Raw genomic sequence first — 65,081 nt, forward strand, 5'->3', positions numbered from 1 at the left:
TTCATCACAGGCTGGGCTGTGTAGTACACAACTTGCCTCTTTTAATGATCTTTTGAGACCTGAGTGTCCTTTGAATAAATAAGCTCTCAGGCCACTGTCTGAGAGGGATCACTACTATGTGATCCCTTGTCAACTACATCCATCCCCTTTCAGAGCCTCCTGCCTTGGCACGTAGGGGGGAAGACTGTGGAAAGCAAGTTCTTGGTATCTCTTCTACGCCATCTCAAAAATAAAGACCTTATCCCAAAGCTTCTTATTGGAGGTGCTTATTTTGATCATCTCAGGTGAGCTGGCCCTGGGACAACATGTTTTCAAATGTCAGTTGGCATTTAATAGCTTAAAATTGTACATTTAAAACCTCACAGAAATTATAATTGCATCTTAGCTTATACTTGAAACAATATTAAGTACACCAAGATATGGGGTTATCTTTAGAAAGTATGTAATTATGCCATTATTAAAAATTAATATTCAGAATACATTCCTTTATTGTATTAATACATACGTAACTACACAATGCAAAACAATGATATATATTATTTAAAATCATGTATTTGGCTCATAATTAATGTAGACTTATTACAAAATCAACTGGATGGTGGCTATAGACACACAAAGAATGATTCTGGAGTCTTTTGTATATCTGTAAAAAAAATTCTAAAAACCAATATAACTTAAATAGAAATTAAACCAGAGCTAAGTGAAAATTATCCAGCAAAAAATGCTAACATCTATCTTGTTTTAAGTTTCAATTGGATAATAAGTTATGTTTTAAACTCTTTACATAAAAATTCTAATACTACCACACATAAATCATAAGTAGAACAGATAGTATATTTTTAACCTAATCACTTTTTAGGCTCACAGTAAAAACCTATTGCTTATAGAAAATAAATTCAACAATTTATCCAAACATTGTTACATACGAAGTTTTAAGAAACTGTAAATAATTCTTAATACTATCGTTTTGATTCTCCGTCTTTTCAAGACTATGTTGTATTTCTTTCAAACATACTTCCTGATGTTGTGCTTTCTAAATAAAAAAAGAAATAAAGATAATCAATAATGACATTCATACCAAAAGTCATAATATAACATTTATATATACAATAATTGACATGATTTTTAATTTTTTAAAAGAAAGAGTCCTAACATCTGATGTGTTTATTAATAACTTATCTTAGAGCTCCCTTTTCTTTAAAATCCAGAATAACTAAAGCACATACATACATGGTTGATATTTACTGTGATATACTTCATGGTAATACACATTCATTAGCCCCAAACTATTACATATTTAACATGATTAACTTAATAAATGGGTTTTATTTAAAACTGTCACTATTAATTTCTCTTGCATCTAACATGACATTTTAACACTAGTTTTTGCCATTTTCTCTCCCTAAAAATTCATATTTTGTATAATTAAAAGGAATTTTACTGTCTTAAAAATGGACAGAATTCTAGTTTTGATAATATAAACATTTTATTTTTAGAATCCTTCATAAATAAAAAGAACTCTTTATTTGAAGAAAAAAATTTTAAACCTAACATATTTTTTAAAATATTCAGTTGCATATAAACTTTGCTGTAGATCTGTTCACTAAAAATATTTTGGATAGACAGGCAGCAAATATAATTTCGTTTCCAACTAAAATGTAGGCACCTTCAGAAGAAAAATATTTTATCTCCCTCCCATCACGTGTTCAATAATACTTGATACCTTTTGAAACTGAACAATGCTCAATGTCCCTCAGGTGGAACAGGTGGTATAAAGAAATGTGCTAGGCTGGGCTACACAAAGCCCCAGAATGAATATAGTGAATCTTTGTGAAACATCAATTTTACTCAACACTTTGAAGGAAAAAAATACTAATACAAATACACACATTGTTGGGTAGAATGCAAAATGTGCATCCATTTTTGGATACCACATTAGACTCCAAAGTCATTTCAGGCTTCAGGAAGGTTGGCCTAGGTTAAGCTGCTGAAGTCAGACCCTGAGTCTGCATCCACTCTGCCCCCAAATGGAACACTTGGGCAAAAAATCTGTAGAGGCCTGCTACGTGGGCAGGACACTGAGGCAGACACCAGGATACAATCAATTATGAGACAGGCTCTCAGTGCTTATGATTTAATTGGAGTTAAGTCATGTATACAAAAATAAATATTGAACTGCCCATTGAAAATCATTTTTCAGCAATGTCTAAATCTATGCTTAGAATTCTAGATTTTTACTGCTGTAAAAATGATCAGGTTTAATAGAACATCAAATATTAAACCTATTTATTTTGGCAGCTTTAGCCAAGTACTGGAAGCATTATAGCAAAACCCATCTCATCTTAGTGTACTTATTTTATTTTTTTGTAAGCTTTCACTATACAAAGAACATCACACATATTTACAATATCAGCAACCCTGATTGTGAGTAAAAAAAAAAAAATAGAAATACAGGGAAAGCCTATGCTAAATTGAAAGTGAAAAATGTTTTGTTCTGATTAAAATTGCCATGGAACTTTTGATGGCAATAAAATTAAACTAATATTGCATGCCAAAAAAATTATTTAACTTTGAACCTTCCAGGTTTTCAACTTTTTAGACACTTGGAAATGAAAAATTGTTTTCATGGAGTCTCCAGCTCCTGGAAAAAATAAAGTTTCATTATTTTATATGTCATTGTTAGGTAGACAGTTTTCAAGTGATTTAGTCATGACTAGTGCTGATTTTCATAGTATCTTTTGCCAGTTGGCTATTTCATGAACATTTAGGAAAAAACATCAGGAGACTAATTAAACACAGCCAATTTGGTAATCTCATTTCATGGTTGAGTGGACCAAAGAGCATCCATCTCATGCAGCTATAACAATACTAAGTATTTACTTAATGACAACTTATAACTTTCTAAAATGGAATATTCATTATTGAAGACAGGTACCAAAGTCTAACTCATAATTGTTTAAATTGTATTTATCTTAAAAAATGAAAAATTTATAACAGAAAGAAAATCAACAGATTATATCTGTAACTTTCATTAAGCAGTTGTCATGTAAAAGTAATAAGTAGAGAAAGGGCCCGATGAGACTTTAGGGGAAATGTAATAGAAGCTACCAAGGATGGGGATAATAATTCTTTGGCATAATCCTGACACTTTTAATTTTTGTGATTTATATTATTTGTTATTTGTAACAGTATCAGTAAAGTAATGGCCCTGATTTCCCTCACTTTGTACTTTAACTGTTTAAGTAAACTAACATGGTAAGAATATTAAATGCTAATTTATGAAAATACATAAGCCATACTAATACTTACACTGTTTATTTTGCAAACAAGTTGATTTTGTTCTTCATTTTTCTTTCTAAGCTCAGTTTCCAGATCTAATATTTTATTTTGTAAAGCCCTCTCTCTAGATGACATTTTCTCTATTTCTTCAGAAACCTGTAATTTTCATTAAAAGAATAAAGTAACTAAATGTACTTTCTTTAAAGTATAATTTAAAACCTTGCCCGGCCGGGCGTGGCTCAGCGGTTGAGCGTCGACCTAGGATCCAGGAGATTGGGGTTCGATTCCCGGTCAGGGCACATGCCCGGGTTGCGGGCTTGAGCAATGGCTCTCTCATCATTGACATTTCTATCTCTCTCTCTCCCTCTCCTTTCCTCTCTCTGAAATCAATAAAGATATATTTTAAAATAAATAAATAAATAAAACCTTGACATAGTTATACTTCTTTTTTCCAAACAGATATTAATTGGATGCTACATAATTTAATTAGAAAGTGTTTAAAGTTGTTCTACATTAAGGAAGCACATACAGTATAAGAATCTGCAAAATGGCCTGAGATATGAGGTGCATGCATTTGCACGGCTCTGTAACTTGGTAGGTTTTCTCCCCAATACTGTATTTTTATACCCTCTGAGACCAATTTCCATTTTAGAGTATTTATATTCACCATGGTGTCTAGAGTGGTGCTGGAATATAGAAAGTTCTCATTCATTGCTGATTATAGACTTGGATGGGTAGAACTGGGGGCAGGGCAGGTGATATGTACACTTCATACACACACACACGAGATTGATTTTTCATTCATTCACTTTCAAAGTGGTCTGAATTTGAGTTCCTACCTTTTTCTGACTGCTTATTTAATAGAAAGTCTGACTTAGCTATGTTCATACAAGGATTCAGATATGTGGGAGCCTATTTGCAAGAATGTTGGGTTGGAGCCACAACAATGAGAATGGAGGCAAGGACTAGTTAAGGAGCAAGGAGCTGGAGGGAAGGGCTGTCCTCTAATCTAGCTCCTATGGACTCAGTTCTAAGTTATTATAAAGTGATATACAGAAATGTCTTGCACACAAATTCTAAGGGTGATTGTAACTGATGACTGAGCCATACTGGAAGGATCTAAAGCTGTGGGAGAACATGTCCTTGACCGTGTCCCTCAGCGTGGACAATGGTGACAGTGCAGTGACAGCATGCCTCATGGACAGCATCTGGAGACAGCCCTACAGTCCACTGCAGCAAGAGAGAAAGGAAAAGGCACACACATCTCTAGGGACTCTGAACACTTAAGCAGGAATCTGAAAGTATCCAGCATTTCCAAAGTCCACTTAGGCTGAACCCAAGATAAAGTCGCTTCTTATTTTCCTCCCAAAGATTGAAGGCACTGAAAAATCTGGATTACAATTCTACCACTGGCGGTACATTTTACTACTTACCTTTTATTCAATGATGTGTCCTTCAATATCAATTTAAATTGGTTTCCCAGAGTTAAAAAAAAAAATTATATGGCACTTGTGATATAGAGCCACATATCAGGGATATCAGACTTTACCTGACTCTTGCGGAGCTGCCATTAACAGGCTTTGGAAGACCATGGGTGGAATAGAGTTCAGAGGGAATGATTCAGAATTTGGTGTTGAACATGTTAAGTTTGAGATGCCTCTGTTAACTGGAGATATCAAAGAAGCAGCAGAATATATGAGTCTAGATTTCAGGGGACAGAGAAGTCTGGGGTGGAGATAGATATCAGGCTATAGGGTACTCTTTTTTTAGCATCATTCAATCCTATGAGGCAACTCATCATCCCTATTTTATCAATTAAGAAACTGAAGTTTAGAGAAGTACCTTGTCCTGGGTCAAGGTATAATGTACCAGGGACAGAATTCAAATACAGTTCCTGCTGGACAACAAAGCCCAGCTCATGTTCTTTCAGGATTACATTTTCAAATCATTTCATACATTTACCTCTTCTCTGAGATCTTCCTAAATCATTTCTCCTCTCCCCCAGGTTGAACAACCTTGTACTCTCCCCCTGTTGCAGCGCCTACATGCTGGATGGCATTTGCTTGTCCACATGTTACCTCCCTCCTGGTCTAGGAGTGTCCTGAGAGCTGAGGCCAGGTCTTACTCATCTTTGCATCTCAGGACTAGCAGGGGCATACAGCGAGATATTTATTAAATGCTAACCAAATGGATTTAATTCTCGCGTGTATTTATGCAATGATATTTGCCAAAAGAAAAGAGAGTTGAGCTTTACAGCTCACTGGATCCTGATCAAAACCAAAATGTTTAATAATTTGCACATTTGCTTTGGTTTTATTTTATTAAAAAGGGGGGGATGGGAGTACTACTTCAAAGTGTTTTCCATCTCTGCCCCTTACCCTGCCACATCATCATTATCTGGTAAAGTAACTCTGGACAAGTAAGATATCTGTTTACCTCCAAAAGGCAAAAGTAGGTAAAAAACAAAAATGTAATTGCTCCCTTCACCCTGTCATCAAGATAAAAACAATAACTGTAGGTTTGGCAAGATGAGATATTGTTTAAAAAGAGGACTCTTTGGTAAACTAATTAAAAAGTTTCTAAATAAAGGCCATCTGTACCTTCTGTCTTCCTTCTTCTAAAGCAGCTTCCAGCTGTCTAGCCAACGCTGTGTATTCTGCAGACTTCTCTTTAAACTTAAGATTGCTGTGCTTAAGACATTCTTCCTGGTTTTCCAGCTTCTTTTCAAGCTCTTTATTTTCTGCATCCATCTGTTCTAATTTTCTTTTTACAGAAAATATATATTTTAAAATTATAGTGTATAGAGAAAAATGTAACATGAATTTTAAATCAATTTAGAACTTACTGTTTTAGGTTTTCACACTTCAACTGAATAAGACAATTCTCCTCTTCCAGGGAAAGCTCTGTCAGAAGACTGTGATTTCCATCAAACTAAAGGAGAAAAAATTTTTTTCTCAGTTATTTTCTTTATAATCAATTTCTAAAGAAATCTATAAATCTTATTGCTAGAACAGCATAAAAAGGTATAAATATTATTATTACTCCTACACAGAGAGACACCAAGAAATATTACATTGTTAAAATGCAAGTTCTCAAATTTCTGGTTAAGTTTAAAAAAACAATGCTGCCTCATGGAAAATCATCTACTACAAATTTTTCTGAAAGATGGCAATTAAACCATTCTGAAAAAATGTTTCATTGCAAAAGGTCATTTATTTTATTATGTAAGTGTGAAGATTTTAAAAACTGTAGAATGCCTAGGGTTACTCTTATAGTTTTTTTGTTTCACCTAAATAGTGATTAATGATTGAATATCTGAAGTTGTAACTATGAGTAAAAAATATATTTGTGAAAAGCAAATTAATTTAACAAGGAAATCGACAAAAGATACATTTGCCTATGCCAAGACAGAATGTTCTTCCCATTGCTTCAAAACGCTGTATTGAAATTGTTTCAGAAGCTTTGAAATTAAAAGGAATTTTTCTCATAATTTCAATTAGTAACTTAGGTTATCTATGTAATTTGACATTTTCCTAGAAATCTCTTATCAGGAATTTAAATTCAGCAAAGTTTTGCTAAAATTGTTTTGCAAAAATGAAAAATACTTGCTACCATCCTTGGACATGCTTCTTTAAAAGAAGTACTTAATTAAAAAAATATATTTATTAAGTGCTCACTGTGTGCTAGGCATTGAATTAGAAGATGGCTATGTGGTGACTAACAGGGCATCCTTGACCCCTGCTCTAATGAAGTAAAAAATATATATGTCAAAAAAAATTGGAAATAATACAAATAAACTTGATGTACATTTTTAATTAAAATAAATTCTAATTTTAATGAGATAATTACAATAATTAATCTTATCTGGACATCAAAAAATAAATATGCAAACATAGCATTGCTCCTTTTCTTATGCTATTACCATGTCCTCAAATGTCTAAATATAGATTCCTACGAAAATAAACTAAACAAGTAATTCTAGTTACAAAATTTTTACCATAAAATACTAAAAGAATAGCTTGCAAAATAAAATTACTGTATCTACATAAAACTGGTATTATATCAACTGATTTAGACTGGAGTAAAATAAATCAACCCCTGACATGAGTGCCCTCAACTGGTGAAATCATTCCTAAGAGTTTCTTTAACACATCTAGCAAAAGTGAGAATGCCGGTTGGACCTGGCCCTGAAGCTCCCTAATGGTGTGTGCCTGGTCTGCACATTTCCCCTGGTAGTGCTGCAGACTCTCCTGACACTCCTGAAGCCTCCGTTCCGCCGCCGTCAAGGAATCGCGGACGCGCTCTAACTCCTTCAGATGAGACTCCATCTGGCCTCTCATCTGAGTTGTAGCATTAGGGAAATAAGTGTAAGATCACACATTCAGCATTGATGTTTTTACTCTCTTAAATACTAAATACACTTATAATATGATACACATTTTAGGTTAATGGTTTTAAACAAAAAGATTCCACCAAATAAATATGAATAAACATTAAGTTAGACTCTGCTAAGAACATATAACTCAAAAGTGGGCTAGACTTTAATTAGTTTTCAAAAAGTTTGTTGAATACATGAATATAGTAATATTAGCTTGGAGGGAGAATGTTTAACCTACTTTGGAAAAAAACTTTTGAATCCTGCCATTTATATTCCAGCATAGATATTACTGATAAAGTTGGTGTGGTAGTTTTCCACTATCCAGCCTTCAGTCTAAAGTAACTGTCACTTTCTGTCATTCAATCCTGTAACTCATATATTTCAATTAGAGCAGCCTTCTGCACTCATCTTAGTCCAAACTGGTGAGGTTTACTGTATATTATTTAAAGACAGCTAATATCATCAGTCCTCAGTAGACTATTTGATCATTAATGTTGTTACAAAGTAAATCTCTCTAATTTTCTCTACATTAATCTCTTTGGCTGCTGCAGTTCCTCACTGTAGCACTTCTGTAGAGATATGACAAGAAGCAACCCTAAGATATGCTTGTACTATTAAGAAAAAAATAACCATTTAGGATGTTCATAGGGAGGAAAAGTGAGAGCTACCTCCTTCCCAGACACAGGGACTACCTACTAAGCAACATCTGGCATTCTTAATCGCAAAAGATAAAACTAGAACAAATCACACCTCCCAAACATCTAAGAACCCATGAGAAAACCAGGAGACTTAAAACAGTGGAAAAGTAAAAGGAAAAAATTTCATTTAAAAATATGACTTTACTGATTTAATACCTCACAGTATCTGAAAAACGCAGGCTCCTGCTCTCTCTGCCTTTTGAACAGATTTTTAAAATAGGCTTTCATTTATAGTGCTTCCTAGCAAAAGAGAAGACATTTGCATTGGTATGTCTCATGGGAAAAATAGACCTCGAGGCACAAAATGATTTCTTCCCTAGTGTGCTAAAAATAGGAAAAGTAATTCTAAGAAAGTGATAAGTTGCCCATTTGATGGGTTATCTACTTCTGTCTAACCAGCAGAATGCCTGCTCTTGGCTGACCTCTTCACACTGGTACCTCATTTGAACTTCTTAGTCCCAAGACATGGAGAAAATCCAGAAACAGAGACTGTATTACACTCAGTTGGAACTGAACAGTAACACCCCATGACCTCCCCAGCCAGGAGCTAACATCCCACGGCTTTCACTGCTTCCTTACCAAAAACATGAAAAGACCCAAAAAGGGATGCGGTTTCATTTAAAAACTTAAAAATATTCACAAAAACATCATAACTTGCCAACATTGGCCTTCCTCTCATTCTGTTGCAATAGGGTGGAAAAAAAGGAAATGATGGATTTTTTTTTCTATGACATTATTTTTCTTCCAACAAAGCATTTGGCAGAGAATGTTTACTTTGCCTTTTTAGACACAAAAGATTTACTAACAGAAAAACAAGGTGAGATTAAAAATGGGAGGTATTCAAGTTGGCATACTTATGGTTGATGAAGCTCAGTGATAACCATTTTTTTTAGCTATGTAAGTCTGCTCTTTAGTAAAAAAAATGTTTATGCTATTTTCCAAATATTAAGGAAAAAGTGAAAAAACATTCATACAAACAAACACCATTTCAAGCCTGGAAGAAACATTATTTCCTCAGAAAACAAACTCCTACAGAGATTGAGAACAGATAATTCCTAGGTCTAAAGCAGAGAAAATGACCACAGTGAAAGATATTTGTATAATATTCATAGAGTCTAAAACAAAAATATTATTTTATTATTTAAAATGTCAACTTACCTTCTCTAATTTTTTATTTTTGTTTTTTGCTATTAGGTTATTTTCACTTAGCAAATTTTCACATCTGCTTTTCACCATTTCAGCTGCTGCTTGCAACTTCTGTATCTGAAAACAGAATATCAGAGTAACATGTATTACTTTATTATTAGGACCATAATATGAAACAAAAAGCTAAATATTTGAATTTTCAATGTAAAACAAATCATTATTTCCCTATTAACAGCTCAGTAGGTTTATCTAAAGTTACTCCTTCTTTAACTGTGGGAGGGAATCACTCAATGCTCTCCTCTAATCCACAAGCCATTTATGATTACCCGTCTTTTCCCATTGATACTTCTAGACTCTTTATCTGAGCTCTGAATATTAGAGAGATCTTCATTTGAGATCAATGCCACTTCAAAGAATTAGCCTCTGTTTCAAACTAGCTCCCATAACAATTATTTTACCCTCCAAATCAAAATCTGTTCAAAAAGTATCTGACTGAGCACTTTATGCAAGGCCCAGCACCTAGAATATGGCAATCTGCCTAAAATATAACTGAAAAGGGATTGAACCCAAATAAGCAGCTGGGGTGACGTCCTCATCATGTGACACCAACCACCATGGCCCCCATTCTTACCTCTGGCCTGGATGACTAACTGGATGTCTCAACTCTGTTTTCCCATCTAAACCACTGGGATATAGCCCCTTCCTATTTACCTACACTATGCCCCCCTTAAGCTTTTACCTTTAGTTCATTACTCTTTAATTCAAATGTTCTCATCCAATAAAATAAAACTTTTTATTGACCAGTTTGTTACCAGTCCATTAATGGACCTGCATAAACCCCACCTTTCTCATGAAGTTTTTCTTGAATTCTAGATTTCCAAAGCATAAGCTTTTCTATAAATTACCATTGGACATGTGCTCTATTCCATATATATTGTCATATGTTCTTTCCAGGTATTTCATGGGAGCAAGTCTGAATTATACTTTATTTATTGGGAAAAGGGAGTATTGGGCTTTAATGACCCTAGAGAGGAATCATTATTCTAAATCAATACCATTAAATATACAAGATGACAAACAAATATAAACAAGATTAACAAGATTATACATAAGGTTTACATTACATCTATGTAATTAATTTTAGGCCTACTTTTAGAATATCCAACACATACATAGGCAATGAATGTCTGAATCAGGAATCAGCAGAATCATCTATTTATAAAAATATTTGGGATCTTAAGAAACATTTGGGACAAGTCATGTTCTATCACAAATAACAGCTCCACCTTTCTTCAGTTCTATTTGTTTAGATCATAAACAAATGCAGGGTTTTCAACTATCTACGAAATTTAACAAACATTCAAATAAATGCAGTGGTCACCTGAGCTTTGTACACTTCAATGAGGGTTTTCTGTTGTTTTTCTACTTCTTGCAATTCTAAGAGCTCATTTTCAACGGAAACAACCTTGTCCTTCAAAGCAGCAAGTGTAGTCTAGCAAGGAATATATAAATAGATATTATAAATCATTAAAATTCAATTGTACTCCAATGCTATAGGATTTTAAAAACATAACTGGTTTATCAACAAAGTTAATAATTATTTTTGATTGCATATAATTACCATCTAAAAAATTGAGAAATTTCAAAAAGACTTATAAACAACTTTAAAAGACTTTTGCAAGACATATTTTTATAACTTTTATAATTTAGTGACCAAAAGAAAAAAAAAACGACTTGGAAAATAGACCAGGTTTCTAGATGGGAAGGCACATACCAGTTTTTTCCAAATAGGCAAAACTTTAATGCAATTTCAACCAAAAGTATAACAGTTGGGGGATTGGAAATATGACAATATTGTTTTAAATTCATATGAAAAAATAAATAGGAAAGACTAATGAAATTTTGAAAGAAATACTAAGTCTATAATCTCAGTACTTACCAGATATTAAAATGTATACAGAACTAAAATTAACATACTAATGTAAGAATATAGAGGTCAATTGAACAGAAAAAGAAAAGTGCACTAAAATTATATTTAGTATATGACAAAAGTTGGATTTTTAAATCAATGGAGAAAATATGTATCAGTAAATAATAGGAATACAATTGTTTAACTATTAGAAAAAAATAGATTTACCTCCACCCAACACTATTATTTATATTTATTAAAAATAAAAAACAGACCTGGCCAGTGTGACTCAGTTGGTAGGAGCATCAACCGGTACACTGAAAGGTAGTGGGTTCGATTACCAGTCAGAGAATATACCCAGGTTGCACGTTCATCCCCAGTTAGGGAGTGTGCAAGAAGCAACCAATTGATGTTTCTCTCTCTCTCTTCTTTCTTCTCTCAAATCAATAAAAACATATCCTCGGGTGAAGATAAAAAACAACAACACAGACACACACACACACACCAAAAGAAGCTAAAAAACTTTCACAGAAAATTTTATTGGATATGAGGATAGCAAAAACCCTACTAAGCATTAAACCAAAAGAAAGTATTAAGAACTGTAGGGATCTGAGATTTTAGCCTCTAAGTTTCCAAGTTATCTTAGCACAGCTTCAGCTGAAAGATACAAGACTCCTAGGTCAGAGATACAGGACTTTATTACTCCCAGCAATAGCAGTGGCCAGACATCAGCATTTGTGTTAGTTTCCTAAGCCCCAGTTCCTACAGGGTAACACAAAGAAGGTCAGATGACACCTGTACATGTAGTGAGATGCATTACAGAGGAGCAATGATGAGTTTAAGGAATTCAAATCTCTTATAACAGGTAGTCATCATGCCTATCCTTTGGTAGAAGGAAACATTGCTATCTTCCAAGCATTGCTCTCTCTCTCTCCAAACTGAATGCTTACTTCAGGGTCAAGGAAAGCAGCAAAGAGAAGAGCTAGGAAGTCAGTGTAATGACCAGATGATGGTGGCTTGAACCAGGATAAACGGCAGAGAAGTGGTCAAATTCTGGGTGTGTATATATATATATATATATATATATATATATATATATATATATATATATAGATTTGTTGACAGACTGGAAGCAGATGTGAGAGAAAGGAGTCAAGGATAACACCAAGTAATAGAAAGGATGATTGCCATTAACTGAGATGATGAAAGTGTAGGAGGAACTATTCTGAGGAATACAGAAGGTCTGTTTTGGACATGACTTTGAAATACCGATTAAATATCCTAGTGGAGATTTCAAGTAGGCAGAATATATGCATGGAATTCAGGGGAAAGGTCTAGGCTAGAGACATAAATTTGAAAGCCTCTAGGATATAGATGTTATTTAAAGGCCCAACACTGGATGAAATCACCTAACCACTCTGGAGAAATTTGTTTTATAATTGCCTAATATTGCCAGAAATATCTGTTTTAACCAAACCTCTCTTTCCAGGCACAATTCTGCAAATACTTCTGATCTGTGTAGAGCAGTAACAAATCCCAAATTTCAATCGAAATATATCTGAGTTACTCTCTTTGAAAGGTAACTTTAACACTGCGATAAAGGGTGGCATCCATTCGGGTGATGGAAGGATAGGGTCAGTTGAACTTGTGTTGAACTTCTGAGGAAATAATATGTCTTCAAATAGAAAGAAATAATAATAGACACTATATGTCGAAATGAGAGAATCTCTAGAAGCATAGACATGAAACTGTGAGCAGTGGTTTTCTCTAGGAGGTGGGACTTACTACTTTCTACATTTCTGTATTGTATGAATTTGTATAATGAAGCATGTATTGCTTTTATAATCAGAAAATGCAAGAAAAATATTTCTACTTTGAACAAAACTAAATTAAAAAAACAGTTATGAATGACTTTCACAAGCATGTATAATAAATACATACATACATACATACATACATAAATAAATAAATAAATAAATAAATAAATAAATAAATAAATAAATAAAATTGCCTAATATTGGAAAAAGCATAGGGACCCATTTATGGTTGGTAATTTAGAAATATAAAACACCAACATTAAAAATGGGCCTCCCTTTGACCATGCAATTCCACTTCTAGAAATTTATCCTGAGAAGATAGATATGCAAAAATACTCAAAGAAACTCTTATTTACAATAGAAAAAACCTAGAAGTAGTCCAAAATCCCCAAAATTATATATATGCTAAAGTAGTAACTTTAGTTATCCTTGTTGTGAGGTTACAGGTGATTTTTAAATTTTTTCCTTTTGTGCTTTTCTGTTTTTCCAACTTTCTGTAATAAATAAATAGAACTTTAAAACCCTCAGAATAAAGTTGTGTTATTTTTAATAGAGGAAGTCACTGGGCCTCAGAAGCACTATTCCCTAGCTTCTCTTTCATTTGAAAAAGAAGTTCAGGATAACTAGTACACTGCATTCCCTAGTTGCCCTTGCAACTACGTGGGGCCATCTACCTAAATAAGTAGAAAAGTCGAATGGTATGGAACTTTCACAAAGTCTCTCTAAAGGGGAAGAGATGGAAATAAAAAGGGGGGAATAATTCATCTTTTTCCTCCCCTTCCATCTTGTTGCTTGAAACTTTGCTACAATAGCTGGAGCTCCAGCAGCCATTTTAAGTCATGAGGACAAGCTTCACAACCTAGGAATGGCAGAGTAGAGAGCTAAAACAGAGGCTAGGTTATCTGATGCCCTATCAGCTCTGAACTGCCAATGCTGGCCTTGTTTTACATAAACAGATTTTTTTCTGTCCTCCAACAATAACATTGTGAAACTGAAAATTATGCCATCGCCTTTAGTCAAGTCTCATCTGGTCTGATTAAGAACTCAAATATCTTTTTTCTCAGAAAATATAAAAGCTTCTTCCTCATCTTTTCTCTGGTACACATACAAACCAATCACTCCTTGGATTTGATTAAGTTGGAAAATTCTTTCTGGTTATGAAGGAGCCAAGAACATACTTTCTGGTTTCAAACAGACCATGGCTGAGGTTATTATATCATATCGTAACCATGACACCTAGAAATAATCTTATTCATTAAAGTTAATGTAATTTTGGATGGTTCACTTAACTGCTAAAATTGGAGACTAAATAATTTATTTTAGGTTGAGAGAAAGAGGCAGTTATTTAACTTCTTAAATCTTATTTAACACTGCTGAAAACAATTTTAACATGTATCTTTGTATACAACTGTAAACTTAATACCTATATACAAATATGTGTGTGTGTGTATAGACATATAGATAAAGATTTTTAGAAGTTACTTATTATAATAACACTTTAATACTCTGAGAAACATAAAGGACAAAACAATATAAGAACATTATTCTAAACATACTGTTATTTCAAGTTATTTGTACTAAGTGGACTAAGTCATTATTACACAAAACACACACACAGTACCTTTAATTTTGTATTCTTGAGATTCAGAGTTTCACTTTCACATTCAATTGACTGAAGTTTTCTAAGAATCTCTTCACATGAATTTTTTCCATGGTCCTCCATTTTCTTCAGGTCTTCCAAAAGATTATTGATTTGCCTTTATAAAATAAATGTTATATTTTGTAAAAGTTATTGAAACTTTCATTCAAATAAAAAATTTTAAGTGTTTCTGAAATTATTTTGGTAGAGTGCACTGTTTCGAAAATTAATAGAACTCATAAAACAAGAAACATAGGAAACAGTCGTCTATATAAAGAAAGTTACTTCCTAAGTAACCTTGATTAGAAATAACTACCCACTGATAATGCCAATGAAAAATTACACAACATTCTCTTTGCTAGTCCATAAAACATCTAAACTACCATCCACAGATATGTCTGTCTGTTTCTCTCATTCACACACATACAATTTCAGAACAACGTTAAATGAAAGGATCAAGTGAGGCAATAATTAATCTTTAGAAGCAAATTTTATGTGCTAGTTTTCAATAATACTGAAGAGAATATATAGAAAAGACGACATTTAAAAGCAAATATGCAGGGTTTATTGTTAATCAATAATAAATTTCAGAGCATAAAATATATGTATTTTTACCACTGATTTTCTTTGTTATGCATTTTAGCATTTTAAAGAACAGTAATTTTTAGGATTTTGAAAGTATTTATGCTTTTATTATAGACTATTATACGTTCTTATACATTCTGTTTAGCAGAGAAATACTACTTCCATTTTTAGGACAAAGTTAGTGTTAACATTTACTACAAATAACTGATGACATATACTCAAATACCAAATATTAACTTACAAATTCAAAATTTTGAAATGTGACCACCAATGTACTTTTAATGGGTAATCATCTTTCTTGTATTTTTAGAGTAAGGAAAGTTATAGAACTCTAAATAGAAAGATATCCAATCATATAGAAAACATTTTTGCCACATGTAATCCAGAAGAACCAAAACAAACCACTCAAAGGAAAGAACTGAAAGCACTTCTTACTATACAGCAAAAAGATCTAAACGTTTTTCTTACTTTTTCATTGTTTCGACCTGAACTTCCAATTCGGTTTTTTCTATTACGATTTTCTCATAATGACTTTTCCAGGCATTGGAAGCTGAAATTGCTTCAGACAACTTGGCTTCCTAAAAAATACGTCAAGTACTCATCTTGTAATTTAATAACACTTTGGTTTTGTACAGGGCCCTAAACACAAATATGCTATAAACAAGGAAACATCCTATAAAGCAGGGAACTTTTGTTACAGGAAATTTCAGTGTACAACTCTGAATATAAGAATGTTTTAAAGTAAACTTTAATAGTATCTTTATGTTACTATTATTTTATATGTCCATAGTGGCAGTTCCAACTTAACATTTTAAAGATGTTGCTGTAACTATTTTCAAACAAGGTTTCCTAATTAAGATAATTCCCTTTCTATTTATGAACTTTTCACTTTGCATTCTATATACAGAAGATATTAACAAGCACATAAGCTTCAGAGGAGAAAGAAACCCTCTGGTGTACAGAGAAACTACCTGCAATTCCATAATTCCACAGATTTAATAATGCAGCCTTATTTTATAATGAAGCCAAGTTGTTTCGTAAAGGTCACCCCCACGGGCCTTCACACACTGTTACTATGTTTGAGATGAAAGTGGTACCAGGGGCTTATCCACTTTGAATGTGAGCTCCCAGAGGTAGAGATTTGTGTTTGTTTTGTTCATTGAATAGTGCCTGGCACACATCAGACTTTTAATAAAAGTCAACTGAATCTATTCTTTACAAATTCAGTGAGCTGTATAGCCATTGTGCCCCATCTACATTCTACAGAAAAATTAATTTACTGGAATGACAACAGTGCCAATAATCACTAATCAGAAGATTCAGGAGTACAGCAGTTCCTCCTTATTTGCAGGAGATCGGTTCCAAGACCCCGAGTAGAAGCCTGAAAACACAAATAGTACTAAGCCCTATATATACTGTGTTTTTTCCTATACATCCATACCTATGATCAAGTTTAATTTATAAAGCAGGCACAGTAAGAGATTAATAACAATAACTAATGATAACATAGAATTATAACAATGTACTGTAATAAAAGTTATGTGAATGTGATCTCTCTCTCAAAACATCTTATTGGACTATACTCACTCACCTTTCTCGTGATGATGTGAGATGTTAAAAGGCCTTATTAATTAGAGAACTTTCACCTTTTCACTTGAAGCACTTTACAGCTTCTCTTTGGCATATCTGAATTGCCAACATCACTACTCTTGCACTTTGGGGCCATTATTAAGTAAAATAAGGGTTACTTGAACACAAGCACTGAGATACCACGACAGTCAATCTGCTAACTGGGAGCTAAATAAGTGACTACAAGGCAGAGAGGGCATACAGTGGGGATTTGCTGGACAAAAGGATGATTCATACCCTGCAAGAGACAGAGCTGGACAGCACAAGATTTCAGAACGGTGTGCAATTTAAAATTTATGAATTGGCTATTTCTGGAATTTTCCATTTAATAATTACAGACCACAGTTGATTAAGAGTAACAAACTGTAGAAAGTGAATCCACAGATAAGAGGGGACTACTACAGTCATGGTAACAGTTAACACTTATTGGGTGCTTTCTCCTTTCCTTCCATCACTCATCCAGTCACTGAACAAATACTTACTGAGCATCTACTGTGCACAAGACATTTTTTGTTTATATTTTTACAGTTATAATTTTGCTATAATGAAGATGAGTATTCTGTTTTCAAATTCTATGTAAAAGGAATTTAATATGCACTATGAAGTGTACATTGGGTAATTATGTTATAATATAAATGAAGATATCTGGAAATTTTACCTATACAATAAACGCTATGAAGAAAATGTAAGACATGATGTGATTAACTGTTGTGGGACTACTTCAAAAGGAGTGGTCATGGAAGGTGCCTCTGAAGAGATGTCAATTTAAAGATACCTGAATGATTAAAAAAAGAACCAGCTAGTGTGAGCCAGAGAACATTACAGTCAAAGGCAACAGCAAACAAAACAGTGAAAACAAACAGACTCCACGCATTAGAGGGGTTGAAAGGAGGCTAATATTGTGAACTGTAGTTTGGCCACGCATTGTGTTTTGACATACATGTTCTCATCTGTTCCTCCCTACAATCCTATGATATAGGCAGTATTATTACCCATTGTTTTATAGAGGGGAAAAGTGAAGCTTAGAGAGGTTAAGTACCTTACCCAAAGTCACAAGGTTAACAAGCAGAGGAGCCTTCCTATGCTATAATCTGGGGCCTGGGTGATGCAACACTATTTAAATAGGAAAACCCAAGAATGCTAATAACTTGATTGGTTTTTATCACTCAAAAATATTTTCAGGCACTCAACTAGGTCCACAATCTTCTAGATTTTTAACCTAGTCCTCAATTCTTTTATCTAGTTAAATTCTTCTGAATGTAGGTAGGTTAAATATTAGTCTTAAAATGTTAACACTTGAGCTTGTAAAATATTAAGTTGTTTTGTTTACATAAGCATTTGTGCAAGTCTGTTTTCACTTCTAAAAACCTCTAGTAATTCTGTAAGTCTTAACATAAGGTACTAAGAGGTGGGATACAGTGAGACACTAAAAAGTAAATATTTTATTAATTGGTATTTGAATAAATATATTAATTTGTTAAAAACAACAAAGCACTAAGTCCATTTTCAACTTTGTACTACACACAAAGATAACTTTCACATGGAGTGTTTACGTCAGAGAATGGTTTTAAATGCATCACAGAGTTTAAATGAATTACTGAATAAAGTCATATGGTCTAATATCATAAATCAGCATTTCCCAACCTGGTGTTCCTCAGAACCAGTTCCAAGAGTTGCTTTGTGGGTAAAAGAAGACTTGTGTGGTTAAGTAAGCGGTGGGAAACTCTGAGTTCAATACCCTTCACTCTACTGCTTCACTTTTACTGATGTCTTCTTGGGGCCTCTGATATGCTAATGTGCACTGTAAGTTTCCAAAGGGGAATCTGTAAGAAATGTTACCCTTAGCTGGTCATAGAAGCTTTGGGGCACACTTAACATAACCTATAAGTAAACTTCCCAAGGAAATGCTAATATAATTTAATATGTAAATTTGACATTTTATGTAATCTTTCAAAATAAAGACAAAAGCAAAAAACTGTGAGTAAAGTTTTTCTAGTATCAGTAACATTAAGAGAAGAATAAAATTATTAAGCACCATAACATTACTGTATAAACTAAGTACATAAAATACTTCAGTAAGAAAGAAGGTATTATACTAACCTGATTTCTAATCTGGGAAGTAAGGTTTTCAATATCTCCGGTAAAATGTTCAAGCCTCTGTCTATAAATTTTAGATGCCTTTTTCAGGGCTATAGCTTTTTGCCTACTCGATTCTTTCATTGCTACAGTCTCCTGCTTATTCTTTCGCAACTGCAAGTTCCATTGGGCTATCTTGGTCTCCAAGCTCTAAAAAAAATATTGGCAGCAATTAAACTATTTTAGAACTCCAATGTTTATGTAAACATTGCAATAATATGTAAATAACCTTCCACTTGAGGATATTAAAGGATTCATAATATGATTAATAAAAAACAAAACAGTGAAGAAAGGTGACTTCACTAGTGTTTATCTGTAACCAGTTATAGAATGCAAATTTAAAATACATAAGCCTACATAAAACTAATGCTGCTCTTACTGTAGTTGACAATATTGGTGATTATGGTACAAACACTAACTTTCTTGAAACTGTGGTGATTAACTAGAACTTTACATCTCGACTATTACACATAGTACTAATTATTTTCAAATCAAAAAACAATAATTGAGCTCAAACAATAGGTACACGAAGCTAAAAGGAATTGGTAGGTCACCAAAAATATGATCATGAGGGTATGGATGAGATAAACAGATAGGCACTTACCAAATTTTAATTTACTAGAATTAAGGGGCTTGACGCTTAAAAGAGTTCATCAAGGAGAATAAAGTACGGCTTTACCCAATGAGTAGTGACTTTGTGGAAGTTATTATTCTAAGACCAAACGAGGTTACATAAAGGAATGACTACCAGGTCCATAAGAGTTAGGGTAAAGAGATATCTGAAGGCATGTTTCTACCTATTGAGTTTGATGGTATTAAATAGCATGACTGTTACCTTGACGTATCTCTTGATGACATAAGGAGAGAGGATATTAGGCTGGGTTAATACAAATATGCTTTAGTGGGACTACTCTCATGTTTGTTTGTTTTCCAAATTATTTTAAGAGTTTGTATTTAAAGTATTTGAGTGTTAGGTATCTAAGAATTTAAAGACTTAAGATTTTAATGCTTTTACTTTTTTTGAAAGTTGTGTAATACTGAAAAGAATGACAGAATTCAGGTTTTAGCCTCCCACTGATTTGGACAATTGTTTTAATTTTTTTAAAAAATCAAAGAAGTAACAGTAGAAAACGGGACTTTACTGCTTCATAACTTCTAAAATTGAGATCTTAAACACCCTTTAAAGACTTGATTTCTTTGAAGACTGACTAGGTAGACTAAGAAAAGCAAAATATTCTTAAATTGTCTTTAAAAATCTATCTTAAACTAAAAATCCCTGGAAATGTTTTAATAAGTAGTTGGGGATAAACAAGAGTAATAGAGTAAGTTACTTGGGAGACCCCCCAGGAAACACAGCTGTCATTCCTCTACCATACCACAGGATGTCATCATCACACCATGAATAACTGCTATGCTTTTAACCTTTTATAACACCCAAGGTGAAGTAAATTTTTTTGAACAAGGTTCCAGTCAAGACCTTCTAGCTAGATTTATCAAATCCCAAACTTAACCACTATGAAGGAGTATACTGAAATTGTCAAATTATTTTTAAAGTTTCAGAATAAATAACCACTCAGTCATTTCCAAATGAATAGAAACACATTTAAAGTCAATTATCTGCCTTTTCACATTTCGAAAGAACTATACATACTGCATATTATAGATAATTATTCCGTCTTTTCTAAAATGTGAAAATATTCTAACTGCTAATTGCTATATTATGAAGAACTAGAAAAAAATGGGTTCAAGGATCTTTGGGGTAATTCTCAGAGGATTATAATGTAATTTATGTTTTTAAAAGACCCAATATAATGCATTGAGTCAACAATACTAAAAAACTTGAGATTTATGTTGCCAAACTGAGTTCACTGTGTTTTTACTCTAAAATAGTAACTTGTTAAACCTAAATCAAAGAATTGAATTCTGACCTGCAATTACTTAATGCCTTAAATTCCAAAAGTGTGTGTGTAAGATGGAATGGAGAAAAATCAGTAACCTAATGCAGCTTCTTTTAATCATTTCTAAACCGTTGAATTTTTTAAAAGTAATTTGAACTCAGGGTATTAAACAGGAGACTGCCACTGCAGAATCTTAGGATTTTGGCCTTCTGTTCTTTCCTCGAATTATCAGAGATGTAAAAAGTAACTGTTAACTTTTAAAAATCACTTAGTATTTCGTTTTTAAATTGAAGAAAATAATTTCAAAAACTTCCCCAACTGCTATTTGAGGACATAATTAAAAATTGTGTAAGATAAATTGTAGATGATTATTTGAGATATTAAATCACATGCAGTCCCTTGTATTTACCATCACAAGCAACGCAATAGCAACTCTAGTTAATATGGAGTGCTCCAGGATGCACAGGACACAGGGCATCTGTGGGGGAAAGTGTTTAAAAGTACACGTAGGGGAATAGAAGACAAACTGTACATCACCTATAAGGCTGTTAATGTCCCTTTGATGGGCAAAAGTTCACTGAAGGAAAAAAAACAAACACCCCATGTCCTCTTGAAACATGGGCCACAGACTTCAGATACCTGCTATATACCAAAATGTAAACAATGGTTTCAGTGTTTTTGAGTGAGTTAATTTTCCCTTTAATATTTTACAAATTATTCACAATAAACATAAATTAACTATATAATGGGAAAGGTTTTCTAAGTAATTCAAGCTCTACAAATCCTTCCTAGAGTAGTACTAAAAAGACAGCATTTTTATTTTTGGATTTGAAGGGCAAATCTTTAGACAACCCAGAAATCCTAAGATTCAGATTTGCCTCAAATATGTATTTCCCATGGCTTTGAATTCCCATGGTTTTGAATTCTTTCAAAACCATCAAATTCCAGAATTAAGGAAAGGCTTTATAGTAGACCATTAATTTATCACAAACTATAAAAGTGGATGAATATTTATAACCTTTATGTATTCTTTTAATTTCTCGTTCTCTGCTTCCTTTTTGTGAATTTGAAGCTGTAGTCGTTCGTGAACTACTTTAACTGATTGTGAAAAACGGTTGGCTTTCAAAGCATTTTCCTAAAACACAAAAATAAACCAAAAAAATGTTATTTAATATATTTCTCTACAATCTTTAACTTTACCTGTATTTAGACATGATCTAAAAAGCTGATAAAATGCAAAATAATACGTTACATAAACCATGACACCTCCCCCCATTACATGTGTATTTTATATAAAGCTATTTGGGACGTTTTCTCCTCCCTCCTTTTATTGAATGGCTTCTGATAATTATCTCCTTTAAAAAACTGCCATCTATGTTCCTAAGTAAAATTACAGGTAGGTGTAAAACACTCTACAATATAAATTTACACATACAGTAGTGCCTCGGTTTTCAACCATCTCCGCTGACAAACATCTGGTTTAGGAACGCCGTAAACCTGGAAGTGAATGCTTTGGGTTTCGAACCCGCCTCAGAAGCTGAACAGGCCAGGCGGTTCCTGCTGAGGGCAAGATCCTGAGGCCCAGCTCTCGGCTATGATCCCTCAGGTTTGAACGTTTCAGAACCCAAATGGTCTCCGGGACAGGTCACATTCAAAAGCCGAGGGACCGCTGTAGTTCCTAACATGCAGTGACTTAAGCCAACTACCCTGACAGAACCACCACAAAATTCTAAAAGAAAAAACTTTTAAAAGTTAAGATGTTCTATTTGTAAATAAAACTTAAAATATCCAAATAATCTAAAAACCTTTTTGTATCTATTTCTGAGGATATGGGAGTCAGGATGGAAAGGGAAAGGAGTCAATATTAAGAAAATAAATGAATTAAGCTCAAAATCTGCTTACCTTTTCATTCTGAAACAAACAAGAAAGCTCTTGGATATAGGTCTCCTTTTCAAGTACCTTCTTCTTAAGATCCTTCAGCAAATATAATGTTAGAGTTAGGAATATCATAGTTTAAATAAGGTTGGCTAATTTTATAAAGCCAAGCAGCATACAAACAAAAATGTCAGGAGAACAGACACAAAGTATAAAAAGACTTACAGTATTTTCACTTTCGCTATCACTTAGCTCCTCTAATATGCTGGATAAACTGTCACCTATCTGTGAAAAAAATGCTATAAATCAGTGTTCACAAACTATATTTCACTATATAAAAAAGTAGAAAGTGGAATAAGCATCAATTAAGAAATTAACATGAACAACTACAACACACAGTGCAGATTTTTAAAAATGTGAACATCAAAAGAATTTTTGCCTAAATGTTCCAAATCATGTTGTTGTTTTTTCACAATTCATGAAATTAGTCAATTTACTAAATTTTCTCTAAATAATGCCTCAGAAAATACAAGCCAATGATGTAAAAATCACAAAAATCTTATACACAGAGGAAGCTCACTGTGCTGTTAATAAATAGGCAAAAATTATAAACAACCTAATTCTACCAATAAGAATTATTTTTAATTATGGTAAACCAGTAACAGAATTCTATGCAGACATCTGAAATGAGAACACAGAAGAATGTTTATTCACTTGAGTCTTATACTTCTGCTTGAGAATGTGGGAAAGCTATGGATTCCTTTCACCTCAAGCACATACACATGTACATGTAATGGAAACTGTATACACAACTTCAGAGGGTTCATGGACTTTCGTGAAACCCAGTCATAAGCTCTCTAAGGTCACACAATGGAATTGCTTGGTGCACATGTTTTCATTTCTCTGGGTATATACAACTTACAAATGAGTGTTCACAGCAGCTTTATTCATGACAGCCAAAATGTAGAAGCAACTCAAATAGCCATCAACTGAGGAATGGATAAATAGAATTGGTATACTCACACAACAAAATATTATTTAGCAATAAAGAGGAATGAAGCACTGATACATGCTCCAACATGGATGAAACTTGAAAACAGTATTAAATGAAAGAAGGCAGTTATGAACAGCCACATATTAAATGATTGCATTTATATGAAATGTCCAGAATCGACACATCCATAAAGACAGAATGTAGATAACAGTCTAAGCGAGGGGTGTGTGGGGATGGGAGGTAAACTTCTAAAGGGCATGGAGTTTATTTTTATAGTGATGAAATGCTCAAAAACTGATCGTGGTGACAGCTACACAGTTCTGTGAATATACTAAAAGTCACTGAGCTGTACACTTTAAATGGGTGAATTGTATGGTATGTGAATTATATCACAATAAAAGTGTTATCAAATACATGAATATGTAAATATAATGTATATAAGAGCTTAAATTTTATGAGTATTGTAATCAGCTGAAATGAATTATAACATTATAACAATTAAAGTTTTTGAGATAATGAAAATATATTTCTATAAAAATATGCTGCTCTCACATAGAACTATTTATGAAACATTAAAAGTAGGGGTTAGTTTAATGACTGCCATTTCAAACAAAAAGTCAAGAGTTATTTCCATTTCAAATATACCGATATTTTAATTTCTACAGTTTGAAAATAATATAGGCTTCTAGTGAGAAATATCTCTATTAAATTAGTGGTTAACGTTCCTTACTTGTTGGTATTCTGTCTTTCCAAGAAGGTGTTCTAAAGTTTGTTTTGCACGCTTAAAAGTATCTAATTCTTTTGTTAAGATTTCCTTCTGTTTAAAAATCTTCTTCAAATTGGATGCAGAAAGATTAGCCTGACAAAATATAAGAAACACACACATAATTAAGACATAATACTAAAACACTCTAAAATATAATGTATCTACTATCAAAGAATACATTTTTCCTATTAACAAAATCATTCTTTTGTATACACTAATAGTAAATGTTGACAAGTTTATTAATAGTAACAGAATCTGTTACGTAGTACATTAAAGTAAAATGAAATCAAAATAAGAGCTTAAACCCTAAAGTTTTTCAGGCATTTATTTTGATAAAACTAATAGAATACAATCTATTTTTTGTCCCTAACTCAAACTTTAGTACACTGAAATTTTACAGCTTTCTATTCCACAAAACATAACAGAAAATTGATATAGTTCATTTTTCAGAATATTTTGGTTTTAAATTCAATCTTGAGAAAGGTTGACTCACTACGTCAATTCCAGGTAAGTCAAGCACCAAGGTTACAGTTTCTAGCTTAGCCTCTTAGCAAGTGCATGCCAGAGACAATCTCTGAGGAAAAGAATTGTGGAATAAAGAACACTGGTAAGCCTGCGTTTTTTATATCAAATACCAGTATGTGAGCATAACTACTTTAAGATATGAGACCTTAGCTAGTACAATCTGAGTATTATGCTAGCTTCTCATTTTATTAGATGTTCACAGTACTTACATTTTCAAAACTAATTTCTTCAATGGTGTCCTTAAATAACAGTAAAAGTGATTCTACAGAATAGGTTGCCAACTCGGCTTCCTTAAATGTTGCTTCCAACTCAGTCTTTTCATTTAGGATGTCCTGCTTTAGACTAATTAGATAGGCACAAACAAAGTTTAAGTTAAATCTGTCCCATAAACAAAGCATATTTTTATGAATATATAGCATAGCTTACCGAAATATTACAGTTCCATAAATTGCTCTGCAAAATGTAACAGTAAATTATCCCTGAAAATATAATAAATTTTTCTATATTTCCATATTTTTCTACATATACTATAAACAGATAGTTTTAAAATGATAAAATATATAAAACACAAAGACCACCAACAGCAAAGTTTTTGCTGTGCCATTTGATAATTACTTAACATCCCTTTTCTAGTCTGTAAAACAATTAGTGAAAGTGTTTGTCTTTTTCCATCCCTTCCTTCTCCCTTACTCCAAACACAAAAGATCTCTGTCTAGACCTTATACCCAAACCCTTTCTTGAAACATATTGTTCATCACAAAAAATTTCCCAAGAAGAATGAATCTAAATAAGTAGAAAAGAAAAACTAAAGCTCTCTAGATATCTAAAAATCCTTCACATTTGGCTTCATAATAATTATGATCCAGAACAAAACTGATAATATTAGCCCTTCTCATTATGTTTAACCTAGACACTACCGTGTATCACTCTAATTTTTCTTGGGGGAGGGCACATTTTTACATCCTGAAATTAGGATGCTTCTTACAATCTTTGTCACTCAGGAGGAAGTCCTAAGCTGTCTATCCTGCACATGCCCCAAACTTACAGAATGAGTGTCCAATGCTTTGCTGAATATCCCAGAGATGGGGTGTAACACTTGTTTAACCCCTAGGAATGAAGGGTCATGGAAAGGGGTTGAGGGAGCTGGTCAAGTAGGAATGTTTAGCAACATTCCCAAAGCAAGACTCCAATGTAGGCCTGCTGCATATTGTAATTAAGAGTCCAATAGTAAGAAATTTTATTTCAGTTAAAGATGCTCCTAAAAAATGAGGTATCACCCGTAATCTTAATTAGCAAGTGCAACTCTTAAGTCAAAGAGTGACTCAGAAGTGTTGGATTTTATTTATAAATAAAATCCCAAGTTTTTCTTTAATTGGCAGCTTTTTTCTTTCTTTATGGAACATATACCATCAGCATTTGATGGCATCTTATGTCAAAAAGTAGACTGTGTTCAGCCCAGCTGGCATGGCTCAATGGTTGAGTGTCGACCTATGAACCAGGAGGTCAAGGTTCAATTCCCTGTCAGGGCAAATGCCCAGGTTGCGGGTCGATCCCCAGTAGGGGGCATGGTAACTAGTCAATGACTCTCTCTCATCATTCATGTTTCTATCTCTCTCTCCCTCTCCCTCTCCCTCTCCTCCTCTCTCTGAAGTCAATAAAAAATATATATATTTTTAAAACTAGATTGTGTTCTTAAGCACCACTGGCTTGAAGTGATGGGCCTAAGAAGATGCTGGCTATGAATGACAATTGCCCATTATTAAAAACCATGGGCAGAAAGTCAAGAGTGATTATATATGACAGAACACTTTCATTTATAACAAGCTAAACTAGAAGCTGGACTATATCATCCATATTAACAATATGGTATTTTAAGGCTGTCATTTTGAGCAATGAGTTACATAAATAACAAGTATATTCTCCATTCTAAAAAGCAAAGTATGGCAGGTATTTGTTAAATAGTAATATACCAAGCGACAGTGAATTGGTACTCATTAACTATATTTCCATATTCCATAATTTAATCTTCATTTACCTTAGTTAAAACACCTTATACTTTACAAATTCTTAATAGATAAGGTTTTCATTTTTAATTTCGTTCATTGAAATTCCAAAAAACTAGCCAAATTCTGCTAAATGAGTATACTGTAATCAGATTAAATAAATGTTAACTACTAGACTTGAAGATATTCTTGAAAGAATGCTGTATTTGATTCAAATAATTTAAAATATGGGCATCACATGAAACCCTAAAATCAGAAAATCAGAAATCCTTCATTGTTAAGAATACCAGCTTAGGTGACTTTCACTGGCATGCTTTGGTAAATGTTCTTTCTCTCGTCTACTTTTCAAATGGGAAAACAGTTCTTCTGAATGACTTCCATCATTTGCTGGCTTCTCCATAAATTCGGTCAATGAATTCATAGGGGTCTCTTCCACAACAATTTCTCCACATATGCTGAAAGTTAGAAAATATTTTAGTTATTAAACATCATTTCACTTGATTCTTTTTTTATGTCATTACCCTATAATAAAAATCTAAAGATGTGTAAAAGAATAATACTTCACAGAAGAACTGAAATGCAATGAATAGGGACTTTATCTGCTATACACTGTGATACTAATTCAAAATAGTATCAAAATTGCAGAGCACAACCATTCAACAATTGCCAATGTCCATATACAGTTTCCAAAATGCCCACTATTTTCTATATAATCACAGAATGTAAAAACTTTTAGTAATCTATTTCTTAAAGTATTATATCATAACCCAGTCGGACTAGGGAATGGATATAAAAACATGGGTTAACGATGATGCCAAGTTTCAGTAAATCCATCCAATAGGAAATACGTTATTTATGCCTAGAACAGTAAATTTTAACATACTTTTGAAAGTATTTGACAATTAATAGCTACAAAAAAGATAAGTTATTCCTTTGAAAGTAGGCCTTTCAAATTAAATTCACTTACTACTATTTCCCAGCTCAATCCAGGATAATCTTTGGTGATAATGAACAAAGAGATGGCATTACTTCTAAGTTTTACTAATCTAAATGTTTTCACTCAAACTTGGAGCTGCCATTTTTTAAATGTGAATATTTATGAATTTCTTTAAAACTGTTCCAGTTTAAGTAATGCATTAGTACTTCAGCAATCATTAAGGCTGTGTTTTCACAACTCTAATACATAGTAAGTAATGTGTCTTCTTGACTTCATTTTATGTTTATTCAAAATCAAATGTTACATTTAAGGTTTTCTGCATTTTTTTCCAGAGATAGTTAGCTCTCTGTAATTTATTTTTATATCTGGGTTATAAAATACATATGTTCAAGAATTTTCAATACTTCAGGTAAACATAAAATTACAGGTTGAGAGTTATCCACAACATTTTATTACCAATTCATAAACTTTCCAAAGTGTCTGTAAAAAAAATCTATTTTTGTCTGAAGATTCCATATACCACAGAGGCAAATATTTAGGATATAGGCCAATGAAAAGCATGCTCATATTTTGGAAATACCAGCAACTCATATCCAAATGGAACTGCAGAATAACCTACAGATAGTCTAAGATGATCGCCTCGAATGCTGCAAACATGCAACATCCGTTATTAGGGAATAACAATATTTGAACCATCTATAGTCTAGAAGAATTAAAAATAAACAGATACACAGACCTATGGGTGAAGAAGAACATGCAGTGATAAATCACTGCAATCAAGAAAATGACCATCTACGGATTTGTTTAAAATGGCAATAACTACCCCACTCAGAGAGGAACTGGTATTTATCTTTCAGACATTCATTTAATATTTAAATATTTGTTTCTCTGTACACTAGAATCTCAAGAAAGAATGTCTTGTTTGTATTTGGATCCTCAGCACCTATAAGCCTTGTAAAAGTTAAGCGATAATTCAGGGAGAGGATCCAAGGCTCGGAGCAGTTAATGATCAGGATGAACAAAGACTTTACTTACTCACCCCTTGATTCATATTTTGGGGGATCATTAAAAGAAAAATGGTTCCCACCTTTGGAGTAAAATTTTAAAAAATCAATGTGAGGGTATAGCGATCTTCAATTTATAGAAAATATTTTATGAGATAAGATTCAATTTGGTGTATTTTAAATGAGTTCTTACTCATTAGCTTTGTGGGCTACTGACACCTACTTATACAATTTTTTTAAAAGTTTTATCGCAAGATAAAATCATACAACATTTTTTTGCTTCATCACCTATAGAAGTAATGGTGTCTTATTTTATAGGGTAAACAAATAAAATTAAAACACTGTAAAAATAGGAATTTTAGAATGACTTTAGCCCAACATTCTAAAAGGCTATCTTCATTACTGATTCCTCAAAACGTGAAATGGAGAACTGTATAAATCAAGTTTCAGATATTTCCACAGAAATAATCTAGAAGTATTTTCCAGGATAAAAATTACTCAGAGGTTCCAAGGCACTGCTCTATTTTGTGTTGTGACAATACTATAACCAAAAACATATGTGTGCTGAACAACAATGTAGTGATTTTCCTTAGCATAAAAAGTCCTACCTTCATAAAAAAAATGCTATCATTTTAGTGGACCAAATGTATTCTTGTATGGAAAAGCAGATGTTTCAAGAGAAAATGTTTTCAATTATGTAGAATATACTGCCAATTGACAAATGTATAAATAATACTTTTGTACAACTTGCTAGTGGTGAAAAAAAGACACATATTCTGCATACATACCTAATGATCAAATAAATCCCTGAAGATTAGTAATTTTGAAATATTTTTCATGTTTAAAGAATTAAATTTCCTATACAGAGATGACTTTACCAGTCCCCTACCAAAAATGCATGTTCTTAAAGCTTTTTCCAGGAGTGGTCATGGGTTTATGCTGATCCAGCTACACTCACTGAACTATGTTCCATTTTGGCCAACACCAAGTATTTGAGGGATGGCTGTTCAGGGACTGTGATGCTGGCCATGGTCAGAGAAAAGAAAGATCACGGTCCATGACCTTCCTTAACACCTAGATTGTTCTAAGTAAACTAACCATCTGTAGACAAACATGCATTTAAAACTAATCTCTCATGAGAAAAGCTTATTAATCTTGTAGATTTTTTTCTTTTTTTCTTCTTTTTGCCAAACATTAATTCTTGGAAAATTAGCTCCCATTGGCTTCAAACAAAAGTGCACAAAGCTTCTACAGAAAAATCTGCTATGAAAAATTCAGCAAGGAACACAAAATAGATATAGGAATGCTGTTCCTTCTTCTCACTATTCTAGACACTAGTCAAAAGTTTACTAGAGAAGTAATTGTATGGCGTTTTAGACTCCATAATGAAAAAAATGTAAAAGAAATCTGAAAATAGGCAAAGAGTAAAAAATAACCAGAAGTGGAAAACTGACCTAATGAATAAAAGCTACCATAAATGGAAAAAACATTTTCTGGTACAGAGAGTTTAACTTAGATACAGTCATGCACCAATTAATGATGGGGATATGTTCTGAGAAATGCATTTTTAGGCAATTTCATTGTGTGTGAACATCAAGTGCATTTACACAAACCTGGATGGTATAGCCTACTATACACCTAGGCTATATGGTATAGCCTATTGCTCCTAGGCCACAAGCCTGTACATGTTACTTACAAAACAACACGAAATTATATCATGCACAGAGAAATGATGCAATCAAAAAACATGGTAAACAGATGTATGAGGCAGCCATAGGCATAGTATGGCACACTGTTTTACAGCAATTCTTTTTTTATTTATAAAGAGTACACTTTAAAATAATGAAAAGTGTAGTGCAATGAATACATAAACCAGTAACATAGTCATTTATCATTATCAAGTATTATATACTGTACATAATTGCATGTGCTATACTTTTATGTGACTGGCAGCAGAGTAGGTTGGTTTCACCAGCATCATCACAAACACATGAGTAGTGTTGTGCTCTGACATTAGGATGACTATGACATCACTAGGTGATAAAGTATTTTCAGCTCCATTATAATCTTATGAGATCATCATTGTATATGGGGTCCAATGTTGACTGTTATTATTCGGAGAATGGCTGTAAATAATTAGCTAATTCCTGTGTCCAATGAATAAGGGAATTTAAATATAAAAGAGTTGCAGATTACATAATATAAGGAAAAAAGCTGGCAGCAATAGTGACAGATTGGTAAATATTGGATTCGTACTTCAAGGCCCAGTCCCTTCTCTTTCCCAAAATATCCCCCTGACTGCTCCAGACCACCAACAATCCTAAACATCTAATAGTATTTTCAGAATAATACAGTTTATAATTTAATTGCTCCATAAATGTTTCTATTTTTGGGTTTTTTTAACTTGCTATACTAAATCTATAGGAGCAAATATCATACCCATCACCCTCTGTCCTCAAAAATTACATAACACAGTGAAGAGCATAGGTTAGGTTCTAACATATGTTAGGGTGATCAAATAATGTATTATTCAAACTAGGACACATTTGAAAAGAACGGGGCCCCACATAAAATCCAATTATCCAGTAGAGGACTGGCCCAAAGTTGTTCAGGACATTGTCTAATCCCAAGTAAAGTCGGCATCCTGTACCAGATAAACATAAAGCATTTTCCATCCCTTCACCATGAAGACGTCATTTATTAATAGAGCACTGACTGACTTTATACATATCATCTCACAAAAATCCTTACCAGGTTGCTATTAATATCCTAATGCTACAGATAAAAAAAAAAAAAAACACATCAAGTTTTAGAAAAGTTAAACAGCTTGCCCAAGATACAAATTAGGAAGTGGTAGAACTCAGTTTTGAACCAAAAGGCAGAAGATACTAAAATATAAGAATCTACACAGCTGAAAATAACATACATACAAATTTGCCTTAATCCAGTCAGGTTTCAATAACACTATTATAAATTCAGTTTATATTAAAAAGTAATGTTCTTGAGGGAACATGAGTTACAAGAGCAATGGCAAAAGATGAAACTGGACAGTAACTGAAAACAGTAACTGTATGCCAAACTCAAGAGCTTGAACTTTTTCCTAAAGGTTAAGACAGACCGTCAAATAATTTTAAGCAGGGGAATAACATATCAGAAGTATGTCTTTAAAAGACAAATCCAGAGTTATTTTGGAGAATGGACTTAGGCATATGGAAGGGAGGAGAGTAGAAGCAGCAAAACTGGTTATTACGGTTTCAGAGAGATGAAATTTCAACATTCTTTTCCTATAAAAGTTTTTGAAGAAATCAAAAGTTGTTTCCACTGATGATAAAACATGAAGAACAATGAAGGAATCAGAGTTAGAATGCCAGAATAGCAAGAGGTCAGTACAGAAAGACGTGATCAAATGTAACAGCTCATTTACCCATAACCATCTGAATCGATTGCTCCGCATATAAGTTCCAGAAAATGATAGCTTATCCCTTTATGGACCCAAATTAACTTAGACCAGATGGAAGAAAATCTTTTAAGAGTAATTTATTTCTTCCTTTTCAAACAGAGTACAGGTAGACTGAATGTAATCTAAACATTCCTTGATGACTCAGATGCAGCACGTTGAGCAAGACTCATCAGTTCTTAGTCCTTATGAGCCACCTGACATGGGCAACCCTTAGTCGCAATGGGCCTTGGTCTTCTATGAAATGAGACTAACCTTTGCCAGCCAAAGCTGTGGTGAGGTTCGAACAAAATCAAGTAGAAGCACTTACAGGGGAAGTTTTTTTGTGTTTGTTTTATTTAGGGCCTCTTTGGCTCACTCTGTTGGGGGTGCTTTCCCATCCAATCTTCCCTTTAAAGTTTTTCATCTTTTTTTTTTTTTAAATAATCATCCTGAGTCAATAGCCATTCCTGAAATTACTCGCGTGCCTGAATTATCTGTATAGGACCAACTCTATCTTTACAACAATTTTTGAGACCTAGCCTTTGCAGAATTATTACAAATCATCTTCAACGTAGTCATAAACAGGCTGAGTACTACTAAACCAGAGCGCAGGGGGAAACAATTACTGACTTGCAACAGAACTGTGCTCAGTGGGCAGGTGGTATGTCAACCGCATTGCTTTACCCAGCTTCTTGGGTCTCATTCATTTGTACAGAGCAAGCACAGTGATTAATAATAATATAAACAAAGCCATTTTCTCATACCTTTGGGTGTTTGGGATACAAATACCATATTATTAATACACATCAATGGCAAAATCAGAGGAAAAAGAGAAACAAAAAAATGGACACCTAGCTGTTAAAGAATTACAAACATGACCACGGCACTTTTATTGTAAGCACAAGGAAATCAAGCTAATTTTTAAAAACAAACAGGCTTTCTGCGTTTTGTTTCTCTAACCACAACTAACCCAGACTTCACGCATTCAAAAACACCTGAAACCTTACAATGCACGAGGTTTTGGAAAACACTGTCTCCTCAACAGACCTCATTCCCAGCACCAGCCACCGTCCGGTTTCTCAGTCAACAAGCAGCACCACTCACTAACCACCTATACTCAACACCTGGCACTGGTTTAATCTCTTTCATTACCACCACTCCAAGGTCGGTTAAATGACCTGGCCGAGGCCACACACTTGAAGGGGTTTCCCGGGGGCTGGAACCCAGGACCCTGGAGAAGGAATTATGTCCAGAGGCTTCCGGACTGTTCTGCGCTTATGGAGCCCCGGGCCTACTGGTCTACAGGGTCACACGGTGGGTGCTGAGAAGCCAGCCGGGCGACTAAGAGCACCGGGTCGTCAAGAAACCCCGCCGAGCCCGCCGCCACGCCAGGGCTTCCTTCCGAAGGCCACCTCCGCTGAAGCCGCGCAGCTGTCCCAGCGACTGCACCCTTCCTGGGAGAACGGGCCTCGCCGCCTTTGCCCAGCCCAGGCAGCCAGTCTCGGGGGGGCGGTGGGCACGAGGGGGCTGAGACCCAGGCCTGGGTGAACGCGACGGTCACCCACCGCCCACCAACCACTGCCGCGGGCCGGGGAAACTGCCCAACGGCCTTCCAGACCCCAGCTTCCCTCTCCCCGAGGCGCGCCTACGCCCCCGCCGCTGCGTCAGCACGTCGCCGTGACGTCAGCCCGCCCCGCTAGGAAAGGCGTCCGAGGGAGCCGGCCCGCGAACGTGAGTGATTCCCCGCCAGCGTACCTGTGCTCTCCAGCCCTGGAGCAGCCAGGAGGGAGCGGGTCGCAGGGGCAGTGCAGTGGCTGAAAGCTAGGAAGGAAGCCAAGGGACCTGAGAAGAATCGGGCGAATTCCCAGAACCGCTGGCAGCGGAACTGTGCTCGCTCAGATGCAGTGGGACCAAGGCGGAGCTAGTAACCAGCAAGTGGCTTCTCTGGCAACCGTCGCGACGCCCCGCCCCTCCTTGCCCCGCCCCTTCCGTGAGGCCCGCAGCCGGCGCAGCCGATTGGCCCTTCTCGGGAAGCCAGTGCCGGCGCCTGTTGCTATTGGCGGGAGTGAGGGGCGGGGCCTGGGAGTGGCTCATGGCCTCTCCGTTTAAACTTTTCCCACCCACGAAATCCTTTGTTTTAGGGAAGGAGCCGAACTTGTAGCTTCCAGAAGTCTCCCCTGAGGCCGGCCGATAGATTTCGAATTTCTGACACTCGTCCTGGAAGTGCCTTGGATTTATTTGCTTTTTAAAGAGAACAAACATTACTGGAAGATACCTCATTTTAAATAAATCGGCTTGTTAACGGAGATCCTTCCCTGGGCCTCTTGTTTTCTTCCCTTAAATGAGCCGGACGGTTATCTCCAACATGCCTTTCAGGTCTCAAATTCTGTGTGCGCTACAGCCAGCGGGTACGGTTTATAACCTCCAGAACAAGCAAGGCCAGATTTTATCAGGTAAAGTATAATACTTGATCCAACACCTCAACGCGTAGTTGATGTTAAGGATCGGACGCCATCATGTTCACAAATAGAACTATCAACTGAGCAGTTGGTGGTATAGCTCATTATTGGTTTTACTAAAAAAATATTTTCCATTGATTCCAGCAGTGCTGATTTTTTTTTTTCTTCCCAGCAGTGTGGCTGTCCAGCCAAAAGTTAATGAGAATTAGAAGTTCATTCATAATAAACACAACTTTCCTACATGCACATGGTGAAAAGCACTAGGCACTGGAGATTGAAGTACCTACTCTTTCACTGATGCACCTTTGAGCTCTGGCAAGTCAAATAACTTCTCGGGGCCGTGTTATCCCAGAGTGAGAAGTCTGGAGCTAGGCAATCCCCAGACCCGCTCAGCTGTCACCAGTGTCACCAGGGGCACAGGCTCTTTTTAGTTTCAGCTCTAATACCTTTGCTTTTCGACTGCCCTCCTCACCTTCCACAACCCCCACAGAGGCTCCCTCTGCTTCTGGCAGTTTTATTGGAGAGAAGGGTGGGATTTTTCTAGACAGTTCCCCTTTTTTTTTACAGAGGAATTTCTTTTCTATAAATGATCCCAACAGCACCGCCTCCTTCTCCTCCGTCTGCCTCCTGCCATCAGACTACTCCTTAGATGACGGGCTGGAGTCAGGGTCACACGGTCGCGCCCCAGGATGAGGGAGGCTTGGAAAAATAAGCATCAGGCGTGTTTGATCCCGGTCGTAAGATGGGTTCTGCCAGCATGAAAGCGAGCATTGGGTAGGAAACTAACAGCGCCCAAGCAGGTGCCACACACACAGGAGAAAGGCAAAGTTAATATGGATTAATATTTATTAAACTGTTCCTCTGACCTAGATGCCGTTTTAATCACTATGTGCTATTGAAACTTGACACCAATTTTACAGGTGTAGAAACTGAGGCATGAAGATATTTAATAACTTACCTAAGGGGTATGCAGCCAGTAAAAAGCAGAGTTGGGATTTCAATCCAGGCCATCTAACTTCAAAGCCCAATCACTTAACCATTTAACCACTGCTTTTACACGATTATTGTAATACAGGATTAAAGGTGAATAGTAATAAAATTTATATAATTCAAAGCAGAAGGAGCAGAAAATTTTAACATATTCTTAAACTCTGACATTTTTTAATATTTTGACTTTATCCCCTGCTTAGTAAGTAATCTACAAGGTGTGACTCATTGCTATAACCTATAATGTGATAATTCATCCATGTGGACATAAAACATGTCTGTGATATAAAGACATTTAAGGTAAATCATGACACCAAAAAATTCATGTGGTTATTCTTGGCTGAAAAAGACAAAATGCTCCCTGAAAAGTTTCTTATAAAAAATTTGTCAGTTGCTCATAATGATTGGGTTTTAAAATATTCTTAATATTTTTATAATATGAACATTTGAACTTGGCTAAAATGTATCACCCATTGTACATTTTTTGTCTTCAAAATTATTGTATTTTTAGTAACCAATCCTAGCATTATATTAAAGAACTGATTGATTTTTTTCTTCCTCCTACCTATGTGACGCTAAAGAATCCCTACTCAAAAACATCCCATTATTTTCTAATAGAGAAAAAAAAAAAAAATGAAAACAGCTGTATAGTAAAAAATACATTCTAATAATAGTATTAAAAATCCCTCCCTAGCCTTTTTGAAGGAGACTAGAAAGAGGCAGAGGAGAAAGCACTCATATGGAAGACACAAAAAGAATTGGTGAGTAATAAGCTAAAGAAAGAAGATCAAAGAGTCTCAATTAAAGCAGGGCCTTCATTGGAATTTTCAAGTAAGTCACAGCAAAATCTCTTGAAATAATCACAGTAGGCGGTTATTCAAGAAAACTGGGATCAAACTAGGGTGCTAGGAGCTGTGGAATTTGGGAGAAACTTGAAACTTTAGCTGTGCCCAGCAAGTTAAAGGGAAAATAGCAATTTTCGAGAATAGAAATGACATCACAAGAAAAAAACCGTAGAAGAGTACATATTGTGACTTTGAATTTAGAGGGAGAAAAGTAGAGATGAGCTGGAGTGGCTTTTGAAGCCATTCAGGAAGACGAGTGCCTAAGCCAGAATAGCCTTTAAAAACTCTCATTGGCCAGAGTCCCTCTTGGGGAGGACACTTTAGAAATGGTTGAGGTTGGGGCAGGGGGCATAGTCCATCTAATCCTCCCACCCGCCTGTTTTCTGAGTGGTGCCCAGGATTGTGAGACCAGGCCGGAATATTGGTGGTAGTGGTTAGCTAGTTGGTTTTTCTACTTGAAAGTAAGGAAAAAGAAAGAAAAAGAAAGAAAGAAAGAAGAGGGGAGGGGAGAGGAGGGGAGGGGAGGGGAGGGGAGGGGAGGGGAGGGGAGGGGAGGGGAGGGGAGGGGAGGGGAGGGGAGGGGAGGGGAGGGGAGGGGAGGGGAGGGGGAAAGAAAGGAAGGAAGGAAGGAAGGAAGGAAGGAAGGAAGGAAGGAAGGAAGGAAGGAAGGAAGGAGAGAGAGAGAGAGAGAAAAGGAAGGAGGGAGGGAGGGAGGGAGGGAAGGAAGGAAGGAAGGAAGGAAGGAAGGAAGGAAGGAAGGAAGGAAGGAAGGAAGGAAGGAAGGAAGGAAGGAAGGAGAAAGAAAAGAAAGAAAGAAAGAAAGAAAGAAAGAAAGAAAGAAAGAAAGAAAGAAAGAAAGAAAGAAAGAAAGAAAGAAAGAAGAAAGAAAGAAAGAAAAAGAAAGAAAAAGAAAGAAAAAGAAAGAAAAAGAAAGAAAGAAAAAGAAAGGGAGGGAGGGAGGGAGGGAGGGAGGGAGGAAGGAAAGAAAGAAAGAAAAAGAAAGAAAGAAAGAAAGAAAGAAAGAAAGAAAGAAAGAAAGAAAGAGAGAGAAAGAAAGAAAGAGAAAAGAAAGAAAGAAAGAAAGAAAGAAAGAAGAAAGAAAGAAAGAAAAAAAAAAAAGAAAGAAAGAAAGAAAGAAAGAAGAAAGAAAGAAAGAAAGAAAGAAAGAAAGAAAGAAAGAAAGAAAGGAAGGAAGGAAGAAAAGAAATGAAGATCCCTCAAGGTAGAAAAGGGTTGAGGCGACTTGGAGGCCAGGGGACCTCCACAGTTGTAGAAAATGATTTAAAGAATGCTGGTACCTTCTTCTATGAGGTAGAAGTTTTGTTTTATTTTTCTGTGGCAAATGCCTCTTTAGATTTCCCTATGAACTCTTCAGTAAAGTCTAAATTTCTCACCAACACAAATGTACATGTTTCTTTGGAAAGCTCAAAACATGAAACTGTGAAGCATAGAAGCAGCATGTGTGGATCTAAGAAACAGAAGTTTTAAGATGTCAGGTGTCCGGATGGTTGCAGGAATCTGGGCAAGGGATTTGGTCTTGCACAGGCCATGGAACTGACATGGATAAAAGACAATTAAATACAGGTATTTGAGGAGCAAGGGAACCCCAGCTGACAGTAACTGATAATTATATCGATAATATTAACTATAGCTACCATTTATGAGCACCACGGCCTTATGTTATAAACTTGGGCTATATTTTTATGTCCTTTGACTACAGATCTCAGATTATTTTCCTGTCATTGTTTCTCATTTTATCTCTGTTGTCAACATATACTAGGCACCTTTGGCCAGGCAAAGAAGTACTTAATGATTCCTCTCTTCCTAAGTTTATGAGCTGAAAGGCTTTTATTTCACCTCCACAACAAAATTACTTAGTGGAGAGGGAAAAGAAACTCCTAGAAAGCTGAAGAAAGGCTAACTGAAGACAATCAAAACTGTTGTCTGTGTTCTATACATCTCCAGTGTCTCATCTGCATTCAGCAATAAGCCCCTCACTGGCCCCTGCTTCCACCCTTGGCCTCCTCACATACACACAAAAGGAAGTCTGAAAGTCAGGTGGGTTGTGTCACTTTACTGCGCACTAGACACAGCTCCCTGCAGTCTCAGGGCTCTCTCCTGTGCTGACTCCACTCCAGGCACCCTCCTGCTTCAGGGCCTTCCCCCTAGCCCTTCCCTCTTTCTGCACTATTTTCTCTCAGGTGTATGCCGGGTTCCTTCCTTCACTCTGGATAATCAGGTCTGTGAGGCCTACCCCAACCACCTGATACAGAATAGCAAACCTCAGCTTGCACTCTCTGATTTCCTCCTGCCCATCACCTCTTCTCTTTTCTCCATACACTTTTACTAGATGTTCCATCATATTTGTTTGTTGTCATTCCCCCTTCTGAGAGGTAAACTCCGTGAGGACAAGGACTTGGCCCATTTCATTGACTCTTATATCCAGCACTTAGAACAGTGCCTGGCATCAAGCAGAAACACAGTTTTACATTTTTAACAGCTTTCTTTAGATATATTTGGCACAATTTAACTTTTGAGTAAGTGAATGGGTGAGTGAAAAAAGAGAGAAATCAAACTTAAGGAAGCAGTCCCCTGTTTGAAAACTGTACATCTTTGGTAATTACTTGTTTGAGGTGACATATTGGAGGTGATTGAAATAATCTTATCATGGCTCACATATGATCAATAAGAAACTAGATTGAATTTGAGGCAGAGGCGTTAATAACAGTGATTGTGACTTTTGAGAATTTAAAATCTACGTATCTGTGTTGTCACTGTGGGGTTTTTTAAAAACTCTGTACTCTGTAGTTAATTCTTTACAAAGAATAAACAATGGTGTCACCATAAAATGCATAATTAATACTTTTTCCCTGAGTCCTGAAGAAAATACAGGCCTTTCCTATAAGATAAAAAATATATTTAAAGACTGCGAATACTACTACTTTCTGGTATAAAGACTGTAATCACCAACCAAATCCCTGGATATTCCCTGGGAGTGCTTCCAGTACAGAGACACTCCAACTGTGGGGCTCAAGGACCAGCAGCCTCAGCAGCACCAGGGAGCATGGTAAACCTGCAGAATACCGGCCTCACTTTAACCTACAGAGTCAAAATCTCATTTGAAGAGGTGATTCTTAGATACATTAAAACTCGAATCAAGTGTTCACCCTGGCCAGGGAACTCAGTTGGTTAGGGCATAGTCCACATACACCAAGGTTGCAGGTTAGATAGATCTCTGGTCAGGTTCGACCAATGAATGCATAAATAAGTGGAACAACAAACCGATGTTTCTATCTCTCTTTCTTCCTCTCTCTCTAAAAATCAATTTAAAAACTTGAAAAACACCAAATATCACTCTGGAAGGGAAACTCCTGTAGGTCATTTTTGTCTGGAGTTTTGTCTGGAAATTCAGAGCCCCCGGTACTTTGCACCCCAAGAACAGAAGGGGGAGCCCTAATGCTCCAATCGGCAGATCTCACAAAGGGTTGCAGTTGCTTTCCTCAGGGCTGGTGGGGTTAAATGGCGTATTAGAAGTAGCAAAGAAGAGCAAGGAAAACCAAAAGACCTGTTGCCCCTTGGGGGTGGAGTTGGGGTAGCAGAGAATTCTGGCAGAGCCCTGGAGTTTCAGAGACTTACTGAGGTCAGAATCAGTGCTGGAAGAAAACAAGGGGAGACTAGAAAGACAAGGGTCAAAATTCTTCTACTTTCATTTATTGTTCTCTGAGTCCTCCTGGTTATTTTTCACCTCTTTAAAAAGCTTCCCTTGCATTTCTGCTTTCTCTTTCTTTGCAGAATAATGATAATGTCTTATATCTACGTGATGCTATTACGATCAGATATAACAGAAAATATTTTATAGAAGCCAGTTGTATGCCCACTTGGCAAATGAGGGATATTCCATATTTTCTTTATTGGCTTGCCATTGAAAGAAGTTCCCATTTTTCATTCTGGCAAACTTTGGAGGGTATTTTTCATGTACAAAGTCATCTGCAGGGCTATTGCCACACTGAGGGTGAGGAAGAGTCTTAAGAGCAAAAGCCTGGAGGTAAAAAGGCTACATGGGGAGAATTTAAGAAGCTAGAAATGAAGTGTAAGACCTCCATGCTTTGGCATTGTGGTGAGTTAGCAAACACAAAACACTTCCCAGGAAACGAGTACACTAGTCCTTCCTTAGCCACAGGATGCAGCCCAAGACCTCCAGTGGATGCCTGGAACTGCAAACAGTACTAAACACTAAATATACTGTTTTTTCCTATAAATACATACCTGTGATAAAGTTTAATTTATAAATTAGGCACAGTAAGATTTAATAATAACTAATAATAAAATAGAACAATTATAACAATGTACTGTAATACAAGTTGTGTGAACATGGTCTCTCTCAAAATATCTTATTGTACTATATTCACCTTTTCACTTAAAGGAAGCACTTTGTGGCTTCTCATTGGCATATCTAAATTACCAGCATCACTACTCTTGCCATTTTCAGCCATTATTAAGTAAGATAAGGGTGACATTGGACAAAGGGATGATTCTTGGCCTGGGCAGGGTGGAGCAGGACAGCAAGAGATTCCATCATGCTACTCAGAACACCACACAATTTAAAACTTATTAATTGATTATTTCTGCAATTTTCCATTTAATAGTTTCAGATCGAGGTTGACCACAGATAACTGAAACCACATGCAGTGAAACCGTAAATGAGGGGAGACAACTGTGTGACTTTGAAGAAAATAGCTAAGGAACGTATGAAATATGCCATCTGGGTCCTTGGCAAACTTCGGTTTAATTTAAATTGTTAGTCTTAACAATTTGTCTCACTTCTATGTTTATTTATTTAAAAAACTAAAGTGACCCATAGGCCTTGTAGCCCAGCTACACAGTAGTCTCTACTTTGCTCTTCTGAATGGCATTGCTGCAAGAATTGTAACAGAAGCCCGAGAGGTAAAAATCCAAAGCTGTTTGGACTCCTCAAGATGTGAAATCTCCTGACACCAACTGCATACTTTATTCACTTTGATTGTAGGTCTCTACCAGCAGACTCTATTAAAAAAGTAGACAGAGAGGCCTTTTAGGGACAGGTTGAACTGCACAAACAGACAATGAACAAAGATGTGCTTTAGATTCTTTAGTTACTGAAATTTAATAACTCTTATTTTCTTGAAAGCAGATAAAAGCATAGCAGATTCCTATAGTTTGTACAGCACTGGAAGAAATGCTTGAACATCATAGTCCCCATTTTTTTCACTTCAGGCATATTTCATTTCTTAGATATCATAAAATCTATAGACATGAGCAGTGAATATTTTTTAATGAAAGGATACTTTGTTCTTTCTGTTCCCAAAGTCACACTTTATCAGAAGTGGACACTCTATTCAGAAATGACTTTTAGGTCATTTAGTCAAGTCAGTTTTCTCCTGCAGGGTCAGCCTGGCCGAAGGAGACGGCAGTAAGAAGAGACCTTCAGCAGGCCTGGTTCCTGACAGCAGACGAGGGTTCTGATGGTGGGTCAGAACAGAGGTGGTGGGAACAGGCTTTCAGGACTCAATGTGACTCTCCCAAGACATGGTCAGAGAATAGATCAGCCACTGAGAACCTTGAAAGGGGCAGATGATGAAAGCGAAGTCCAGTCAAGTGGCCAGACCTGGGGATTGGGTTCCAAAACCAAGGAAGCAAAAAGCAGATAGACAGGAATGAATATGCCTGGACTCTCAGCCCAGGGTTAGCAAGGCCTGAGCAGCTTGTTCAGGTTTCAACCCAGGTGAAGTTGAACAAGGTTGTTCACTTACGTCTGTTCTTTATAAAGCTACATGCACTCGGTAGCCAACATTCTACGCCCCACATTCTAAGGGATCCATTGTAATTGTCAATAAGAACAAGCGAAGAGAGAGCTGGAAGGCAGTCCTCAGTGACCCCTCAACCAGTGAACTACTTGACAGTGTGCATGGTGGCAAGAAACTCTTCCCTGATTCTTGGCAAAAGCTACTCTCACAGTGTGCCTTACGAGTTGAATTTTTAAGCATATTTCTTCACTGACAGAAATGGTGTTTTCTTAAAGTCACAAGAGACTGACATAATAAACTGCAAAGGAAAGTTGAAAATAAAGTGCATTGTTCCACTCCCTGAGTCACAGCTACAGACAAAGCCTTTGGAGTTGCCACGCCTGTGAATCTCCACTCTGTAGACACCATGAGAGCGAGCAGGAAAAACCCGCAGCTGGGAATTAGCCCCTGAAGACAAGACAGCGAAGCTGACTTCTGAGCCGTAGAGTGAGCAGCTCTGGCAGCAAGTGATGCCCGGTGACATTCCATTCCCTCCGCGCCCGGGCAGCACCAGTGCCGAAGCGCTGTCTGCCGGGAGGGAGCGGGAGGGAAGCTGTTCCTGAACAAGAGCCTCCTTCTGGAAGGGCTACCCTCAGAGTGAGGGGCAGGAGCCAGGGGGGAGTATTGTCATACTATTATTTGTGGCTCTTTCGTAATCTGACTTTTATTTACTTCTCTTGACTCTATGTATTCATTCAACACGTATTTACTGAGAGGTTACTGAGCTAGGTGCTGAGGAGGAGTGATCAAAACAGATCACATGCCCTTCAGCAGGAAGCAGAGAACCAATTGCACAATAAAAATGTGACCTGGAAACCATAATCATGCTTCAAAGGAGAGGGATGCTATGAAAGAGGGCATTTGACAGTTAGGGAGCCCAGCTCAGGCTTCAGGCCAGAACTGGAGTTTGAAGGAAAGCAGGTGAGAAGCAGTGAGAGAAGAGACTCCAAGCAGAGGGACAGCAAGAGAAAAATACCCTTCAATACAGTCAGCGTTACAGCTCTGAACGTTTCATTTCTAGTTTCTTGAGAACATGAGAGAACATGATATCGTGAAAAACAATGGTATTTAAAGCCGGTTGGTCTTGTTCTTGCACGAGGACAACAGTTGTACAAGTTACGTAGATTTTCTGAACCGTGGTTTTATCACCCATAAAATAGGCGTGATAAAACCCATCATACAATAAATGTTAGTTTCTGCCCCCATTGCCTAATTTTCATAATCTTTCTGAGACTCGGTGCTTTCATTGAAAAACAGAAGAATTATACCTGCATCAGGGAATTGACATTTAAATAGGTTCATTTGTAAACTCTAAAGCATTATGTAATTATCAGGTATTAATAATCACTTAGAAAATATCTGAGAGGCCTACTTCATTCCAGATCCTGTGATAGGTACTGGAGAAATGGAAGGTTGACTGGGGCAGAGTCTCACCCTCACAAGAGAGTTGCTGAAAGAGAAATTCCTTCTTTTCCCTGCTCCAGAGGAAAAAGGTAGCCAGGGCAGAGGGGCAGGCCTCTGTGGCCTCCACAGGCATCCAAGTTCCTGGCACTTGGCCCTCCCTGGGGGATACCTGATACCCTCCCCCCAGCCATTAGCTGAGAGCTTGCCCAGACTATCTGACCCAGGGGCCCTAGGGACAAGACTGCAGGATGGATTTCTAAATCTTCAAAATAACCAGACAAGGGAATCTTAGCAACAAAAAATGTGACTGAGTGCGGTAAGAAAGTAGTTGCGATGGAGAAGGCTGTCAAGGGTAAGGAGAGGAAAATCACTACAGACAGACATCCGTGTTTCTATTGAAAGTGGATTGAACAATCCAGATTCTCTGATTTCCAGCCCAGCCACCCAGGCCTCTCTCTTTCAAGTTCCTTTCATCTTACTTGCCTCTTCCTTCTGAGAAATATAAAATGAGTATGAGGTGGAAAATGTATTACTCAACCATGATTTAGGAGCAAGCTCAGCCACAGAAGAGGCAAGTGTGGCATAGCCCAGAGAAAAAGAACTTGTAGAGGCAGGTCTCAGATAGATCCACCTCTGATTTTGCAAAGAAGGCACCGCCTTCATCACAAGTTCTAGGACCTTCAAGTTCAGAAAGAAACTACCTACTTCCCCTTGAGAACCTGGCACAATGTACCTAGCAGGACCGGTGTGAGTAAACCAAAGGCTGCTCTACAACATGAGCCGCAGGGACAATGCAGGTACTGTTTGCAGCCTGAAGATTGTGACTCTCCTGGTGGCCCTAAGTCCAGAGCTCCTATTCCTGGGAGCTGGAGTGCAGCTTCAAGACAACGGGTATGATGGACTACTCATTGCAATCAATCCTCAGGTACCCGAGGATCAGAACCTCATCCCAAACATTAAGGTGAGTGGCAACTATGAAGTCAAAATCATTTTCCCATTAGAACAGACCTGTAGCCTTCTTGAAGGAGCTAATAACCCTGTCTGATTTGTAGTTTGAGCAATAAAGAGAGCAGTGTTTCTGAAAGATTATACCAAAAATTATACTTATGGCCAAGTCAGTGTGTTCACCTAATTCTGTGTAGCCTCAGTTCACAGACTGTTGATCTAGACATCTTTTATTTTTGTTGTTGTTGATTACTACTAATTTTCCTGCTTTTGTTTTCCTATATGACTGTTTTGGGGGTAGCAACTTAAAAAATATGCATTGTGGCATGGTTTTGTGCTTATTAAAATCATGTTGTTGGATTCCATCCTGAGGGTGAGAATTCTCAGACAGAAAGAGTGGAAGTCTGGTTGGAGTGCCAAAGAGCAAAATTCTTTCTACCTGAATTTTCTCTAAATGACTATTTTCACCTTATAATAAGGAAGGACCATAGCTCCATTACCTAAGAGCCTCCTTTCAGTAATGCTTTAGTGACATGAGTATCATTATAAGGTGTGGTCTTGAACATGCCCACAAGTGTAACATGAAAAGGATTGTTTGGTAAAAGCTTAGAAGGCTTTCACACAATTGGAAAAATTATATAGGCAAGCCCAGGCATATAATGAGTGTCTTAAAAATCTCTTCCAGATAACCATTTAAGTTTATTTATTTGTTCCTAAGTTTTCTCATAGTCTAATGCTGTCGCTAATAGAAGTGGGCTCCTTCAAAATACTTTCATTATTTGTTATTGCTACTTCATTCCAGTGTGATCAGAAAACTCCAACATAAAGGATTTACAATGATAAAATAAGCTTTTCATTTATTTGGCTGTAGGAAATGATGACTGAAGCTTCTTTTTACCTATTCAATGCTACCAAGAGAAGAGTGTCTTTCAGAAACATAAAGATTTTAATACCTGCCACATGGAAAGCTAATAATTACAGCAAAGTTAAACAAGAATCATATGAAAAGGTAAGAATTCGGAATTTCATTAAATGAACTTAAATCAAGAGGAGGGGGAAACAACCAAAATATACTGTGTTCAGACTTTAAAAGTGAGAACTTAGGCAAAAACAAATCATTGGTATTAATATGCAAATATTATTGGGAAGGTTGTTAACCACAAAATATATAGACATATAATAAAGGAGTACAAATTATGCACTAGAAAAACAAGCAAAATGCCATTGCCCAGGGAGCCTCTCAGAAGGTCTCTTTACTTTTTAACTTAGAGGGTCTTTCCTGAAATTTCTGGTTAAGGACCGAAAACTAGTTTTATCTACTGAGTATGAGCTATAAAGAGAACAATTCTAATTATGACTATCTTATTTCCCATCCTGTCAGGGCAGTAAACATGCATGTCCAGAGAGAAACATTGGCCACCCACACACATAAACATATGACTGTCTTCTCCTGCCAGAGTGTAAATTAGCAGAATTTCACATCACCCCACATCTAGGACAGTTTTTGGGGAGTATGTTGATAAGAAGGAAGGCAGAAAGTTGGGGTGGGGAGTGGCTACCTTCTCTTTTCTATCCAAAAAAAGAACCACTTTCAAAGGACTCTGATAAGATGTAGAGTTAAACACCCATGATGATGTCTGGCACATACTAGTATGCATGCTATAAACAGATGTTAAGCCAATCTGGCAAATCACTGAAATTACTGTGAACAAGAGCCCTGGCAACGACCAGTAGGGGGAGAAGCAGCAGCATTGGAAACGCAGCTCAGGGCTTCAGCGATGGAGTGGGTTCGAGATCTGTAACTAGCAGCTCAAACAGAGGGACTGGGGCATGTGCTACAGTTTCCCCGTTTCTTATTTGTGTCCTTGGTATGGAACTTCCTAAGCCTGCTTTAATTCTTAGCTCTTATTTGAAGTTACTCTCTTGGTCATTGAATAGTATAGTAATCTAGAGAAGCACCTCAGGGTCCTGAAGAGGTTACAGAGTCTCTGAAAAGCATTTGGTTTATGACCAGGTGAAAGCATTTTACAATGTTTGGGCTTGGAGGTAGGAGAGAGAGGAGCCAGGATAACCTGAAAAGAGAGCTACTGTTTTTTAATCTTCAACTAAGTGCCAGGAATCCTACATATATAGAGTGCCTCCCCAAAAATATATACACGCACTATGAATAACTATAAAGGCAATGTTTATTAAAATATATTTTATTTTCAAAATTGAGCTACCAGCTGTTAAAGTGTGTGTACATCTTTGGGGGACACCCTGTACATATTGTTTCATTCCCTCAGACCCTAAAATTAGTTACTGTTATCACAAATTGGGAAATTAAGGCTCAAATAAATTAAGAATTTTGTTCCAAGTCAAACAGCTAGTAAATTTCAGAGCCACAGCTAGTAAATTTGAATCCATGTCTATTTGACTCCAAAACCCATGTTCTTTGTACTAAGCTCTATTGTCTCTATCTATCTATATAGGGTGCATTAACCAATTTGGCCACCTGTGGAACAAAGAAGTATTAGAGATAGCCAACCCCCAAACCAAGTAGTACTCCTGATCCTAATGAAGAAATAAATAACTAGAGCAAAAACGAGAATGTGACTGAACAGAAAGATTAAATTGAAGGCTGTTCATATATGGGTTGGATAATAATTTCTTTAACCTCATAATGTTAATTAAGCCAACACTTAGTGGATAATAATTACATACAGAAGCCATGCTAGGCACTGCAGGGGACTCAAGGACAAGAAAGGTGATGCTGTCCCTGTGAATCTAGCCTCATGTAGGTAGGAAGGAAGGGAGAGGAGGAAAGGTTAGGAATAGCAGGCAGGGTCTGCCTCATTATGGTCTGTAAAGTAAAATATTAACCCTAAACAGCCTGAGGATTCTGTGCCAAGCAGAGCACTTTCCCTTTTGCTTCAAGACAAATTTCTAGAAATAGAAATGAAATTTTCTCCAAATGAAGGATATGGAAGAGCATGACATCTGTAGCTCTTTTTGTAGCTGCTGACTTGCAAAACCCTTGGCTTGAATTCCTATCTTTCTAATGATAAATGTTAATTATTATAAAAGTAATTCATGCTCATTGCAAGAAAATCAAAAAGTGCAGATAATGGAAAATAAAATGAAAATATTACCTTCCTCTACTCATCAGTGGCACACACATGCACACACTCATACACACACATCGTTACACATATAGTACAAATAGTGGTTATTATGTATATACATGTATGTATATTTATAGAATGGTATTAGGTCTATTGTTCCAAAATCAGATTAAAAAGAAAAAACAACATACTAACTTCTAAGGGTAAGTCCTGAGACAACATAACTTTCTTTCTAAAACTAAAAGAAACAATGTTGTATATAAAATTGTGTTCTGTAAATGGTTATTTGAGTAAATATTTACATTATCTTTTGACTTAAAATATTGTTCTAGCAATAATACTTGAGATTGTACGGTACAAGAGAAAATATAACATCAATAGCATGCTTGTTTTGCCGATTTCTTGCTTGAGAAAAAAAAGACAAGGCTTAAAAGAAACACATCCTATTTTCTGCCACTGATGAAGTAACCCTCATCAGGTTGTTCACAAAAGGCTGGAATATTTTACAATACAGTTCTGAAGGATATGCAAATGCCTTTAAAATTTCTTCAAATATTTTATTGTATTTATACTGTCCTATAATGTCAGATTTTTACATTGTTGACTTTTGGGGGAAAAATTTGTTCTGATTAAATTTTATTATATAAATTTTTATTAAAGTATAATCAACATACAATCATTTATTAGTTTCATGTGTATAACATAGTGATTCAAGATTAGTATGCATTGTGAAATGATCACCACAATAGGACTAGCTACCATCTGTCACCATATAAAGTTATATACTATTGATTATATTCCCCATGCTGTACATTACATCCCCATGATATATTTTACATCTGGATATTTATACCTTAGATCCTCTTTACCTGTTTCCATACCCCCCACCCCCCTTTCCTCAGAAAATCACTAATCTGCTCTCTATGAGTCTGGTTTTGTTTTTTAGATTCCACATATAAGTGCAGTCATGCAGTATTTGTCTTACTCTCTCTGACTTATTTCACTTAGCAAAATGCCTTCTGGGTCCATCCATGTTGGCTCAATGGCAAGGTTACATCTTTGTTATTCCATTGTGTGTGTGTGTATGTGTGCACGCGCGCGTGTGTGTGTATTGACCCTTAAGTTTTTTCCATATGTTGGCTATTGTAAGTAATGTTGCAATGATCATAAGGCATATACATCTTTTTGAAGTAGTGTTTTCATTTTCTTCAGATAAATACTCAGAATTGGAATCTCTCGATCATATGCCAGTTTTATGTCTAATTTTATGAGGAAACGTCATACTGTTTTCCGTAGTGATTGCATCAATTTACATTCCCACCAGCAGTGCATAAAGGTTCCCATTTCTCTGCATCCTAACCAACAATTGTTATTTCTTGTCTTATTTATAATAACTATCCTGACAGGCATGAGGTGGTTTCTCATTGTGGTTCTGAATTTCATTTCTTTGATTATTAGTGATGCTGAGCCTCTCTTCATGTGCCTGTTGGCCATCAGTATGTCTTTGAAGAAATGTCTATTTAGACATTTTTAAATCAGATTTTTTTTTGTTATGGAGTTGTATGAGTTATTTATATATTTTTGATATTAACCACTTATTGGATATATGATTTGCAAATATTTTCTCCCATCTAGTAGGTTGCCTTTTGTTTAGTTAATGGATTGTTTCCTTCACTGTGCAGAAGCCTTTCAGTTTAATATAGTTCCATTTGTCTATTCTTGCTTTTGTTGTCCTTGCCTTTGGAGTCAGATAAAAAAACAAACAAACACCAAATTGCTGTGCATTACATTCAAGTAATTAATCCATTTGAGTTAATTTTTGTATGTGGTGTAAGATAAAGGTTCAGTTTCATTCTTTCGCAGGTAACCATCCCATTTTCCCAGCACCGTTATTGAAGAGACAGTCCTTTCCATTGTATATTTTTGCCTTTATTATCATAAATTAATTCACCATATATGTGTTAATATCAATATCTGGGCTCTGTTTCTGTTCCATTGATCTATGTGTCTGTTTTTTTTACCAATACCATGCTGTTTTGATTATTACTATAGCTTTGGAGCATAATTAGAAGTCAGGAAGCACACCTCCAGCTTTGTTCTTCTTTCTCAAGACTGCTTTATTCAGGGTCTTTAGTGATTCCATACAAATTTTAAAATTATTTGTTTTAGTTCTGTGAAAAATGCCATTGGAATTTTGATAGGGATTGCATTGAATCTGTAGATTGCTTAAGAGTGTATGGACATTTTAATATTAATTGTTCCAAACTAGGAGCACAAAATAGCTCTGCATTTATTTATGTCTTCCTAAATTTCTTTCACCAGTGTCTTATAATTTTCAGTACAGGTTTTTAACCTCTTTGGCTAATTTATTCCTAGGTATTTTATTATTTTGAAGTAGTTGTAAATGGATTGTTTACTTAATTTCTCTGATATTTTGCTGTTAGTGTATAGAAATGAAACAAATTTTTGTATAATAATTTTGTATCCTGCAACTTTATTGAATTCTTTTATTACTTCTAACAATTTTTTGGTGGAGTCTTTAAGGTTTTTTGTATAAAGTATATGTCACCGGCAAATAGTGATAATTTTACTTATTCCTTTCCAATTTGAATGCCTTTATTTCATTTTCTTGACTAATTGCTCTGGCTAGGACTTCTAATACTATGTTGAATAAAAGTGGTGAGTACTGATAGACTATTCTTGGTTGAAAGTCAATTCTTTTCAGCACTTTGAATATGGCATTGCCATTCCCTTCTGGCCCATAAAGTCTCTACCCTAGCTCTTAGTTGTCTCTTAAATCTTTGTGATTGTCTAAAAAGCCTAATTTATTCTTTTTTTTTAATTTATTTTATTGTTGAAAGTATTACAGATGCCCCCCCATTTTCTCCCCTTTACCCCCTTTCCCATTCTCTCACCCCTCTCCAGTTTTTCCCCTGTCTATTGTCTGTGTCCATGGGCTGTCATATATGCTTACAAGCTCTTTGGTCAATCTCTTCCTGCCCTCCTTCCCACTTTCCTTCTGAGATCTGTTAGTCTGTTTCATGCTTCCATGTCTGTGGTCCTGTCTTGTTCTTCAAATTATTTTGTTCCTTAGATTCTTAATAGGTCTCCATTGTTGAGGGAGTGCCAAGACCTGTCAGTTTCTCAAGGGTAGAAATCTCATTTAGCATCTAGTAGCATGTCAGTTAGGAAGTCAGACCCTCAGGCAGCAGCTTTTAAAGTATGTGAATATATCCACAATCATAAGGCCTGCTGGTCTCCGGATCGAGATCTGCAGGTGTTTCCTAGGTGACACTGGCTGTCTTCAGTAAGGCAGCAAGAAATACCTGACTGCCATGCCTGTGGGCTTCACTGATGCATTGAGAAAATATCTTGTCTGTGTGTGCACATGCACACACGTTGCCCTTAGGAAGGGAGCAGTAGGATGCCATGATTGCTAGTGCTTTCAGGCCCCAGCCAGGGACTGGCAGAGTGTTGCAGCTGGCTTTGCTGGTGACTTTCTGCTCATCTGCCCCAGCTGGGCAGCAGCTGAGTGCTGCAACCCCACTCTCCTGTTTCAGCAAGGCAGCGGGACAGTGTGGCAACTACTCACCCTGCCTGTCCTAGCAATGCAGTGGGACAGTGCAGCACCTGATCTCACTCACCTATGCTAGGAGGGCAAGCGGAGAATGCAAAAATGGAATTTACCAGTGCCTCCATCTCCAGAGAGAGTTTCAACTATCTTCTGCTCCTCCAGCAGATGTTTTAAGATTAGTAAATGAATCTCCTTCACATATAGTCTAGGGACTTCTCAAACTTCTGCTTTTGCACCAGGTCCCAGGCAAACGACACCTCATGTGAGCCCTTTACAAGAAGAACCTCAGCCCCCTACAGCCCTTTGGGTCCCTTGGACATCAGCCCCACTGGTTTTCTAAGCCAGTGCAGATCCCAAGGGTTGATGTGTTTGATGTGAAGCTCTTCTGCTATAGGAGAAGCCCCAAACTGGTGAGATCCCTCCCTACCTGTGTCACTGCATTGGAGACACATTGGGGGGGGGGGGGTGTGCAAGAGCTTGATCTCTCGTAACTGTCTCAGTGTTGTCCTTTTATCTTTTTTTTTTTCCGTGGAGGAGCAGTTTATCTAGTTTGCAGAACTTTTCAGAGAGAAATGATCCATACATAGCAGTAGATTCTGTGTGTCCACATTTATGGGAGGACGCGAGTTCAGCATCTTCCTGTGCTACCACCTTGGACCCCCATCTGAATGTGGCACAGCTCAGTGTGATTTGAGAATATTTTAATCTAGGAAATCAGGTCAAATGGAAGTAATGAAGCTCTGTGAAAATTTGCTAAGCTTTTAAAATGTAGATGTTTTTTAAATTGCCAAGTAATTTTGTTGACATTTAGTAGTGAATGCATGTTAAACTCCATCTACAAGGCATTTATTTTTTTAAAAAAGAATCTGTTGTTAAATTTGAATATAATTCATAGAGTAAGATGTACAGTTCAAAGTGTTTTAAAGTGTATATGTTTATGTCACCAGCATCACAGTTGAGATAGAGTATGACAAGGTATTTCTTTTAATTTAGGCAAATGTTATAGTGACTGACTGGCATGGGGCACATGGAGGTGATCCATATACCTTACAACATAGAGGGTGTGGAAAAGAGGGAAAACACATTTATTTCACATCTGACTTTCTACTAAATGAAGACTTAACAGCTGGCTATGGATCACGAGGTAAGTATGACCAATCAAGAAACAGACATTTGCCACCACTGTTTTGTGCTTAGTGCTGACAAGGCCTTAGAGAACCTGAAACTTGACAAAGACCATATGGATGGGGAGATAGGGCCACATGCCCATGAAAAGATGAGGAACACAAAGTGAGCCAGAAAGAGTTAAGCACCAGGTTAGTGGCCCAGATTGTGAGTGCTATAAGAACTCAGTGAAAGGAGAAAACATTTTGAGCTAAGGATGGTCAAAAATGACCTCATTGAATAGAGGGGCTTCAAGGTTGAATATAATTTTGATAAGAGAAAAAAAGGGAGAGATCAGTGAAAATAGCGTAGATAAAATTGTGCCAGCAGAAGCATCCAGGGCATACTTGAGACATGTGAGCAGTAGACCCTATTAATGGGCAGAGTGACTGTGGGTAGTGCAGTCATGGGGGAAATGCTGAAATACACGTGGGGGTGAGTGATGGAGAGCTTCAAATGCCCAAGCAGCAAGCCCCACTGACGGCTCATAAGCACAGGGGTGCCACCATCGAAGCCGGGTTTTAAGGTGATGAACTGAGCTGTGCGGATAACCCGGCTTCCTCAGATCAATGAGGGAGAAACTGGATGTCCAGAGAACAACTGGACGTACCAGAGAAGTCCGTGTACAAAGCCAGGAGACTGGAATGTGGAGGCAGTGAGATGAGAAGGACGGGAAAGGTAGTAATAAAAACAATGAGAATTTTCCATGTTCCAGGTGCTGTGCTGTTTGCTTTTCAAATGTTATCTTGTTTAATCGTAACAACTCTAAGTGATGAGAGATGTTCCAGAAGGGGCAAAGAGAAATAGCGTTCTGAACTGCTGCAGTATGGACAAGGGGGCTGGGTGCGAGCAGCAGTAAGGAACACTCCAAGTTTTTGGCAGAAACAGAAGGAACCAATTTAAAGAGGGAAATTCACAAGTATGGGTTGAGGCAAGTTGCTTGTGAGGAGCAGTGAACTATCCTGGTGGAAAAGCCCAGCCTGTGGTTGAATGTGGGTGGCTGGCATTTGGGAGAGTAGTCAGGGTCTTAGGTTTGGAGACTGGCATTTAGTGGATGAAACCTGAGGGAGAAACTGTGGTGAGGAAAGATCGGCAGGTCAAGGACTAGCCATCCCATTCTTAATTTTTTTTTATGTTAACATACAGTAGTGCCTTTCAAATGTTTTCATGATTACCCCCATTTAAATCTAAGTAGAGTCTGTTATTCTCTGTATAGCTAGCAGGCATTGGAGCAATACACTCTATAAAACACATTTTATAAGACATTTAAAACTTTATAAGAGTTTTTTTTCTGGTAACTATGAGGTGCTGATGATCTCTGCATAAACATATAACTTCATCAGCACTTCTAAAGTCCATGAGTAGGCACAAACTTTTCCTTAACACTTTTGGCTTAAACTGTTCCCCTCCCTCCCTTTGTCCCAAGGTCCAAAAATTGCACAATATGCCTAAGTCAACTCAGCAAACACTTCCTGGGTTTCCATAACTTTAAAAAAATTTTTTTAAGTGCACTTTGAAAGGAGAGTTAATCAAGGAGGGAGAAGTCAGTTTTGATGTGAATGTTGAAGGAAATGCAATATTTAGAGAGGTAGAGAAAAAGTTATAAAGGATTTTATGCTGAGGATGCGGTAAGAGTTGGAGATAAATATAAATGTGAAGAATCAGGGATAAAATAAAAAAGAAAGAACCATCCAATCTAGAGAGGAAATTCTGTGATTTTTTTTTTTTAATTTATTTTTTTGCTCCTTCCTGCCTCCTTGGCCCCAAAGTTTCAGTCGCTGATCTGGATGGTAGAATTGCCTACAAGAAAGAAAAAAAAAAAACAGGCATGCTTGGATAACAGTCTGAAGAACAAGAAAGGTTTATGTGCTGACTTGGTATCTTAGTCTGTCTGGGCTGCTATAACAGATTACCATAGTCTGGGTGGCTGATAAACAGCAGAAATTTATGTCTCACAATTCTGGAGGCTGGAAGTCCAAGATCAAGGCACCGGCAGATTCAGTGTCTGGTGAGGCCCACTATCTGGCACATACACAGCCATCTTCTCACTGTGTCCTCACCTGGCAGAAAGAGGAAAGGAGCTCTCCAGAGTCTTTTGTTGATGTTGTTAATCCTCACATTGATGAGAGAGAGACATATCGATTGGTTGCCTCCTGCAGGAGCCCCCACCGGGGCTGGGGATGGAATCTACAACCCAGGCACATGCTCTTGACTGGGAATCGAACCTGAGACCCTTCGGTGTATGGGCGGACACTCTAGCCGCTGAGACACACCAGCCAGGGGTAGAATGTCTTTTATAAGGTCATTAATCACGTTATGAGGGCTCCACCCTCATGACCTGTTCACCCCTCAAAGGCTCCACCTCCTAATACTGTCACATTGGGGGTTTGGATTTCAACATCTGAATTTTGTAGGTACATAAACATTCAGTTCATTACACTTAAATAAACTTCGTTCCTTTTCCTTGAATCCTGACTTTATAGGCCTATATGAAGGTAATTAGAAACCTGCTAGGCAGCTTCACTGAGGAAATGAGAAGATACAGGACATACAGGACTCCTCAAATACATGTGCAACAAGTAAATTGGCTGGTTTGCATTTACAGAATTAAACACATCTTCACTCTGCCTCTGTTAGACGGTGGGGGGTAAAGTAGAAAGTGATGAAAATGGGGTGAGGAAGAGGAAAGTGGGAGAGAAAATTGTACTTCAACCCTTTGGAATGATTATATATAGTCAAGTAATGTTGCATCATCACTGATTAGCAAGGCCCGTGGCTGAGATGTTAGGAACTCAAAACAAAAGCTCTCTCTTCCACAGGCAGAGTGTTTGTCCACGAATGGGCCCATCTCCGTTGGGGTGTGTTTGATGAATATAACAATGAGAAACCTTTCTACATAAATGGGCAAAATCAAATTAAAGTAACAAGGTTAGTAATTTTCTCATGCTAAAAATTCAGTTTATTTTTTTACTCTAAAATTAAGTTTATAATGGCAGCTAAAACTTAATGGACAATTTTCAGTTTTGTAATGTACTCCATTTTTAAAATGCTTATATGGTTCAAATATCAAAAAGTTATATCCTTAGATATCTCATGCCCACCACTATCTTTACCCTATACCCTCTCATTTCCTCTAAATAACCATTTTTATTTGTTTCTTATTTATTCTTTCCGGATTTCTCTAGAAAAATTTTTAAAATGTATATTCTTCCTCACTCCTTTTTTAAAAATATATAATTGCATAATGTTTCATTGTGTCGACATAACATAATTTTTCAGTCACTCCCCTACTGTAGTACAAGTGGGTTGTTCCCAATCTTTTACTACCAATAATACTATAGGTGATAATGCTACAGATACACTATTTCTCACATATGTAGGCAGATATGTATAACAACTGAATAACTTCCAAGAATTATTGAGTCAAAGGGTACTCTCAGCTGTAATTTTGGTAGATATTGACTGATTCCTCCCCTAAAGGTTGTATTATTTTCATTCCCCTAAACAATTTGAAATTACCTATTTAAGAAGGAATCCTTTTAAATATCATCACTATGTGTCAATTCTCATCTCCCTCTGATGTCCAGTGGCAATGAGCTCAGAGGAGCCCTGACTTATGACACTGCCTCGCACGCTCTTCCTTGGAGCTCCAAACATTCGTGTTGATTTCCTGGTAACTTTTGCTTTGACTTTGTTTAGCTGGTGAAGCCCTTGCCAATACAGAACCTCTCATCAAGATCAAATTCTTTAACATAAAGTGGAGTCTATTTCTAAACTGATTAACTTTCATAGAGTAATTTTTAAAATTGTTGCAAGCTACAGTATTTGCAACTCATTATTATATGAGCTAGTGAAGAAAAACAAGTATTTCTAAAATAGACCCAATTTTTCTTTTTCTTTTTAGGTGTTCATCTGACATCACAGGCATGTTTGTGTGTGAAAAAGGCCCTTGCCCCCAAGAGAACTGTATTATTAGTAAGCTCTTCCAAGAAGGATGCACGTTTTTATATAATAGCACTCAAAATGCAACAGCATCAATAATGTTCATGCAAAGTTTATCCTCTGTAAGTATGGCCTTGGAACTATAAACTCCGACAGGATTCCATCTCTTCCCAAGACAGATTAATATGTTTTAAGTACTTAAACAAAAATACAAGATTCACTGTGTTTTAGAGCTTGGGGGACCTTGGAGTTCATCTAGTTTCTATTTTGCAGATTAAAAAATAACTGAGGCCCCCAAAGGTGATCACCAAAAACAGATTCCTTAGGAAAGGATTATTTGCTTTCCAGGGAAGGTGATTTAACAAGAGCCTTATAAATCTCAAAAGTTGCTCATATGGTGGTGTTGCTGTATATTTTCACAAGAAAGTGTACTAGGTTGATGGGTGATATAACACATGATTGCTTCTCTCATTTGAGGTAGCAATCCACTCTTATCTTAATTGCACTTTCTAATGATCTTCCCCTTGTTTTGCATAGTCTAGAATTTAAAAAGTCAGGGGCTACCAAGGGAAGCCAACTAACCTTTAGCTTTGCAGGTTTGGAAACTCAGCCTTGTCATCATTCCACACTAATTGGCAAGACACTAGTGTATAAATCCAGAACACCATTTCAAAAATTATTATAAAAAAGAGTATTCTGCCATGGGGATCCAATACTTGCCTCCTTAGGCCAGTTCATTTTCTCTCTGAAGGAAACAGCATGAAACAGTCAAGTTCTCACCTGATCTGAGAGCATGGAATCAGAAAGGAGGAGTTAGGTGACACAGAGGTTTAGTGGCATCAGCCTTCGTGACTAGATGTATCTGTCCATCTTCACAAAAACCTGAAGGTCAAATCTGTGAGTCATCTCTGCTCCATGCAGCTTAAAGCACTGTGGGCACATGCGTCTCTGAAGTTGTCTGTTTCCAGAGCCAAACAACACCCCTTGGATTGACATATTCTTTTTTTTATATAACTTTTTTCTTCAGTCTGGTTTTAGTCAAGACTAGGAGTCATTCTGTAAATTTGAAGTGATATTTCTTATTTCTTTTCCAATCCATTATGTTTTTAATTTATAGCTTTAGTGTCTGAAGCCAACCTAATTCCATGTGTTTCATCTACATTGATTGTGATCCTTTGAAAGACTTACCCAGTCAGATAACCTTTGCAATCCCCTAACCATAGTCATAAAACATAAAGGAGTTAAAAACAAATAACAAAGAAACCAGGTTCTACTCCTGTCTCCCTATCCTACTAAGAAACTTCTGTCCTTAAGTAATTATTAACCCTTTGAAGCTTCAGCTTCCTCTTCTTTGTAACTAGAAATAAGACTAAGAGATTCCTCTAGCTCTAAGGGCCCATGGTTCCATTCTTTATAGGAATGTAGCCACTGGGAATAGATGGTAACACATTACTTTAAAATGTAAATTACACTTCTTAAAGCAGTGTTGACACAGGTTTAATATTATTAAATGAATTAGATCTATATTTCCAAATAAAGAAAAAGATCAGGAAGGAGATTTAAGTTGGTTTTTCCTTATCCTGTTCTTACAAAGATCAATATTTAAACTAGATCAATATTTGCTGACTGATCAATAAAGGTGCAGTGGTCATTAAACATGATTTTAAGAAGCTGACCAATATATCATCTCCTGGGGTGTTTTCTTTAACACAATATCATGCTAAGGAAGGTGGAGATTGTTTTGTTTTTTTAAGATTAAGATAGGTGTATATGTGGTCTGCTCTCTGTTATCCAAGTGCAAATAAACGTTAATAGAGCTTGATCTCAGTACCACAGAGGTGCCAGTGTTTCAGGCAAAGGGTGCCAAAGGTTAGGTGAAAATTTGATAGCATTCTTGAAGTAAAGAAGGACATTGCTGTGGCACTTCTGATTCCCCATGTTTCAGCTCACCTTTCCTTCTCCATCAGCTGCTCGAGCTTGAGCAGCATGTCTCAGATAGACGAGCCTTTATTCCCTGACAGGCTGTGTTCTTGTTCCAGGTGGTTGAATTCTGTAATGCAAGTACCCACAACCAAGAAGCGCCAAACCTGCACAACCAACTGTGCAGCCTCAGAAGCACGTGGGATGTGATCTCAGGCTCCTCGGACTTTCGTGGCAGCTCCCCCGTGAGCGGGGCTGAGCTGCCGCCCCCTCCCACGTTCTCCCTCCTCCAGCCTGGGGCCAAGGTGGTCTGCTTAGTGCTGGATGTGTCCAGCAACATGGCAGAGGTAACATTTTTGAACGGCAATGGCTGTAAAACATTCATCAGTTTTTAATTCTTTTTTCTTTTCAGAGGAGATGCAGGAGTGACAGAATAGGGTCTCTGCTTTGAAATACAACCTAGTGAGGGGGACACGACACACACGTGTGAATAAATACAGTTGAGTGTGATGAAGCTCCACAGAGTCGTGAGGCAGCACCTAGTTCTTTAGAAGTGACTGAGGAAGACTTCACCAAGAGGGTGAACTTGGAGTTGGGCCTTGAAGGATGAGAAAGTGCCCGCTAGGTTGGGTGAGGTGAGGGAGGGGAGGGAAGACATTCTAGAGCCAGGAAAGGTACGTGCAGTGACCGAGAGGCAAAATTAGAAGGATTTGTTCAGGGAAGGCGCATCCGCTGGTATGGTTATAACTAACATTGGGTGGCTCTGAGAAAGTGCAGGCAAAATGGAGATACGGTATGAATTTGAGAGAAATTGAAGGCCTTGGGTTGATAGGACCCAGTCAAGGATGTGGGGGCTGGTAGCAAGGAGTAATAAAAGAGAGTTCCAGGTTCCTGGCTTACCTCGTTGGGAGAAGAGGCCATAATTGAGAATAATGAGCTGATGACCGTGATGTGAGCAATAGCTCCTATTTACTAAGTGCTTGCTATGTATCCATTTTTCTCATAGAAAACCGAAGCTAAAAAAGATAAGTAATTTCTCTCTGGTCACGTAATTAGCAAAAGTTGAAGGCAAGATTCAAAGCCCTTGTTTTATCCACTCTACCAACTTACCTTTCAATATTGTGAAAGAAATAATATTTGGTAAAGGAGGCAATGAAGCCAACGTGTGTAGAGTCTGAGATACCTGTGGGACCTTAAATTGGAGATACCTCCTAAGCAGTGCGAAATGCAGGTATAGGTGTTAAGAGAGATGCCTGGTTGTGGATGGAGACCCCGGTTATCACTGCACAGGTGGTCGCTGAAGCCCAGCTTGCTGCTCCACAGCCATCAGAACAAGTGACCTGAGTGAGTTAATCAGCAGCATCACCTGTCCCAAACTGGCCGCTAATATTACTTTATGCTTGGTTAGGAGTTCAAGGAGTAACTGTACTGTCATACATATATCTCAGTTGATCCTCACAGCAATTCTATTTTAGTAAGAAATATATGATTATCCCCACTTTAAAGATTAAGTGCCCAGCCTAAGATGACCATTATAACAGAGGGTAGCATCAGGATAGATACATTTTACTGCCACTCTCTGCCATAAGGTCTCTTCACAATGTTTCCTCTTACCCAGACTGAATTTTAAAAGAAGCAGCTACAACTCTCAATTGGTGTTATAGATATTTGAATTCTGAATTGGAGAGAAGTAGTGAGGATATGAGTTCTTAGAGAGTAGTAATTATGAACAGCTTATTGGGGACAGAATTCCAAACCACTCCCTCTTCCCAGAAAAGCACCAATTTTTGAGCCTGCAGTTACTCTAACAGTATTCTAGCATTGTGTCACTCTTTACAACTCAAAACAATTGCAATTCAAAATCCTAAAGAATCAGCAGAGATATTTGCTTATTACTTTACTTAGTCATACTTTTATCTATCAACCAAATGTTGTTACCTTTTTTCCTTTTTGGGACATAGGCTGACAGACTCCTTCGACTGCAGCAAGCAGCAGAATTTTACTTGATGCAGATTGTGGAAATTCATACCTTTGTGGGCATTGTCAGTTTCAGCAGCGAAGGAGAGATCAGAGCCCAGCTGCAGCAAGTTAACGATGATGACGACCGAAAGTTGCTGGCTTCATATCTGCCTGCCACTGTGTCAGCTGAAGCAGAAACCAGCATCTGCTCAGGGCTTAAGAGGGGATTTGAGGTACAATACCCCCAGCCTTGGATCCCTATCGTGTCCCTTTCCCTCATTTTTTATCTGAGTTGCTTCTCATTTGGAGCAGTCTGTTACAATGTGGTCATAACAGGCCTCAACTGTAGGAGAGTAGTGATGGGATTACCACTATGGCCACTTGCTCGCTTTTGTATCACCCGTACCTAACAAAGTACCTGACACGCAACAGTTGCTTAATAACTGCTTGTTGAAGGAATGAGTAAATAAATAAAAACAATGGCCGAGGCTGGGAGACTTCAGCATCATCTGGACACTTTCTGAAACTGGCCCTGTCAATTCTTGGACTATCCCAGCTATGGCCTTTGTTACCCTTGCCTTTTCCAATCAAAATCAGCATGTCTGGCTCCTGACTATAGTCACATCAGGCCTCAAGCATATGAGACTCAAGGCCAGAGGTATGTTTCAGAAATGATAGAGTTCATCTAAGTTAGCATAATTCAACATCTGGGATGCAGCCATCAGTCAAACACCTGGTAGCAAGCAAAACACATCAGTTGCCACTGTTGCTGCCTAACGCAAATATTACTCAACCATGGCTGCCCATTGAAATCACCTGAGAATTAAAAGATCCTGATGCCTAGATCTCATCCCCAGAGAGGCTGATTTAAGTGATCAGGGGTGTGGTCTGGTCTCTAAAAAGTTTAAAGCTCCCCATCTGATTCTAAGGTGCAGCCATAATTGAGAACCATAGCTCTAGGGCCCCTTATTGGTCACTCACTGGATCTCAGAGGCCAGATCTCGCACAGAAAAGTTCCCTCAGATCAGCCGTGAGGGACTCTATTCTAAACTAGTGACACATCACGGTCATTGGAATAGAGAGCCCCTGACCACAGGCAGACGGGCACTGGTTGGTATGTAGAATGACAAGTGCTGCGATGAGGAGCTGAGGGCTGAATGGGAACGGACATGGAGTGTAGGTACCACAGAGGAACTGAGGCATATGCCCCACTGGAATTTCCAGCCCAGTAAGACCATTTGAATTACATTTCCTTCCGAATGACTGATATTCCATGTTCAGGTGGCTGAAAAACTGAATGGAAAAGCCTATGGCTCTGTGATGATATTAGTGACCAGTGGAAATGATGGGCACTTCAGCAACTGCTTACTCACGGTGCTCAGCAGTGGTTCAACCGTTCACACCATTGCCCTGGGCTCATCCGCTGACAAAAACCTGGAAGAATTCTCACATCTTACAGGTAAATACATTTCTAAAAACTTATGTTTTAGAGCATTTCTTTTCTGTATGAATATTCAAAGCACAACAGTGAAACCAGATTATGTCAACAAAATACATGGCTGAAAAACACAAGAATCATTGCTAAAATTTGCTTCAATTTTGCTGAAATTTTTTCCATTTTACTTAGAAGGTGAAAATTATATACATCTAAAGAAAATATATTTTATAACTTCTTTGTTAAACCAGCCTGAGCATGTATAATCATGGAGTTAAAAAATATGTTTAAGATTAAATGCACTAACTTCTGTGATAAGAACACATACAATATTGTAAACTACATATATTTTTTGTTGTAAATGAGGCACAAAATAATTTTATCTATATTCTTTATATTCAGTAAAAATGGGTATGCTGACTTGAAGACTGAAAGTTAGGTTTTATTGAATTACCTTTGAAAATAATGTTTTCAGAATGTAAGTATAAATATATAGCAGTGTAGATTACAGTTAACCTGGATTATCCAGGAATTTTCATTTCAAGACTAGTAAATATATATTTATTGAGTTTCTATCCTGTACAGAGTACAGGTCTAGAGCCTAACATTACAGCTAAGAACAGAGGAGACACAACCATGCCCTTCGTGCTGCTCACTGCGTGGTCGTGAGGGTGCCATGCAAAGCAAACGAAGCACAGCTCCTGTTTCTCCCAAACTAACCCTTTTATGCAAAGAATGGTTGACGGAAAAGTCTTACATTTTATTTTTGTATTCTGTTATACATTTTAACAGTTAACATCCAAATCATGTATTTCAGGAGGTTTGAAGTTCTTTGTTCCAGATAAATCAAACTCCAACAGCATGATTGATGCTTTTGGGAGAATTTCCTCTGGAACCGGAGATGTTTTTCAACAACGTGTTCAGGTCAGAATTTCCTCAGTGTTGTCCTGCGAGTTGAGTTGGGGGGAAGGAAGCACTGAAGAGAGATGAGCTGTGCTAACTGTCTCATTCACCTTATTTGAATAGGTCAGGGGCTTCCTGGCATCACCAGCGCCAGGCTTCATTTTTACCTGGTGTCTGCGCTCCTCAGCCCTGGGAGTCATTTTCTGTAATTGTTTTTTAAGGTCTGTGCGCAGAGCTTGCTTCCTCCTATGGCTGAAAATGGGGGTGGGTATGGGTGCAGTAGAGGTGAGGTCCAGAGAAAAATAAAAAACTGCGTATTTAGTTTTAGTTCCATAATAACTTTCTATAATTCGGAATCCTTTTTACTTTAGCTTATTCAAAAACTTCTATGAAGCTCCTCTCGCATGTAAAAAGCTTCAACTATTCCATTAAATTCTAAAAATTTCTAAATATCTACTTAACAACCATAAGTTACTTGATTTTGCTCACAAAAGCTTCCTTTAATCAAACCATTTTTTTAAAAGGGTCAAAATTTTTCTTCTAAGTAGTTTAAAGATATTTTTAACATAACCAAACAAAATTTTATCTGCTGTTTCCTCACAGATGGTAAGTGAACCTTGGTTTCATATGAACACCGAAGTCAATAAATTATTCCTAGCAAATTTTTAACATGAAGATTATATGTACACAGTAAAGGCAATAACTATCATCCCATGATTAGAAGTGAAAAAAGGGAGGTGGGAAGGGGGGGAAATTGGGGGACATCTGTAATACTGTCAACAATAAAAAAATTTTTTTTAAAAAGAAGTGAAAAAAGGTGAATTATAAATAGCAATATATATTAGACTACAATTGGCTTTCTGAATCGTCCTTCTACCCTGTGATTTCCTCTTTGATAATATGAAATGAAAACAAATGTTTTAAAAAGTAACAAAATATTATTCATATGGCTCCAATTAACCTTCTGTTCCCAAACTTGGCCACCTCTCCCCACTTGTTTTTATGCCATTAGCCCCATTAGAACGTGGCCAGAAACTACATCTAGACCCCTACAAGCTCTCAGGGCCCAGCACAGGATGTGGCAAGGTGGTCAGCGGCTCACAAACACTTGTTAAATTGATTTTAGCAAATAGTCCACAAGGTCTTTGCGGTCATCTACCAGGAAAATTTTATACACTTTCCAAGTCTGAGCAATACTTACGAAGTGTTACTAATGTATTTACTTAATAAATACAATTTTTCAAAGGTATTTCCATTGTAGCTATACAATGATTAAATGCTGCTGAAGTATAAGCTATAACAAAACATTTTATCTCCTCTGTAGTTATATAATGCACTGTATTTTGCTCTGGCCATGTATTAGTATATGGAAAATGATTTATCTGAATATAGTACATCAGAATTGAATGCTTTTTATTTTTAGCAGTTCATTTTTGTCACAGAAGTAAAGAAAAAGACGGAATGATTGTGCATACGCTAGAAACCTTCATATATATATTCTCTCAAACAGCTTGAAAGCATGGGAGGGAATGTTAAACCTCACCGCCAGCTGAAAAGCACTGTGGCTGTGGATAACGGTGTGGGCAATGACACCGCCTTTCTGGTCGCATGGCAGACCAGCGGTCCCCCTGAGATTGTACTGTGGGATCCTAGCGGAAGACAATACCACACACATAATTTTACCGTCAATCAAGCTCTGAGGACTGCTCGCCTCTGGATTCCAGGAACTGCGAAGGTAGATGTCGGGGCTTGTTCACATGGCAACATTTAGTCAAGTGAATGACGTTCAGTTAAATCACGTAATTAAATGCATTGTGTGAAGGAAGCCCTATTTGATTATCATAATTTTACTTTAACTTTATGAGGGCATTTTGTGAATGTTAAAAGTTTAAGGAGAACTACTAATGTATGTTCAAAACTTTAACAGTGGAGATTAGTATTTATGTAATAAAAATAACTTA

The 65,081-nt window shown here is 36.9% G+C and overlaps 2 protein-coding genes across 4 annotated transcripts in view; one reads left to right on the plus strand and one right to left on the minus strand.

Annotated features, from left to right (window-relative positions):
- Window positions 1–464: 464 nt before the first annotated feature.
- On the minus strand, window positions 465–34,521 carry ODF2L (outer dense fiber of sperm tails 2 like). Of its 3 annotated transcripts, XM_016220647.2 has the most exons (16): window positions 34,413–34,501; window positions 27,565–27,732; window positions 25,484–25,616; window positions 24,714–24,842; window positions 23,215–23,274; window positions 23,017–23,088; window positions 22,133–22,249; window positions 19,181–19,366; window positions 15,920–16,029; window positions 14,849–14,984; window positions 10,883–10,993; window positions 9,514–9,618; window positions 6,125–6,210; window positions 5,880–6,042; window positions 3,310–3,435; window positions 465–1,033 (listed from the first exon to the last, which is right to left on the minus strand). In XM_016220647.2, the coding sequence occupies exons 2-16, from the start codon at window positions 27,696–27,698 to the stop codon at window positions 905–907; spliced, it is 1,797 nt and encodes a 598-aa protein (XP_016076133.2). In that variant the 5' UTR covers window positions 27,699–27,732; window positions 34,413–34,501; the 3' UTR covers window positions 465–904. The 3 variants fall into 3 exon arrangements, with proteins under 3 accessions (XP_016076133.2, XP_016076134.2, XP_016076135.2); XM_016220648.2 differs by lacking the exon at window positions 3,310–3,435 and having other exon boundaries at window positions 34,413–34,515; XM_016220649.2 differs by lacking the exons at window positions 465–1,033; window positions 3,310–3,435 and adding an exon at window positions 3,690–4,980 and having other exon boundaries at window positions 34,413–34,521.
- A 9,880-nt stretch (window positions 34,522–44,401) lies between these two features.
- The window catches only part of CLCA2 (chloride channel accessory 2), a 32,387-nt gene continuing 11,707 nt past the window's right edge, over window positions 44,402–65,081 (plus strand). Inside the window, exons 1-10 of the mRNA XM_016220646.2 lie at window positions 44,402–45,135; window positions 45,991–46,128; window positions 52,791–52,941; window positions 55,781–55,889; window positions 56,866–57,025; window positions 58,943–59,170; window positions 60,785–61,015; window positions 62,064–62,241; window positions 63,035–63,141; window positions 64,631–64,855. Coding sequence (XP_016076132.2) covers window positions 44,950–45,135; window positions 45,991–46,128; window positions 52,791–52,941; window positions 55,781–55,889; window positions 56,866–57,025; window positions 58,943–59,170; window positions 60,785–61,015; window positions 62,064–62,241; window positions 63,035–63,141; window positions 64,631–64,855 — 1,713 coding nt within the window. The 5' untranslated portion in view covers window positions 44,402–44,949. The remainder of the gene's footprint in view (window positions 45,136–45,990; window positions 46,129–52,790; window positions 52,942–55,780; window positions 55,890–56,865; window positions 57,026–58,942; window positions 59,171–60,784; window positions 61,016–62,063; window positions 62,242–63,034; window positions 63,142–64,630; window positions 64,856–65,081) is intronic.

Source organism: Miniopterus natalensis, chromosome 9 (genome assembly GCF_054644295.1).
Source record: "Miniopterus natalensis isolate mMinNat1 chromosome 9, mMinNat1.hap1, whole genome shotgun sequence".
Taxonomy (NCBI): Eukaryota; Metazoa; Chordata; class Mammalia; order Chiroptera; family Miniopteridae; genus Miniopterus; species Miniopterus natalensis.

Excerpts from the sequence above, each read along its gene's own strand:
- ODF2L (XM_016220647.2), bottom strand. The coding sequence starts at position 27,698 with ATGAATTCATTGACCGAATTTATGGAGAAGCCAGCAAATGATGGAAGT. Across the intron at positions 25,617-27,564 it reads AGTGAAAGTCACCTAAGCTG|TCTAAAGCAGGACATCCTAA; the intron begins GTATTCTTAACA and ends CTATCTAATTAG. Across the intron at positions 16,030-19,180 it reads CTTCCCAGATTAGAAATCAG|GAAGCCAAGTTGTCTGAAGC; the intron begins GTTAGTATAATA and ends CGTATTTTTTAG.